The following is a 72,089-nucleotide window of genomic DNA, read 5'->3' as shown; positions in this document are numbered from 1 at the left end:
TTATTTTGCATCCTTTATGAATAATGGATATTTTTGGAAAAGAAGTGAAAATGGTCCAAAATCGATCAAAGCCATGGGCTATAGCCCATGGTTTTTGTAGAAAAATGGTCAAAAAAGAGCTATTTTGCATCCGTCATGAATAGTGGATATTTTTTGAAAAGGTGTGAAAAAGGTGGAAAATCGATCAAAATCATGGGCTATAGCCCATGCTTTTTGTCCAAAAATGACCTATTTTGTATCCTTCATGAATAATGGATATTTTTGGAAAAGGTGTGAAAATGGTCCAAAATCGATCAAAACCATGGGCTATAGACCATGCTTTTTGCCCAAAAACGAGTTATTTTGCATCCTTCATGAATGATGGATATTTTAGAAAAAGGTGTGAAAATGGTCCAAAATCGATCAAAACCATGGGCTATAGACCATGCTTTTTGCCCAAAAACGAGTTATTTTGCATCCTTCATGAATGATGGATATTTTAGAAAAAGGTGTGAAAAAGGTCCAAAATGGATCAAAACCATGGGCTATAGCCCATGCTTTTTGCCCAAAAATAAGTTATTTGGCATCCTTTATGAATAATGGATATTTTTGGAAAAGGTGTAAAAATGGACCAAAATCGGTCAAAACCATGGGCTATAGCACATGGTTTTTGCCCAAAAATGAACTAAAGTGACCTATTTTGCATCCTTCATGAATAATGGATATTTTTGGAAAAAGTGTGAAAATGGTCCAAAATCGATGAAAACCAAGTGCTATAGCCCATGCTTTTTGCCCAAAAATGACCTATTTTGCATCCTTCATGAATAATGGATGTTTTTGGAGAAGGTGTGAAAATGGTCCAAAATCGATCAAAACCATGGACTATAGCAAATGGTTTTCGCCCAAAAATGACCTAAAGTGACCTATTTTGCATCCTTCATGAATAATGGATATTTTTGGAAAAAGGTGTGAAAATGGTCCAAAATCGATGAAAACAATGGGCTATAGCCCATGCTTTTTGCCCAAAAATGACCTATTTTGCATCCTTCATGAATAATGGATATTTTTGGAAAAGGTGTGAAAATGGTCCAAAATCGATCAAAACCATGGGCTATAGCCCATGCTTTTTGCCCAAAAATGACCTATTTTGTATCCTTCATGAATAATGGATATTTTTGGAAAAGGTGTGAAAATGGTCCAAAATCGATCAAAACCATGGGCTATAGACCATGCTTTTTGCCCAAAAACGAGTTATTTTGCATCCTTCATGAATGATGGATATTTTAGAAAAAGGTGTGAAAATGGTCCAAAATCGATCAAAACCATGGGCTATAGACCATGCTTTTTGCCCAAAAACGAGTTATTTTGCATCCTTCATGAATGATGGATATTTTAGAAAAAGGTGTGAAAAAGGTCCAAAATGGATCAAAACCATGGGCTATAGCCCATGCTTTTTGCCCAAAAATAAGTTATTTGGCATCCTTTATGAATAATGGATATTTTTGGAAAAGGTGTAAAAATGGACCAAAATCGGTCAAAACCATGGGCTATAGCACATGGTTTTTGCCCAAAAATGAACTAAAGTGACCTATTTTGCATCCTTCATGAATAATGGATATTTTTGGAAAAAGTGTGAAAATGGTCCAAAATCGATGAAAACCACGTGCTATAGCCCATGCTTTTTGCCCAAAAATGACCTATTTTGCATCCTTCATGAATAATGGATGTTTTTGGAGAAGGTGTGAAAATGGTCCAAAATCGATCAAAACCATGGACTATAGCAAATGGTTTTTGCCCAAAAATGACCTAAAGTGACCTATTTTGCATCCTTCATGAATAATGGATATTTTTGGAAAAAGGTGTGAAAATGGTCCAAAATCGATCAAAACCACGTGCTATAGCCCATGCTTTTTGCCCAAAAATGACCTATTTTGCATCCTTTATGAATAATGGATATTTTTGGAGAAGGTGTGAAAATGGTCCAAAATCGATCAAAACCATGGGCTATAGCCCATGCTTTTTGCCCAAAAATGAGTTATTTTGCATCCTTTATGAATAATGGATATTTTTGGAAAAGAAGTGAAAATGGTCCAAAATCGATCAAAGCCATGGGCTATAGCCCATGCTTTTTGTAGAAAAATGGTCAAAAAAGAGCTATTTAGCATCCGTCATGAATAGTGGATATTTTTTGAAAAGGTGTGAAAAAGGTGGAAAATCGATCAAAATCATGGGCTATAGCCCATGCTTTTTGTCCAAAAATGACCTATTTTGTATCCTTCATGAATAATGGATATTTTTGGAAAAGGTGTGAAAATGGTCCAAAATCGATCAAAACCATGGGCTATAGACCATGCTTTTTGCCCAAAAACGAGTTATTTTGCATCCTTCATGAATGATGGATATTTTAGAAAAAGGTGTGAAAATGGTCCAAAATCGATCAAAACCATGGGCTATAGACCATGCTTTTTGCCCAAAAACGAGTTATTTTGCATCCTTCATGAATGATGGATATTTTAGAAATAGGTGTGAAAAAGGTCCAAAATGGATCAAAACCATGGGCTATAGCCCATGCTTTTTGCCCAAAAATGAGTTATTTTGCATCCTTTATGAATAATGGATATTTTTGGAAAAGGTGTGAAAAAGGTCCAAAATGGATCAAAACCATGGGCTATAGCCCATGCTTTTTGCCCAAAAATGACCTATTTTGTATCCTTCATGAATAATGGATATTTTTGGAAAAGGTATGAAAATGGTCCAAAATCCATCAAAACCATGGGCTATAGCCCATGCTTTTTGCCCAAAATAGAACTATTTTGCATGCTTCATGAATGATGGATATTTTAGAAAAAGGTGTGAAAAAGGTCCAAAATGGATCAAAACCATGGGCTATAGCCCATGCTTTTTGCCTAAAAATGACCTATTTAGCATCCTTCATGAACAATGGGTACTTTTGGAAAAGGTGTGAAAATGGTCCAAAATCGATCAAAACCATGGACTATAGCAAATGGTTTTTGCCCAAAAATGACCTAAAGTGACCTATTTTGCATCCTTCATGAATAATGGATATTTTTGGAAAAAGGTGTGAAAATGGTCCAAAATCGATCAAAACCACGTGCTATAGCCCATGCTTTTTGCCCAAAAATGACCTATTTTGCATCCTTTATGAATAATGGATATTTTTGGAGAAGGTGTGAAAATGGTCCAAAATCGATCAAAACCATGGGCTATAGCCCATGCTTTTTGCCCAAAAATGAGTTATTTTGCATCCTTTATGAATAATGGATATTTTTGGAAAAGAAGTGAAAATGGTCCAAAATCGATCAAAGCCATGGGCTATAGCCCATGCTTTTTGTAGAAAAATGGTCAAAAAAGAGCTATTTTGCATCCGTCATGAATAGTGGATATTTTTTGAAAAGGTGTGAAAAAGGTGGAAAATCGATCAAAATCATGGGCTATAGCCCATGCTTTTTGTCCAAAAATGACCTATTTTGTATCCTTCATGAATAATGGATATTTTTGGAAAAGGTGTGAAAATGGTCCAAAATCGATCAAAACCATGGGCTATAGACCATGCTTTTTGCCCAAAAACGAGTTATTTTGCATCCTTCATGAATGATGGATATTTTAGAAAAAGGTGTGAAAATGGTCCAAAATCGATCAAAACCATGGGCTATAGACCATGCTTTTTGCCCAAAAACGAGTTATTTTGCATCCTTCATGAATGATGGATATTTTAGAAATAGGTGTGAAAAAGGTCCAAAATGGATCAAAACCATGGGCTATAGCCCATGCTTTTTGCCCAAAAATAAGTTATTTGGCATCCTTTATGAATAATGGATATTTTTGGAAAAGGTGTAAAAATGGACCAAAATCGGTCAAAACCATGGGCTATAGCACATGGTTTTTGCCCAAAAATGAACTAAAGTGACCCATTTTGCATCCTTCATGAATAATGGATATTTTTGGAAAAAGTGTGAAAATGGTCCAAAATCGATGAAAACCACGTGCTATAGCCCATGCTTTTTGCCCAAAAATGACCTATTTTGCATCCTTCATGAATAATGGATGTTTTTGGAGAAGGTGTGAAAATGGTCCAAAATCGATCAAAACCATGGACTATAGCAAATGGTTTTTGCCCAAAAATGACCTAAAGTGACCTATTTTGCATCCTTCATGAATAATGGATATTTTTGGAAAAAGGTGTGAAAATGGTCCAAAATCGATGAAAACAATGGGCTATAGCTCATGCTTTTTGCCCAAAAATGAGTTATTTTGCATCCTTTATGAATAATGGATATTTTTGGAAAAGGTGTGAAAAAGGTCCAAAATGGATCAAAACCATGGGCTATAGCCCATGCTTTTTGCCCAAAAATGACCTATTTTGTATCCTTCATGAATAATGGATATTTTTGGAAAAGGTATGAAAATGGTCCAAAATCCATCAAAACCATGGGCTATAGCCCATGCTTTTTGCCCAAAATAGAACTATTTTGCATGCTTCATGAATGATGGATATTTTAGAAAAAGGTGTGAAAAAGGTCCAAAATGGATCAAAACCATGGGCTATAGCCCATGCTTTTTGCCTAAAAATGACCTATTTAGCATCCTTCATGAACAATGGGTACTTTTGGAAAAGGTGTGAAAATGGTCCAAAATCGATCAAAACCATGGACTATAGCAAATGGTTTTTGCCCAAAAATGACCTAAAGTGACCTATTTTGCATCCTTCATGAATAATGGATATTTTTGGAAAAAGGTGTGAAAATGGTCCAAAATCGATCAAAACCACGTGCTATAGCCCATGCTTTTTGCCCAAAAATGACCTATTTTGCATCCTTTATGAATAATGGATATTTTTGGAGAAGGTGTGAAAATGGTCCAAAATCGATCAAAACCATGGGCTATAGCCCATGCTTTTTGCCCAAAAATGAGATATTTTGCATCCTTTATGAATAATGGATATTTTCGGAAAAGAAGTGAAAATGGTCCAAAATCGATCAAAGCCATGGGCTATAGCCCATGCTTTTTGTAGAAAAATGGTCAAAAAAGAGCTATTTTGCATCCGTCATGAATAGTGGATATTTTTTGAAAAGGTGTGAAAAAGGTGGAAAATCGATCAAAATCATGGGCTATAGCCCATGCTTTTTGTCCAAAAATGACCTATTTTGTATCCTTCATGAATAATGGATATTTTTGGAAAAGGTGTGAAAAAGGTCCAAAATGGATCAAAACCATGGGCTATAGCCCATGCTTTTTGCCCAAAAATGACCTATTTTGTATCCTTCATGAATAATGGATATTTTTGGAAAAGGTATGAAAATGGTCCAAAATCCATCAAAACCATGGGCTATAGCCCATGCTTTTTGCCCAAAATAGAACTATTTTGCATGCTTCATGAATGATGGATATTTTAGAAAAAGGTGTGAAAAAGGTCCAAAATGGATCAAAACCATGGGCTATAGCCCATGCTTTTTGCCTAAAAATGACCTATTTAGCATCCTTCATGAACAATGGGTACTTTTGGAAAAGGTGTGAAAATGGTCCAAAATCGATCAAAACCATGGACTATAGCAAATGGTTTTTGCCCAAAAATGACCTAAAGTGACCTATTTTGCATCCTTCATGAATAATGGATATTTTTGGAAAAAGGTGTGAAAATGGTCCAAAATCGATCAAAACCACGTGCTATAGCCCATGCTTTTTGCCCAAAAATGACCTATTTTGCATCCTTTATGAATAATGGATATTTTTGGATAAGGTGTGAAAATGGTCCAAAATCGATCAAAACCATGGGCTATAGCCCATGCTTTTTGCCCAAAAATGAGTTATTTTGCATCCTTTATGAATAATGGATATTTTCGGAAAAGAAGTGAAAATGGTCCAAAATCGATCAAAGCCATGGGCTATAGCCCATGCTTTTTGTAGAAAAATGGTCAAAAAAGAGCTATTTTGCATCCGTCATGAATAGTGGATATTTTTTGAAAAGGTGTGAAAAAGGTGGAAAATCGATCAAAATCATGGGCTATAGCCCATGCTTTTTGTCCAAAAATGACCTATTTTGTATCCTTCATGAATAATGGATATTTTTGGAAAAGGTGTGAAAATGGTCCAAAATCGATCAAAACCATGGGCTATAGACCATGCTTTTTGCCCAAAAACGAGTTATTTTGCATCCTTCATGAATGATGGATATTTTAGAAAAAGGTGTGAAAATGGTCCAAAATCGATCAAAACCATGGGCTATAGACCATGCTTTTTGCCCAAAAACGAGTTATTTTGCATCCTTCATGAATGATGGATATTTTAGAAATAGGTGTGAAAAAGGTCCAAAATGGATCAAAACCATGGGCTATAGCCCATGCTTTTTGCCCAAAAATAAGTTATTTGGCATCCTTTATGAATAATGGATATTTTTGGAAAAGGTGTAAAAATGGACCAAAATCGGTCAAAACCATGGGCTATAGCACATGGTTTTTGCCCAAAAATGAACTAAAGTGACCTATTTTGCATCCTTCATGAATAATGGATATTTTTGGAAAAAGTGTGAAAATGGTCCAAAATCGATGAAAACCACGTGCTATAGCCCATGCTTTTTGCCCAAAAATGACCTATTTTGCATCCTTCATGAATAATGGATGTTTTTGGAGAAGGTGTGAAAATGGTCCAAAACCGATCAAAACCATGGACTATAGCAAATGGTTTTTGCCCAAAAATGACCTAAAGTGACCTATTTTGCATCCTTCATGAATAATGGATATTTTTGGAAAAAGGTGTGAAAATGGTCCAAAATCGATGAAAACAATGGGCTATAGCTCATGCTTTTTGCCCAAAAATGAGTTATTTTGCATCCTTTATGAATAATGGATATTTTTGGAAAAGGTGTGAAAAAGGTCCAAAATGGATCAAAACCATGGGCTATAGCCCATGCTTTTTGCCCAAAAATGACCTATTTTGTATCCTTCATGAATAATGGATATTTTTGGAAAAGGTATGAAAATGGTCCAAAATCCATCAAAACCATGGGCTATAGCCCATGCTTTTTGCCCAAAATAGAACTATTTTGCATGCTTCATGAATGATGGATATTTTAGAAAAAGGTGTGAAAAAGGTCCAAAATGGATCAAAACCATGGGCTATAGCCCATGCTTTTTGCCTAAAAATGACCTATTTAGCATCCTTCATGAACAATGGGTACTTTTGGAAAAGGTGTGAAAATGGTCCAAAATCGATGAAAACGATGGGCTATAGCCCATGCTTTTTGCCCAAAAATAAGTTATTTGGCATCCTTTAAGAATAATGGATATTTTTCGAAAAGGTGTGAAAATGGTCCAAAATCGATCAAAACCATGGGCTATAGCCCATGCTTTTTGCCCAAAAATGAGTTATTTTGCATCCTTTATGAATAATGGATATTTTTGGAAAACAAGTGAAAATGGTCCAAAATCGATCAAAGCCATGGGCTATAGCCCATGCTTTTTGTAGAAAAATGGTCAAGAAAGAGCTATTTTGCATCCGTCATGAATAGTGGATATTTTTGGAAAAGCTGTGAAAAAGGTGGAAAATCGATCAAAACCATGGGCTATAGCCCATGCTTTTTGCCCAAAATAGACCTAATTTGCATCCTTCATGAATGATGGATATTTTAGAAAAAGGTGTGAAAAAGGTCCAAAATGGATCAAAACCATGGGCTATAGCCCATGCCTTTTGCCTAGAAATGACCTATTTAGCATCCTTCATGAATAATAGATATTTTTGGTAAAAAGGTGTGAAAAAGGTCCAAAATCGATGAAAACCATGTGCTATAGCCCATGCTTTTTGCCCAAAAATGAGTTATTTGGCATCCTTTATGAATAATGGATATTTTTGGAAAAGGTGTAAAAATGGACCAAAATCGTTCAAAACCATGGGCTATAGCACATGGTTTTTGCCCAAAAATGAACTAAAGTGACCTATTTTGCATCCTTCATGAATAATGGATATTTTTGGAAAAAGTGTGAAAATGGTCCAAAATCGATCAAAACCACGTGCTATAGCCCATGCTTTTTGCCCAAAAATGACCTATTTTGCATCCTTCATCAATAATGGATATTTTTGGAGAAGGTTTGAAAATGGTCCAAAATCGATCAAAACCATGGACTATAGCAAATGGTTTTTGCCCAAAAATGACCTAAAGTGACCTATTTTGCATCCTTCATGAATAATGGCTATTTTTGGAAAAAGGTGTGAAAATGGTCCAAAATCGACGAAAACCATGGGCTATAGCTCATGCTTTTTGCCCAAAAATGAGTTATTTTGCATCCTTTATGAATAATGGATATTTTTGGAAAAGGTGTGAAAAAGGTCCAAAATGGATCAAAACCATGGGCTATAGCCCATGCTTTTTGCCTAAAAATGACCTATTTTGTATCCTTCATGAATAATGGATATTTTTGGAAAAGGTATGAAAATGGTCCAAAATCGATCAAAACCATGGGCTATAGCCCATGCTTTTTCCCCAAAATAGAACTATTTTGCATCCTTCATGAATGATGGATATTTTAGAAAAAGGTGTGAAAAAGGTCCAAAATGGATCAAAACCATGGGCTATAGCCCATGCTTTTTGCCCAAAAATGACCTATTTTGTATCCTTCATGAATAATGGATATTTTTTGAAAAGGTATGAAAATGGTCCAAAATCGATCAAAACCATGGGCTATAGCCCATGCTTTTTGCCCAAAAATAAGTTATTTAGCATTCTTTAAGAATAATGGATATTTTTGGAAAAGGTGTGAAAATGGTCCAAAATCGATCAAAACCATGGGCTATAGCCCATGCTTTTTGCCCAAAAATGAGTTATTTTGCATCCTTTATGAATAATGGATATTTTTGGAAAACAAGTGAAAATGGTCCAAAATCGATCAAAGCCATGGGCTATAGCCCATGCTTTTTGTAGAAAAATGGTCAAGAAAGAGCTATTTTGCATCCGTCATGAATAGTGGATATTTTTGGAAAAGCTGTGAAAAAGGTCCAAAATCGATCAAAACCATGGGCTATAGCCCATGCTTTTTGCCCAAAATAGACCTAATTTGCATCCTTCATGAATGATGGATATTTTAGAAAAAGGTGTGAAAAAGGTCCAAAATGGATCAAAACCATGGGCTATAGCCCATGCCTTTTGCCTAGAAATGACCTATTTAGCATCCTTCATAAATAATAGATATTTTTGGTAAAAAGGTGTGAAAAAGGTCCAAAATCGATGAAAACCATGTGCTATAGCCCATGCTTTTTGCCCAAAAATGAGTTATTTGGCATCCTTCATGAATAATGGATATTTTAGAAAAAGGTGTGAAAAAGGTCCAAAATGGATCAAAACCATGGGCTATAGCCCATGCTTATTGCCCAAAAATGAGTCATTTTCCATCCTTCATGAATAATGGATATTTTGGGAAAAGGTGTGAAAATGGTCCAAAATCGATCAAAACCATGGGCTATAGCCCATGCTTTTCGCCCAAAAATGACCTATTTTGTATCCTTCATGAATAATGGATATTTTTGGAAAAGGTATGAAAATGGTCCAAAATCGATCAAAACCATGGGCTATAGCCCATGCTTTTTGCCCAAAATAGAACTATTTTGCATCCTTCATGAATGATGGATATTATAGAAAAAGGTGTGAAAAAGGTCCAAAATGGATCAAAACCATGGGCTATAGCCCATGCTTTTTGCCTAAAAATGACCTATTTAGCATCCTTCATGAACAATGGGTACTTTTGGAAAAGGTGTGAAAATGGTCCAAAATCGATGAAAACGATGGGCTATAGCCCATGCTTTTTGCCCAAAAATAAGTTATTTGGCATCCTTTAAGAATAATGGATATTTTTGGAAAAGGTGTGAAAATAGTCCAAAATCGATCAAAACCAGGGGCTATAGCCCATGCTGTTTGCCCAAAAATGAGTTATTTTGCATCCTTTATGAATAATGGATATTTTTGGAAAACAAGTGAAAATGGTCCAAAATCGATCAAAGCCATGGGCTATAGCCCATGCTTTTTGTAAAAAAATGGTAAAAAAAGAGCTATTTTGCATCCGTCATGAATAGTGGATATTTTTGGAAAAGCTGTGAAAAAGGTGGAAAATCGATCAAAATCATGGGCTATAGCCCATGCTTTTTGTCCAAAAATGACCTATTTTGTTTCCTTCATGAATAATGGATATTTTTGGAAAATGTGTGAAAATGGTCCAAAATCGATCAAAACCATGGGCTATAGACCATGCTTTTTGCCCAAAAACGAGTTATTTTGCATCCTTCATGAATGATGGATATTTTAGAAAAAGGTGTTAAAATGGTCCAAAATCGATCAAAACCATGGGCTATAGACCATGCTTTTTGCCCAAAAACGAGTTATTTTGCATCCTTCATGAATGATGGATATTTTAGAAAAAGGTGTGAAAAAGGTCCAAAATGGATCAAAACCATGGGCTATAGCCCATGCTTTTTGCCCAAAAATAAGTTATTTGGCATCCTTTATGAATAATGGATATTTTTGGAAAAGGTGTAAAAATGGACCAAAATCGGTCAAAACCATGGGCTATAGCACATGGTTTTTGCCCAAAAATGAACTAAAGTGACCTATTTTGCATCCTTCATGAATAATGGATATTTTTGGAAAAAGTGTGAAAATGGTCCAAAATCGATCAAAACCACGTGCTATAGCCCATGCTTTTTGCCCAAAAATGACCTATTTTGCATCCTTCATGAATAATGGATATTTTTGGAGAAGGTGTGAAAATGGTCCAAAATCGATCAAAACCATGGACTATAGCAAATGGTTTTTGCCCAAAAATGACCTAAAGTGACCTATTTTGCATCCTTCATGAATAATGGATATTTTTGGAAAAAGGTGTGAAAATGGTCCAAAATCGATGAAAACCATGGGCTATAGCTCATGCTTTTTGCCCAAAAATGAGTTATTTTGCATCCTTTATGAATAATGGATATTTTTGGAAAAGGTGTGAAAAAGGTCCAAAATCGATCAAAACCATGGGCTATAGCCCATGCTTTTTGCCCAAAAGTGAGTTATTTTGCATCCTTTATGAATAATGGATATTTTTGGAAAACAAGTGAAAATGGTCCAAAATCGATCAAAGCCATGGGCTATAGCCCATGCTTTTTGTACAAAAATGGTCAAAAAAGAGCTATTTTGCATCCGTCATGAATAGTGGATATTTTTGGAAAAGGTGTGAAAAAGGTGGAAAATCGATCAAAATCATGGGCTATAGCCCATGCTTTTTGTCCAAAAATGACCTATTTTGTATCCTTCATGAATAATGGATATTTTTGGAAAAGGTGTGAAAATGGTCCAAAATCGATCAAAACCATGGGCTATAGACCATGCTTTTTGTAAAAAAATGGTAAAAAAAGAGCTATTTTGCATCCGTCATGAATAGTGGATATTTTTGGAAAAGCTGTGAAAAAGGTGGAAAATCGATCAAAATCATGGGCTATAGCCCATGCTTTTTGTCCAAAAATGACCTATTTTGTTTCCTTCATGAATAATGGATATTTTTGGAAAATGTGTGAAAATGGTCCAAAATCGATCAAAACCATGGGCTATAGACCATGCTTTTTGCCCAAAAACGAGTTATTTTGCATCCTTCATGAATGATGGATATTTTAGAAAAAGGTGTTAAAATGGTCCAAAATCGATCAAAACCATGGGCTATAGACCATGCTTTTTGCCCAAAAACGAGTTATTTTGCATCCTTCATGAATGATGGATATTTTAGAAAAAGGTGTGAAAAAGGTCCAAAATGGATCAAAACCATGGGCTATAGCCCATGCTTTTTGCCCAAAAATAAGTTATTTGGCATCCTTTATGAATAATGGATATTTTTGGAAAAGGTGTAAAAATGGACCAAAATCGGTCAAAACCATGGGCTATAGCACATGGTTTTTGCCCAAAAATGAACTAAAGTGACCTATTTTGCATCCTTCATGAATAATGGATATTTTTGGAAAAAGTGTCAAAATGGTCCAAAATCGATCAAAACCACGTGCTATAGCCCATGCTTTTTGCCCAAAAATGACCTATTTTGCATCCTTCATGAATAATGGATATTTTTGGAGAAGGTGTGAAAATGGTCCAAAATCGATCAAAACCATGGACTATAGCAAATGGTTTTTGCCCAAAAATGACCTAAAGTGACCTATTTTGCATCCTTCATGAATAATGGATATTTTTGGAAAAAGGTGTGAAAATGGTCCAAAATCGATGAAAACCATGGGCTATAGCTCATGCTTTTTGCCCAAAAATGAGTTATTTTGCATCCTTTATGAATAATGGATATTTTTGGAAAAGGTGTGAAAAAGGTCCAAAATCGATCAAAACCATGGGCTATAGCCCATGCTTTTTGCCCAAAAGTGAGTTATTTTGCATCCTTTATGAATAGTGGATATTTTTGGAAAACAAGTGAAAATGGTCCAAAATCGATCAAAGCCATGGGCTATAGCCCATGCTTTTTGTACAAAAATGGTCAAAAAAGAGCTATTTTGCATCCGTCATGAATAGTGGATATTTTTGGAAAAGGTGTGAAAAAGGTCCAAAATCGATCAAAACCATGGGCTATAGCCCATGCTTTTTGCCCAAAAATGAGTTATTTTGCATCCTTCATGAATAATGGATATTTTGGAAAAAGGTGTGAAAATGGTAGAAAATCGATCAAAACCATCGGCTATAGCCCATGCTTTTTGTCCAAAAATGGTCAAAAATGAGCTATTTTGCATCCTTCATGAATAGTTGATATTTTTGGAAAAGGTGTGAAAATGGTCCAAAATCGATCAAAACCATGGACTATAGCCCATGCTTTTTGCCCAAAAATGGCCAAAAATGACCTATTTTGCATCCTTCATGAATAATGGATATTTTTGGAAAAGGTGTGAAAATGGTCCAAACTTGATCAAAACCATGGGCTATAGGGTTTGTCTAACAATTTTCCAACTGCTTACATAGTAGTAGCGTTATCACTCTCAAGTGGAGACTCTGTATTTTAAGGTGTAACTTTTATTTATCATAGAACTCACATAACCTTATTGCATATTTATATTTTCTTCTTCTTCCTATATAAAGGTTTCGATGATCATTTAGTGTATATTTTTAGTTTATGCGATTCAACATTTCGGCTGTGATGTAAAGTCTCAATATACGTATGTATCTATGTTATCTTAATCTATCTCTCATTTACATACGCAGATCACGTTATAGTCAGTAGCACTGATCAGTTTATAGGTATGCTCTCTATAAATTCAATTACTGCTGTAATTAAGTCATGTTTACCAAATTGTTAAAATTTATTATCGACAGAAAACTTTGAGACCCCTTTTTCGATCATGTTTTCTGAACAGTGGGCTCCCTGTGTCCTATGCAAAATTATCTAAATGTACGCTATTTAGTTTGTAAAGGAACTCATACAATTTGTCTGTTTTGAAAATCAACATAACCACAGAAAGCCCATGTTTGGCACTGGTAGTGATTAAAGCTGTAAAACAGGGATGCAAAGTGTCATCAAAACATGCAGGATTATTCATGCTGAAACAACAGTCAAGCGCACGCAAGTACATTATAAACCGGACGTTTATCCGTATTTTTCTCGAATATCTTAACTACACTGTACATTAATTGTCTAGAAATTGTTTGTTGTCTTCAGAATTATAAACATGATTGTTTTGGTTTATAAAATCGATTTCTCTTTTTAAGATGTTGAAGTTTATATTCCAAGTCGTCCTGCTGGTCAGCGGTAAGACCGGGGTTGTACTGGCTGTGGTATTCTGCTATCGTTTCAACCTTCTCGTTATTCCCGCGGCTATTCCTCAGGAAGGCTTGCATTTGCGACTTCATATTCTCCATATCTTGGTTTATGTCAATTATCTTCTTTTTCCTGCTTTGCTGTTAATGATGTAGTCGTTGTCTCGGTATTTGCTTACTGTAAATGATATTACGATTGTAAATAATTAGTTTTAATCATACTTTGTTCGCCATTTGATTTTTTGTTAATTTTTTTGTTTTTTGTTTTGTTCTTTTAACGTTTAAAAATTACTAAAACGTACAGTTAAAAATCAAGGCGAAATGTTGGATGACAAACAAAAGTTTACTATTAAAATATCAATCGAATATTTATCCAACATGGCGCTTTACGAAAGCCGTGCATGACTTGCTTAACGGTAGACAAAGTAATTCTGAAGAAAAATATGTGGAAAATTTACCCAATATGGGTCAATGTGACTCGATAATTACAGACACGGCCGCCATGTTGGATGATAAAAATTAAAGGAACCAATGACAAAGACGTATATCCAACATGGCGGCTATGGCTATACGTGCAACCCAAAAAGTCATGAAGATTATCACTATTATTAATTTACCTTTGCATTTGCTTAGGATTTCGTTTTCTGTGGAAATAAACACGAGATTACAGTTGTAATCCGCCACACATCGAGCATTCTTGTCAAGGTCACATGAGCTGCCTTCACACGGGTCCGCTCCGCATAAAGTAATGGGCGGCACCTTCAGTAAACCTGGAAAACAAGACAGAAATTAATTCAAAGTGACAATGCTCTTGTCCGAAGTTTAAACTTTGAGGTGCAGAGGATACTATGATAATGAAGAGACCAAAAGTGGTTGCTACGTTCTTTGTTACATTTGTCTGATATTGCAATCAACGCTCAGTACGTACAATTCTTTCCCTTTGATGCTTTATGAAGAACATGAGACAAATATATATATTCTATTCAATCTGGATGTTTTCCCAGACGCTTTGAAATGGGAACCGTTTATAAGATAAAGGATTCCGTTCGGTGAACAACACCTGAGATCCCGATTCTAATGTCAGGACATCGATCCTGCTTTGACTTCAGACTTCATAAAGACTTCACTTAACAAAAGTTGACACTTATTAAAAGAATATTAACAAGTTATTGCTAAAAATTTAAGATTGTATTTTTTGTCTGCAATCGATATCAAAGCAATTAACTATCTGTTCCCAAGGCATCGATGGAAGTTAGTACTATATAGAGATTAGTCGATGAAATAACAAAACTCATAGTTTCCAGTTTACCATGAAGTGATATCATATCATATCACTTCACTGATATTGTTTTTGTTCACGGCTTTGTCACATTGATATCGACCCTAAATGTGTACTATAATGACTTACCTCTGCAATCAAGCTTGTTACCACCAGAGTCTAAGAAGACGGGTTTACATCGTATAGAAACATGACAGCTTGCCACCTCATCTGTATAGCACTCTGACACTTTACAAGGATCGCTGTGACAGATCATCTCCGGGGACGAAGTGAAAACTGTTTTATCACCTGCACGAGAAAAAATATTGCACTTTCATTAGTGACAAACTCCGCTTTTTTACAGTCAGTTTATTAGCTTTTCATTTAGTCTCTCTGTGTGTACGTGTGTACGTGTGTACGTGTGTACGTGTGTACGTGTGTACGTGTGTACGTGTGTACGTGTGTACGTGTGTACGTGTGTACGTGTGTAGCTGTGTACGTGTGTACGTGTGTACGTGTGTAGGTGTGTAAGTGTGTACGTGTGTACGTGTGTACGTGTGTACGTGTGTACGTGTGTACGTGTGTACGTGTGTACGTGTGTACGTGTGTACGTGTGTACGTGTGTACGTGTGTACGTGTGTACGTGTGTACGTGTGTACGTGTGTACGTGTGTACGTGTGTACGTGTGTACGTGTGTACGTGTGTACGTGTGTACGTGTGTACGTGTGTACGTGTGTACGTGTGTACGTGTACGTGTGTACGTGTGTACGTGTGTACGTGTGTACGTGTGTACGTGTGTACGTGTGTACGTGTGTACGTGTGTACGTGTGTACGTGTGTACGTGTGTACGTGTGTACGTGTGTACGTGTGTACGTGTGTACGTGTGTACGTGTGTACGTGTGTACGTGTGTATTTGTGTATGCGTGTCTGTCTCATCGTTACCTTTACAAGATTCCAGGATATTCCCTCGCTTATCAAAAAACACTGGCCAACAACCCGATGACGTCAGACACTTTGCTTGTGGGTAACCAAGGCAACGAGATATTTTGCAAGGGTTAAACCCACACAGGCTTACAGGATTGACATCAATGAGATGATCATTGCCTGAAGATAAACGCAAATAAAGAAGGAATAATTGCATATTTGTTGTAAGGTAGGTTAACGTGACTTCCATAATTAAGAAGTATAACATACTAAAGGGCACAAGAACGCGCGCTCTGATTGGCTGATTACTTAGTATTCAACGAATTCAAAGGATGCGTAGGCACTATACTTGTGCACCTTCGCAAAGGGAGGCGGGTGTCAAAAACCAATGTAAATTCATTGGAAACTATAATTACTTCAGAACGCAAAGGTAAGGTAAGCCATTTCGTTTTTACTTCTTCCTTTTTGTAAATTTCAACCAAAAGGGAAATTAACACTATGGTTTTGACATGTGCTTTATTCCAGTTATTTCATTGTATCCCACCAATCAGAGCGCGCTTTATATCGTAACTATTGTAATCAAACAATGACTACGTAATCAAAACCTTTGCACGAGCAGAGAAAATAACATTACGACATACCCAGGACACAGCTATGCTGATTACAAGGTTTCAACTGAACGAACTTCCCATCACATCCCTTGGATTCATCTTCACAGGTTCTTCGTCTCATTTTTGCTCCACCACCACAAGACTTTGAGCAGTGACCGTACGACGACCATTGGCCAAAACCGTTATCTACAGAAGAATGAGTGTAAAGAAAAGTACTACGTAAGCTAGCAACAAGATAATGCTGTATTCGGCTATTTTGATTGGACGAAAAATAATAATTACATGTAATATGATTGGTTACGGCTTATTGGATGACATCACTAGTGTACCGTAACCCTGCAATATATACGCAATAAGTAGGATGAGATAAAAAAGAACTGGTTGTACGGTTTTCTTCTTCCATTAAAACATCAAAACTAGTTCTCTTATTGTCCCCGAAATTACTATATTACTCAAGATGGTCTCTGTAAAATGAAGAAACGAGATGTCACGTTCCCTCTCTTCCTTGGCGGGATGCTGACATAAGGTACGCATTTACTATTTGTGCTGCGTAGTTATCTCAGTAGCAGCAATTGCATTATTCTCACGTGGAAATTAATACGAATTTGAATAAGAAAGAAAAACTACCAGATAAGCGCAGTCGCCATTTAGTGGACTTTGATCAACAATACTGTTAAACCTTTCCTTTTTTTACGTAATTTCTATTTACTAATGTTTAAAAAATTCCATGTCTTACTTCTACACCGTTTGAATGGGCACGCCAGTGTCTCCTTTGCAGGCCCCTCGCAGTCTTTTCCTCCGTTTATCGGAGAAGGATTGGTACAGGTTCGCTGTCTGGTTTGAACACCAAAACCACACTTTGGACATACGGTCCAATCACTCCACGCGGTATAATTCCCATTAACTATTGGTAGAAAAATATCAATAAGCTCTAGTTTCTTATAATATCTTTCCTTTGAAAGTTAATCAGTAGTTGAATCGTGGTAGCCGGGTAGAAAACTTTTTTCGACAGTTTTTTTGACGTTAGTCAGTGAGTGAGTACTTATAAGCAGGGGCGTAGCGATATCTTGGTCATGGGATGGGATGGGGACAATGTACACTTTTCCCGCCAAAATACACGCGTACGCGTTTCATTTCCCGCTATATGGACCTTTATCACACGGCTGTCAAGTTTATTTTCATGAGAATAAAAACTTTTGTTTAACCCGTATACATTTATTTTCAAGCACTTGAGGCCACGCGTGTTGGAATCTATCGTTCAATTTATTGTAACCTATTGTATTGGCCGCGTGAAAAAGGCCCATTTATAAGGTCAGTAAGACTTTATGGGGAGCTACGCCATTGCTTATGAGCAGCCTGACCATCCTAATGAAGAAAAACAATAATCATCAATATGCAATTTTTAATCGCCATGAATATTTCTCGTACCTGGACAGCCGTCTTTCCTGCAAATTTTAACCTGGAATTTGCTTCCCTTGCATCTTTTCCCGCCATTAGCAGGAGATGGGTTGGTACAGTATCTCTCACGTGACTTAATCGATGTTCGACCGCATTCCTGGCTGCACTTTGACCAAGATGTCCATTCAGTAAAACCACCATCCACTAGAAGAAAATCAAAAAAATCAGTTGGTTAAAAAAAAAGTTTAGTAAGGATGAAGGATGTGTGAAGGATGATTGAACGTATTGTGTTTCCTCTTTATAAGTTTCGACAAGAGAAAATGAACTATATTCATTTTCTCTTGTTTAAGATATTTTCCTATCAAAGACCACGACTCGGTATGATCGAGAGTTTTTGGAAAGAGAATCATAAAGAGATTTTCCTTGAAATGTTAAGAATTTCTAACATAATGCCTCTTGGGAATTGTCTTTCATTCCTTCATTCGTAGAGATTCGTAGACGATATAGGTTATAGGTCTAAATTCAAAGAATCACGAAATCAGTTTCCATTTTGAATTCATGCTAGTTCCCAATTAGTTGGCTCTAATAAAAGTCAAATTCGCCTAAGTTGAATACTAGTTATTAGACAAAGTATCGGCACTGAAATCAACTCACCCGGACAAGTATTTGAACAGGCTTTGGTTTCAAGCTTTGGTCCAACACAATCCTGTCCACCATTTCGGGGTTTGGGATTATCACATCTGCGCCTTCGGTGCGCCACACCAGAAACTTTGCAGTTCTTCGGGCATTCGCTCCACTGTGACCAGCTAGAAAATCCCCCGTTAACTAAAACGAAAAATTATATTTTATAACAACTGCTTATAGACCATTTTAGACTGGGCATAATGTTTTTCTAATATAGAGCCACGTGTCATTCCCTAGAGTATCATTTCGTTGTTGAGAAGACACATGAATATGGATACATCTCCAATAAAGAATCGTGTTCTCAAGAGAATGACACGTGGTCTGAAATGGGACAACATTACGCCCAAGGTAACCTATTTTCAAGAGAATGACACGTGGTCCGAAATAGGAAAATATTACACCCAAGGTAACCTATTTTTATGAGAATGACACGAAGTCTGATATGGGAAAACATTACGCCCAAGGTAAAGAGGTATACTCCATTTTATCGTCTAAAATATGATGTAAAATTATGCTAGAATATTACTTACTTGGACAATGTTTCAACCTGCAAGACTTCTTCTCGACTAAGTGTCCGGTGCAGTTTTCCCCTCCGAACTTTGGACGAGGATTGTCACAGGTTCTGTTTCGCATGGAGAAAAGATTACTTCCACAGCTTACGTTTGCACATGGTGTCCATGACGACCAGTCGCTGAAGTCTCCGTTTACTGAATCAAAAATATGTATACAGTATTAAGGTGTCTCAGGCGTATACCACATCCTTATAAAAATAATCGATATTGTAGAGTTTTTAAAAGATTTACAGGAGACCGCTTTATATAATCTCAAAAATACAAACATTAGTGGAAATTTCTGTCACTGATTGATTTTTTTTTGTTTTGTATTTTCATTTGTTTGTTTTGTGGTTGTTGTTGTTTATTGTTTGTTTTGTTTTTGTGCTTGTTTGCTTGTTTGTTGGAATGTTGTTTTTTGTCTTAAATAATGTCTTATCTTAAATAATCAAACGACGCTATTTCCTTTGCAGATGCAGACTGATCTTGTTTGCTCTTTTTTATCACCATAAACCATCATCGTTATGGTATCACCATTTTTCATGCATATGGTTTCTATCATTATCTAATAATGGCTGACCAATACATTCATCACAAGGAAGTCGCGAATGAGTACATACCTGGACAAGGCTGTTTTCCACATTCCCGTGTCTGGACGCTATCGCCCTGGCATGGTCTGCCGCCATACCTTGGTTCAGGACTAGTACATGCCCGCTCTCTTTGCGATAGCGATGACGAACCGCATGTTTTGGTACAGGGTGACCAGGAAGACCAGGAAGAGTAACCACCATCAACTACAATCATAAGAAAGATTGTTTGCATATGTGGGTCTGTTTGAATGTATTTATCCACCTCATTCTAGCACTATTCACTCCACCCACTCCACACCTGCACCATTCACCCCATCCACCCCACCTACTCCAGACTAGCATCATACACCCCACCCACTCCACCCACTCCACACTAGCACTATTCACTCCATTCACCTCAACCACTCCACACTAGCACCATTCACTCCAACCACTCCATCCACTCCGCAATAGCACCATTCACCCCATCCACTCCACACTAGCACCATCCATCCCACCCACTCTACACTCAGCATCATTAAGGCATGACTCTCAGATGAAAAACTGATTAGCTATATCATAGCCAGTTTTCTACCAATCTTCCCCAAACTTGGCAAGTTAATGTCTTTTGTGAAAAGAAGGAACCTTAGAGCCTTGGTTACCATGGAAACTAAGTCACGTGACCACAAGGCCGCCATCTGGGATTTTTAAACAAGCCGTTTGTAAACATACCGAAACATCTTTAAAAGTCATAAAAATGCAGATTACTTTTCATATTTACGATGCCTATATGGATCTAATTGGATATCTTGGAAATTATTTTAAGTTTAATTTTTAGAATATTTTCTATTTTTTCCAAAAAATTAAAAATATTCTAAAAATTAAACTTAATATAATTTCCAAGATATCCAATTAGATCCATATAGGTATTGCAAATATCAAAAGGAATATGGATTTTCAGGACTTTTGAAGTAGTTTCAGTACGACTACAAACGATTTTTTTAAAAAATCCAAGATGGCGGCCTTGTGGTCACGTGACCTGGTTTCCATGGTAACAGATATGCGGTAATTGCTTGCCTTGAAGAATTACTACTACGAGCCAAATTTGGGAAAGATTCATAGTAAACTGTCAAAGATATGAATAAATAACTGATTTTCCATCACTTCCTCAAAAGAGCCATGCCTTAATGGTGCTGAGCATTAGCACCATTCACCCCATCCACCCCACCCATTCCACACTAGCACTACTCATCCTGTTCATCAAATGATAAATTAATGAGAAGCGTCTGGGTACGATAGACCAAACCCACTTATAAATGTTTTCCATTTTAGACCACGTGTCATTCCCATGAGTATTATTTCTTTGTTTAACGGTTGCCCATTAGAAGACACACAAATAAGGGTACATCGCAAACAAATCTTATTCTCAAGATAATAACACGTGGTTTGAAATGGAAAAACGTTGCGCTCAAGTGGATTTGGTTTGTTATCTATTTACTTGGACAGTGGACGATCATGCATGGCTCAGTCTCTAGGGCCGAGTCATAACACTTTCTTCCACCGTGTGAAGGTGGTGGGTTCGTGCAGTTTCGGGTTCGCATTCTATAGGCACGCAGTCCACAGGATGGAGTACACGGTGACCAAGCTGTCCATGGTGTATAACCACCCTCCACTGGAGATCGTAAAAGAAATAGAAGAAATAGAAAAAGTTATTTTTAAACAAAGATTTGGATCCTCCTATTGAAAATACGATTTTTGGAAACACGTTTTTACTTCTTTTTTGGGTGGGGTGAGGGATGGAGAGGGATATCGTAAGAGTTTGAGAACAGGGAAGCGCGATGTGGTTGTGCATTGGTAAAAGGCCTTTTGGACAACAGGTTACGTGACCCTACCCTCGTAAAAAGAGGCGTTGTGTCAAAATGAACACCAGAAATGGAAAGAGCACCTCTATATTATTAAGAATGGAGTGGTAAAACCGATGAGATAATTTTAGAACACCCATGATGGCAAAAGGATTATTCTGATAAAGAGTTCCTTTACCTGGACACGGCTCTGTTCCACATTGTTTGGTATCGTATCTTGGTCCTGCACATTGTTTTCCAGGAAGACATGATCTTTCACGTGAAGAATACCCTTCTCCTCCGCAGGTAGCTGTACACGTTGACCACGCTGACCAGGGACTCCAAAGACCCTTTTCTTCGATAAAAGTAAAGTAAAACTTAAATCTTGTCGAAACTCTAACTAGCAAATTAAACGGTTTTAGCCTGCTTTAATCTCCGAAGGTGTCGAAGCAGTAATAATGGCGACGTAATATGAGGTGGCAGACTCATTTACTCTTGGTTTGCCTCATTTCAGTTTCACAATATCCAAAAATATCAACAGTAATTAAGAATACACAATTAAGTTCGACAGTACAAACATTTTGGTGCAAAAACCTTCATAGGAAGACAAGCAAATATTCTACAAAAACAAAATACCTTAACAATGATTAACAGAGTTCTCGAATATGAAAACTGGAGCCGGAATCATTAGATTTTACCTTTTACAGCTTGTTGCGTCTCTATCTTTGGTACAATGGTTTGACTGCCAATTTTTCCAGCTATTTCAAAGCCCACACAAGGTTTCAGTTTGCAGTCTTGTTGTTCTGTTAAAGCTCCTTCACAAGGTTTGCCTCCGAATTGTGCTGCTGGATTCGTACAAGTACGGCTACGGATTTTGAAGACTCCTTCACCACACTTGGCAGAGCACGCCGACGACCACACGGACCATTCAGTAAACCCACCATCGACTGAAAAATGTCGGTAAAAATATACAATGAGATATATTCATATAATCATACATCCCTATGCACGCTATGATTGGTTCAAAAATGTGATCCCTCAGAGAAGATACCAAAAAGACCTGGATTTACTATTAATATTTTTTCCCAAAGGATTTGCATTTTATTCTCAACTAATAGTATTTTCAAAGTCCTGTAAACAGACTTATTTGGCCACCACAATCAACATTAAAAGCCATTTTGGCTATTTAGAAATCGTATAGAATTAAACCTTCATGGGACAGCGAGCTTACTTAAATTGTTTCCTTATCACTCAAACTCCTTTTCCTTAAAATGTTTGAATTTTTTTGGGAATGCAGTGGAGGTTTTAGGATTCTAAAAAAGGGAGTTTTAAAATGATGGCCGCTGCACAAAAAAAGCTAGCGTGATCAGATTCACAAAGGGATTTTAGTTTCATTCTACTGGAATGAAACCATGGATGAAAACATCCCTGGATCCACTATTGAAATGGCAATATAATGGTTTCTGAAATAATAATTCTCTCGAAGTAAACTGAAAGGATATGGTAGGAGTGTTATCAACACCTAATAATGGAATTGGAAGATTTCATAAAGTAGTTCCCGCCACGAATTAAACCGGCCATACTTAGTGGCGGATACAGGAATTTAAAAATGGAGGTTCGAAAATGATCGCCACGCAGAAAAAGCTGGTAGTTGAATTGGCTTCATAAAGGGGAGTTCCAATCCATTGTACTGAGTGTAAAGAACATGATTGGCTTCACAAGATCTTACAAAAGGGGGGTTCTGGAATCCACTTAATGATAAATGAACAATAAAGGCATCCTTACCGGTACAATTATACCCGTGACAGCTTTCAGCTTGATGCAGCGGACCTTTGCAGTCTTTTTTATCCAAACGGCACTTACGCATGCGCGTTTTTGTTCCTTCACCGCAGCTCTTACTACACGTCGTCCACGCGGTCCAAGATGTAAACTTTTTGTCATTGTTCTCAGAATTCATTTTTGTTGTCGTGTTTATAACTTTGTCTAATTCATCGCCGAGTTTTGTCGTAATGGTAGAGTCATTAGTATCGTGCAAGCTCAAAACTACATCTTTCAAAAGATTAAACAGAAACTCTTGCTCTGTTGTTGCATTTTTCTTCTTTTTCATCTTACCCTGTGTTGTATCAGCAGAAGTGTCTTTCCTGTTCTTGGAAGTGTCAATCATTTTAGGAGCTGTCTGTCCACCATTTGGATTCTCAGGCATCGTCAGATTTGCTTTACTTCGTGCGTTTCCTTCTCCTGTAACATTTTGACGCTTGCCACCGTCATGTTTCGTATAATCATCGCCGTTCATATTCATTGTTGTTCCATCTTTCCTAGCAAAAGGAGCATTCTCATTGTCATGAGTAGGATGAGAGGTCTCTTTTGTTTTATTAGGCTGGGCTCCCTGTGTTATGGTATTGACCTCACCATTCTTTGCTTTCTTTTCAATCACTGCAGCATTGCCTTTCGTTGGTGTCGTATCATTTTGCGGTTGGTTTGTGTTAGTATTGTTTTGTGTTCCATTTGTTTCATGCTCAGCTAAAATCTCTACCAGAGCATTAAGAGCATGAAGATTTCCCCAGTCAATGGATGTAACTGCTTTGTTTTTTTGCCTATTATAATTCAAGCTTTCTTGGTCGGAAGAAAAGTTATTGATTTCCAGATTTTCGCCTTGTTTCTTGATTGTAGAGTCTACTTCATCTTGATCCATGGTTGTGTCCTGCTTAGATTCTTCCTTCGAATGGTCCAACGGTTCTCCATCTTTGTTTTTCTTGTCGTTGGCACCAGAACTCGCACCTTTATCAGCCTCTTTATCTTCATGGGTGTTTACCTTGATATTACTACTATCGTTCCTATTTTTTCCAGTATCATTCGATAAAGCTTGCTTGGCATGTTCATACAAACTAGATGCATCTGCCTTGCTGTGGTTACCAGCAGTTTGGTTGCCATGGATACCATGTTCTTGATGTTTTTCATTCTTTTCCGTTGCATGATGATTGTCTTGGCCCTTTTCTAAAGCAGAATTATTACTCACTTTGCTATGATTGCTTGTTAAAAAATAATAATGAGGTTTCTTCTGAGTTTCCAGATTCTTTGCATTGCTTGCATCACCGTCAGTATAGGTATCTAATTTGTCCGTGTCATTGTCACTTAACGCTTTCAGAATAGCATCAGTGTCGTTATGTTTCAAGATCTCAGTAGCCACTTTCGTAATGTCGATTTCTGTTTTCTCATTCTCATTTTGGTCCTTTTCGTCCGCTTTCATCACCATATCAAAGTTTCCGTCTATGGAATCGTAGATCACTTTTTGTTTACTTTTCTTGGAAGACTGGTCTCTCATTCCTTGTCCACTTTTAGCACTTTGAGCCGACTGAATTCCTTCAGACTGTTTGTCCTGGGACGATTGCACTTTCTCGGACTGTTTGAAATTGGTGTCTTGAGATGATTGACTTTCCTCAGACTGTTTGACATTGGTGTCTTGAGATGATTGACTTTCCTCAGACTGTTTGACATTGGTGTCTTGAGATGATTGACTTTCCTTGGGTTGTTTGACATTGGTGTGTTGAGATGATTGACTTTCCTTGGGTTGTTTGACATTGGTGTGTTGAGATGATTGACTTTCCTCGGACTGTTTGACATTGGTGTCTTGAGATGATTGACTTTCCTCAGACTGTTTGACATAGGTGTCTTGAGATGATTGACTTTCCTCGGGTTGTTTGACATTGGTGTGTTGGGATGATTGACTTTCCTTCGGTTGTTTGACATTGGTGTGTTGAGATGATTGACTTTCCTCAGACTGTTTGACATTGGTGTGTTGAGATGATTGACTTTCCTCGGGTTGTTTGACATTGGTGTCTGGAGATGATTGACTTTCCTCGGGTTGTTTGACATTGGTGTCTGGAGATGATTGACTTTCCTCGGGTTGTTTGACATTGGTGTGTTGGGATGATTGACTTTCCTCGGGTTGTTTGACATTGGAGTCTTGAGATGATTGACTTTCCTCGGGTTGTTTGACATTGGTGTCTTGAGATGATTGACTTTCCTCGGGTTGTTTGACATTGGTGTCTGGAGATGATTGACTTTCCTCGGGTTGTTTGACATTGGTGTCTTGAGATGATTGACTTTCCTCGGGTTGTTTGACATTGGAGTCTTGAGATGATTGACTTTCCTCGGGTTGTTTGACATTGGTGTTTTGAGGTGATTGACTTTCCTCGGACTGTTTGACATTGGTGTGTTGGGATGATTGACTTTCCTCAGACTGTTTGACATTGGTGCTTTGAGTTGAGTCACTTTCCTGAGAAGTCTCCTCTTTCTGTAAGCTTTTGGAATCTTCCTCAAACTCCATTTGTTGCGCTGATGAATTTTCTCGGGCTTGTGACGGCGCATCTTGAGAAGTTTGCTGATTTTCTTGACCCTTGAACTCCATGTCTTGTGGTGATGGATTTACTTCACCCACAGACTCCATGTTTGTTGGATTCTTTTCTCCCTCGTATTCCATTTCTTGTGATGACTGAATGTCTTGATTTTGTGACTCCATATCTTGAGGTGATGGATTTGTTTGACCCTCTGACTCCATATTTTCCTGTCCCTCTGACTCCATGCTATCTGATGTATCTGGTGCATCATCTATTGTATCAACTTCATTTTCACTTGCAATTAGACCAGAATCAGTATGGATCTCTATTGGTGCGCTTTTGGTTTCAGTGGTGTTTTCCTTCGTAGTATTTACTTTTAAATCTTTTGAAATAACGAACGCTTTATGAATAACATCTTTAAACATTGCCTCAATAATTCGATTTGTTTGAGATCTTTGCTGCTTCAGGTTTTTTGCTGTTTTGTTAGTACCTTCCTGGCCGAGCGAAGCATTAGTTGAATGAGGCTGCTGAATTTCTTCTCTTGATATTTCTTTTCTTTGGCTTTTTAAACCTGTCTTCGTCTTACTTTCCGATACTTTTCCCTGTTGTTCTAAAGGAAATATGAAAGACAGTAAAGTTATCCTTAATGCATTGTGCTACACAGGAAGTTATCAATATTACGAACCTTTACAACTTGGCAATTTGCAGTATTTGACTTCGAATCGCCAGCCCTGACAGTCTTTTCCGCCATTATCCGGTGGGGGGTTGGTGCACACACGCATGCGCATTCTGACAGAGTCTTTCCCACAAGTTTCTGAACACTCTGACCAATCAGTCCACGAAGTAAAACCACCATTTACTTTAAGTGAAATAAATTATAATAATATTAATCATCATCATCATCATTATTATCATCATCATCATCATCATCATCATCACCATAATGGGAATTAACGGTGGATGCCACAGAGTAGCTCCTTCTTCACGAGTTTGGTATTGACATCCAATTTTGCACCACTGCAACCTAACCAACACCCGTATCCAAAATTAGCCATTCCGAGGTTGAGGGGAAAACTTGACATTGCAGTGCATTGTGCGATTATCTTAGGGGACGCCTATAGAAGTCCCCTAAAACAGTCGCACAATGCCCTGTAATGGCAATTCGACCCAGTCTTTTTCTCAAGAACGACAGTTTTCAGTTGCTCCCTGAAATTCTTACCTGGTTGAATGGGATTGGTTTCATGAATTTCCTCCAACGTGGATTTTTTTCTTTTTTCCACTCTCTCGTTTTCCTTTTTAGTTTTATCAATGTGAGCAAATGCATTAGCAATATTCTCGAAGATGCCTGATTTCTTTAATCGAATGTCATCATCATCATCATCAACAGATGAGCTTTTCTCATGATGCTTTTTGTTATCTTCAGTATGCTTGGATCTTTTGGATCTCTCGTTGGGTTTATCTAAGCTATCTTGGTATTTCTCAGTCTTACTCCTTTCTTGTATAAATTTGTTGTCATTTTGAAGCGTGGAATAAAGTGTGCTGTAAGTTCCGTTTGGAGAAGATTTATTGACATCCAATTTTGCACTATTTTTCATTTCCTTCTCAGAGTGAGCAAATAAGTTGGAAACATTATCTTTTTTGATGGTGAATTCGTCAAAGGTTCTGCTTTCTCTGTTTTGTCCACTATCTTTTCCTAGTTTTGTGTCAACAACTAAATTCCCCAGTTCTTCCAATTCGCCGGACGAAGCCGACGTCTTTTCTGATTGAACAGGCTTATTGTAGTGTTGCTTTTTAGGAAAGACAACAGGAGAGTCTAAATCATCATCATTACCAATTCCATGGCTAGGGCTTTGATTTTTTATTTTTATTGTCGATTTAGTAACATGATTAGTCGCTTTTTCCTTTATTCCACTTCTAGTACGTGCATTTTTCACATACTCATTTTTAAACTCTACTTCTTCTTTACTTTGTTGAAAACTTGGACTTTCTGCAAAGTCTTTTTCACTGTCGGTTGTCGAAGATTCATAGCTTAGATCGTCAACTTTTTCCTCTTGTTCATTAACCTCGCCTGATCCATAATTTTCATCTTCTTTGATTTCGTTTGAATTCTCCGTATCGTAGTTTTCAAGCATTGGAGCTTGACTGTCAGGAAGTATTTCATGCAATGGCAACATCTTGCTAAATTGCAAGGCAAAATCCTTTTCGATTTGACCTATCTCTTCCATCATCAAGTCACTGATGTATCTGACAGAATCAGGCACATCCTTGCTTGCTTGGCCGACTTCCTTGATTATGTTTCGTTGGTCTTTATCAGGTAAGCCAAGGTTTTCTTCTAGGGCATCAAAAACATTGCCCGGTTTATTAACGGACCTTTTGTCTAAAGATATATCTTCCCTTGTACCATCGTCCACGTTGCCATTGGAAACGTAGTTGCCCAGTTCTTCACTGTTTGATTGAGGATTGAAAAAATACTGGTTTTCTCCGTCAATTTTCTCTGCAAATTTGAAAAAACTGGATAAAAATGTAAACACCGTAGAAGCTTTCTATTTTAAGTTGAATTATTTCAATAATTCATAAAAAAGGCAAAAAGACTGAGCGAGGGAAATCAAAAGCTACATTGGCTTTTAGAACAATAATACGTGACAATAATAATCATTTTCTGAACTGTATTTATTTCAGAGCTTGTTTGGACAACTTTGTGGGTCACATTATTTCATCACCATGGCATACATACAATAGTAATTATTAATTTATTATTATTAATTTGTTAACCATCTTACCTTGCTCGAAGCTCAACCAGCTCGCATTATAGTTTGGTAAGCAGACCAACAGCAAGCACGCTAGTAATCGAACTTCCATTTTCCTACAACTCTAGTATCATGAAGCCATCATTCTCCTATCAAAGGAGGTTTTAGAAAAAATGAGTCATGCACGCGTGCGTACACATCATGGACCGCTGGTGAGGGTAAATCCGGAAATCTTTCAGCTTATCAACTTCTTGTAAAGTCTAAATTTAGTAACATTTTGAGTTTTAAGTTGTCATCACTTCTTCAATCAATGGCGTTTAAAAGTAGAAATGGGGGAGTTTCCATCTTATTCCTATTCAACATAATCGAGGTTTTGGCTGATCACATTCCGGCAGCCATGTTGGATGACAAAAATATGATCTTTTTAAATACTCTGCAGATTTGAATTCTTTCTCATGTAAAACGATTGTTTCGTTCCAGGAAAAAAAGATACGATTTTTAATCAAGCTAACCGTATGGTCACTCTCGTCGATACTGATCCGTCACCTTCACTGCGTTTACATCACAAAATGACTAGATAAAATAGAATTAACGCCCCTGATCATTTTTTTATGAATAATATTTAACCACTTTCGGTTAACAAGCTATAACTTACTGAAGATATCCCCACATTCTCAACAATTATCCAAACAATTATCCAAAGTTTCTAAAATATATTCAACTCCAAATATCACTTATATTGCAATTGATATGACTTTATATGAGATTGATCAACCTGCAAAATCTGTCATAATTGCTCTATGACTTGTAAAATTGCTCCCATTATTATTTTGTATGAGTAGTGTATTTGAAAATACGTTAGCTGATGAAGTGATCAAGATTGAATATATGTATCCACTGAGCGATGATGAATACATGTAGCCAAAACAATCAGGGATGATAAACAAATAACAAGGTCGGTCAATGAATTAAGTTAGTGTTGTTTTCTGTGATCTCACCTGTCCTTCGAACCAAAACATCGAACCCAGAAAACCCAGACCAAACTCCTGATAGCAGTGAAGGACTTTTAGGTGGAAATCGAATAATAAACACTTGATCCAGGGCTCTAAAAACTGTGCTTTCCCTACCTTTTATCCAAAGATATTTCGCTTTAATAAAAGACAAGAAAAAAAGATTGTTTTACACTTATAGTGGACAGATTTTCTTGACCACCAAGCTACCTGTTGTTTTAATGAATTATTAACTATCATAACCTACTTGTCTCTTAAAATGATTGTCCGTGCTGTGCTCCATGTAAGACTTTGTCATCAAATCTATTTGAGACCGGCTGAACGTAACATAAAAAAAGCGGTTGAACTGTCATCGTACAAACAAAACGAGTCGCTAGTCGTAGAACAATAGTTATTCAAATAGGTCGACATATTTCTATTCGGTTTATCAACTATGATGGTTTAGAGCGAAGGCATTTAACCCGTGAAATAAAAAATACTAGTCAACGTGTAATAGTCAAAAAGACACAAAAGAAAACAATGGAATTAGGGGCTACTGAAGTGAATTAGTCTAACATCTATTTCACGGGTTTAATGACTTCACTCTATCAAAACAAAGTATTGCCAGTAAAAACGTAATAAAAAGATATAACTAGCTAAAAACTAGTGTGAGCTGCGTCGGTGTTTCTAATGAGACAGTAATGATGAAAAGATAAATTATACACCGTGAAAAGATGAAAAAACTTACTGACGTTTCGGACGCTAGTCCTTCGTCGGAGTAAAAGAGGAAAACGTAATAAAAACGTATAAGAGTAAAGGAACTTAATTTTGTTAAAATTTAGTCTCGATCTGGATATTGATCCCAATAAATGATCTCTTGACCTATTTCACTTTCACTTTACAAGTCCTAGATGCTTTGCAGTGGCTTACCGCATGTTATGTTGTCCATGGTTGTCAGGAAACTCCTTGATGGGCCATGTTTTTTTCTAACGCGCACAGTTCTCTCCGCTGCTATGAATAATGTTAATTTTTCCCTGAGTTTTTTAATGTTTTTTAAAAGGAATCGGTTATTACGTGTTCCTTTGGGGATTGGAGGATTGTTGTTGCGACATGATAATATTCATGCCCCCTTCAAATAATAATAAGGCGTGTAAAAGCTCGTTTGGCAGGAAATAGCCCGTGCACAGAAGTCTTTTTAACGTGGTCATACTTTTGCGCGTCGCGTTGCAAGACCTGTAACTATTTCTCTTCGTTTTCCGGAATATTTCATCATGGTTATAGAGCAGTATTTTCGAAGCTTTTTTTTTTGTGTTAAGTAAAGCACGACACCTTTCGTAACCTTCCAGTCTTTATTATTTCCACGATATACATATTATTTCAGGAATCAATTACTAAATAAATAAATAAGATAATCCTCAACCAAGCCTTTGCTAAGTCACGTAAAGAATATATTAAAACAAAGCATTTTTGTCGGGGTTATATCAGAGTTTCTGAGGAAAAGGAACACTGTCACCAAGGTAATAATAATAGTTTTTTGAATTTTATTCGAGTACGTATCCCAGAATAAATTGTCTTTTCATTCACTGCAATGCCAAATGCATAGATAACTTGAAATAAAATGATGAAATGTTGTGAGTAAAGCTTATATATTGTTTGCTTAACCTTAAAGCAAGCCAAACTGTGACTGTGAAAGCCTATAGCTATTCAAGGCCCAACCATGGTACCAAACTACTGATCTAGGATCATCCCCATAGGCTTTTTCTTAGTTCGATAAACAGGATGCATTATGGTCTAGCTTGGGTACAAACAACACCATATAAGGCATGATGAACAAAAGATGTTCGTACCGAAGACTAGACCATAATACACCGTGTTCGCTATCTCAGACAAGGTCTTTTACGGTCACGACATACTCGCGCATTAAGTTTTAAGCAATCAGTAGTGTTTAGGTTTCCCTAGAAAACCCATAGAGGGCTTATTTAAATTTTAGAACTTATTTTATATCCAGTAATTCATCAATTTATTTCAAGTTATTTGAGAAGCTGAAATCAGTTATTTGTCGTCTTCGGCTGGGTCAGGTTGTTACTGAGGTTTTGTGTTTCCTGATAGAACGCAATAAAAATTGGCAGAACCGCTGATATCTTCGCAGACCAAGTTGTATCCTTCACATACACATGTGGTGGGATCGTATTGATCACAAGGTTGACCAAGTGTTCTGCAATCTCGTTTCTAAGCCGGAAGATGAAAAGAATGTCAATCACTGGCTGAGACATTTCAATAGAAGAATGACATGAAGAATATATGCATCATGAGGTCAAAGGGGATTCAGAGATACTGAATGAATGGAACATGAGGTCAAAGGGGATCCAGAGATACTGAATGAATGGAGCATGAGGTTAAAGGGGATTCAGAGATACTGAATGAATGGCACATGAGGTCAAAGGGGATCCAGAGATACTGAATAAATGGAACATGAGGTTAAAGGGGGTCCAGATACTGAATGAATGGAACATGAGGTTAAAGGGGGTCCAGATGGTGAATGAATGGAACATGAGGTCAAAGGGGGTCCAGATGGTGAATGAATGGAACATGAGGTCAAAGGGGGTCCAGATACTGAATGAATGGAGCATGAGGTCAAAGGGGATTCAGAGATACTGAATGAATGGAACATGAGGTCAAAGGGGGTCCAGATACTGAATGAATGGACCATGAGGTAAAAGGGGATACAGAGATACTGAATGAATGGAACATGAGGTCAAAGGGGGTCCAGATACTGAATGAATGGCACATGAGGTCAAAGGGGATTCAGAGATACTGAATGAATGGCACATGAGGTCAAAGGGGATTCAGAGATACTGAATGAATGGCACATGAGGTCAAAGGGGATCCAGATACTGAATGAATGGCACATGAGGTCAAAGGGGATTCAGAGATACTGAATGAATGGAACATGAGGTTAAAGGGGGTCCAGATGGTGAATGAATGGAACATGAGGTCAAAGGGGGTCCAGATGGTGAATGAATGGAACATGAGGTCAAAGGGGGTCCAGATACTGAATGAATGGAACATGAGGTCAAAGGGGGTCCAGATACTGAATGAATGTGACATGAGGTATAAGGGGCTACAGATATGGATAAGTTCAAATGCGCTTTACAATGAGATATGAACGAGGGGTGGTTAGTATGAGGTCTAAGCAATAAGGGTGGTCACTGCCAGGGTTTCTTTTACGTCCCAGATACTGAATGTATTGAATGCAACACGAGGTCAAAGGGAGTATTTGTTAGACTAATGACATTAATTACAGCAATGCTTGTCATAGTTAATTCAGTACATTAGTGAATGTAAAACTTACCCAGAATGAGCGGAACAAATTTCTTTTCTGCATATGTCGCCTGCTGACTTCATTTGCTGGTGCGCAGGTTGTCTCGGCGATCAATAAAACCGCCACAATAAGAATAGAAAGTGTTATCTTGGAAACCATGGTTAATGCTGCAATAAACAAGATCAAAACGTAGACATTACATCCACAATCCAATATGGAGGAAAATTATTATTACATATACTACGATATTCTGGGGATATTCTGACACTGTACAAGAGCAGTTACGAAGGTAAAAGAGTAAATAGGAATGGAGATAAATGTAGTGTGACACTGTCCCTTTATTAACTTGAATGGGTTTTTCTAAACTCTCAGAGAATGTATATAGACCCACATACATTTACTCAAAAACAAAAAAGTAAGACAAAACAAATGACAAATGAAACCTAACAAAATGAAAACTAGTATTAAACAAATTAAAAGCTCAGAGAACTTCAATGACCTAATTTCGAAGATTCTTAAACCCAAAAGACGTATTCTTTGGTAAAGCAACAGAAGTGAAAAGGTTTTCTGCAGGAAAGGGGTCTTAAAATGCGTAACAAAAGCACGGCTACCAACCACGTAAGAAAGTAAAAACCTTTGAGATATTTGTATGGACCATAAGGCCTACCTACCACAAGAAACTTGTATGTTTTGCAGTTTTAAGACCTTTTTCTTTTAAGCCCGCGTTTATCAGTATTGGTCAAATTCGACTCAATGGTTCTATTTATTTGAAAGCTAAGATGTTATATGTCATTACAACGGAAGCAAATAACTCAAATAACACTCCAATATGTCGAAATAAGTTCCTAAAAACCAAACTTTATAACATATCTTGTAATCGAGGAATAACATTGACTTGATGAAAGGAAAACAGCAGGACTTTCATTAAAATATTTTATCGCCTTTTGTCGAACGCGGTCTTACAAGAAACATGAAAAGTCGGTTGACGGGCCTCAAAGAACGAAATGACTTTCAAAATTGATATAAAAGATATAAACTGTGATTTCAAATGACGTCAATTGAAAAACTGGTGCTTATCAATTGCAACGATAAATATATTTCAAGATCAACGCGAAATGTCAACATTTCATTTTGTAATATTTGTACACTTGTAACTATATTTGACATTTTAAGCTCAAAAACATCTTTTAAATTTCCCAATTCTCGAAAAGAAATAAGTATTTATGTTTAATGAAAATGAGTTAAGACTCTTCGTATTAACAAAGTCAAATGTGAAAGATACAGTATTATCCACTCTCTTAATCCACTCTCTTAGTTTCATTTTTCATTAAAATTTCCCCTTGAATTCCTCAAAATTTGACAAAAATTATAAGCTTTTTAACCGGATTTTAATATCCAAACTTAGTCCATCCTATCAGTATTTAACTCCTCCCTTCTTCCTTCCTTTCGGATCCTACGAAAAAGATTACTAACTGACAAGAAAAACACTCTTTAATTGAAATTGTTTGACTGTCATCGCCGCTCTAGAGGGGAAAAACTTTAATTCCAAATCTTATCGAGGTAAATTATCGTTATATTTTCTTCCGTTTACTCTTGAAGTGTCCGGAGATCCAATATTTCTTTATTAAAATCAGCTTGTATTTAGGAAAACGTGTGACAAATTGGAAAATTATACTTCAGGGAAATTACAACGTAAATGAACGAAGCTCTGGAATCAACCGTTATTGGTCCCGTTAATCAGTGCATGTCGTCTTTAAGCCCCGTTTACACTGGCGATTTTTGCGGCGATTTTTCAGTTGAAATTTTCGGGACTATTAAATCTTTTGTCTCATCCTTCAAAAGAGACATTCGTCTAGGAAAATCTTGGTATCCTGAATAAAACTTAACAAGTAAATTCTTTACCATTATTTATTATGGACAAAATCGCCGCAAAAATCGCTAGTGTAAACGGGGCTTTAAAGTGCTAACGTTGGGCGAACATTATCAAAAATTTAATGCAACCTTGAGATTATCTTACATGCGAGGCTAACATCAAAATACGAAAGAATTTTTACAAATTCCATCGAGAAAAAGTATGACTTCTTTGGTATATTCATATCAGCCTCGTATACACGATGCTTTAATAAGGATCCCTGAAACGTTACTGGAACAATCTATAAGGCTCTAATAAAAACTGGTGTAGTCTTTTCTTGATATTCCGATCAAAAGTATTATATTTTGAGAATGTTTAACTTCATTAAAGGAGTCAGTCAAATTTTGGTTGAATTTGACATTTCGGACGATTTTTATTCCAAGTAGCACTATAGCTATTTTTCTATATTCACTCAGGTTATATCCCACGGTAAAATATTTATTAGTCAAAATTTTCTGTAAAGACTGATAAAACTAACATTTCTAAAAGTAGAAATGATTTCAAGTAGTTTGGTATTTTTCCAGCTGTAGGGCAGTCTGGAGTTCTCACAAGACGCCCTCGTTTCTTCATTCGGTTCTGTTTTTATTGATCTACCCGCTGTTAATTTTTATTAACTCTTACCGTTAGAATAAATACTGACACTGCTGGTTTTAGTTCTACTGCGACAAAATGTTTTCCCGAACCTATAACCCCCAAATGATCGGATCTTAGAGCATGTTGTTCGCATACACAATGTTGTTTTATAGTAGTTTTCTGTATTTTTACACTTCTTTTAGCGAAAATGAACGGTTTCTGTTTAAATGGTTCAAGTTGTTTTCTGAAAAAAATTTGAAATCTTTTTCTCGAACTTATGATCCCCAAACAATTTGATCTTAGAACATGTTGTTTGTTTTTAGTTTTCTGTATTTGTATACTTCTTTTAGTAGTGAAAATGAAAGGTAGATGTTGTTTAACCCTATTATTGATCTCTTTCTACCTTACCTAAAAAAATCAAAACATATATTATGTCTTATAAATGTGTATCAAAGTGAAAATACATACAAAAAAATGATATGAGATATCTTGGCTTTCATATTTCTTTTAATTTACTAGCTGCTATCAAGACAAAAAACATCGGCTTTATAAGTTTTCCTATCAGTTACCGATCATTAATTCAACTAGAGACTAATGATAACGAATCTACAAAATGAAGTTAAGAGACTTCGGCTTTTTTTTACATATCCAGCTCCTGATAAGGTAACTAGGCAGACAAACAAAAGAACAAGATCCAAAATTCAATTCAAAACTACTAGACTACTACAGCAATCAGATTTAAAAGATACCAAACAAGATCATAATGTCTTACGTTTCATTAGATTATTTTTGGACTTTTTTTCCTGAAAATCCAGGGTTTTTTGGCGGGAAAAATCCAGCTGACGCGCGCTCTCCCACGCAATTGTTGTCATGGTGATAAAAGTGGTAGTAAAAACGCAGTATTTCGTAGCAACTTGAATGAAAAAGCTTTAAGATTAAGTGACTGTCAGGAGAACGTATTCAAATACGTTTTAACGTTTCAATGAAAAGATTTGATATTTGATTCTATCGATCTGTTCTTTCACTCTTTGATTGACTGTTCACAAAACGTCAAAATAGCGATTTGACGATGGCCTCGCAGGACAAATTTTTAACGACCGCGAAATTTTCTCGTTGTCGTTGAAGTCGTACATTGACTTTAATATGAGCTATATTCAAAACTGTTAATTGGCAAAGGACTGTATTTTTGATTGAATATGTAAATGAACACGTTGTACCCTATTCTTTCGTTACATTATAAACAATAGAATAAACTGCGATCTTGCTTGTAATACATACGGTACTGATTTCATTTGAAACAAGTAAAACAATGGCCTTTTTTACGCAGTGTTAATACGCTATTATTTTCTTTCTTTTTTCGTGTTTCTTTAGTTGGTTCGGTGTTAATACATGGCAAAGACAAAAACCTTTCGAACTTTACTTCTTTTGTTTAATTCCTAGTTTTTTCTCTTTCTTTGACACAGCTTCATAACCGGGATGTAGTTACAAAAAAACTCAAATTTTCAAATTAAAAACGATTCATGTGAAATTCTTCCTGATATGATTCAATTTGATTAACTGGTACTATCACTGATCTATCTTTCAAGGCGCAATATTATTTAAACCTCTCTGGTTTTATTGAGAACCGAGGGTGAAAACGACGCTCTGAGAATAAAAACTATAACATGAATTATAGCATTATGATTTGCTGAAGAATTGAGGGACATTTCAGAAGAAAATTACAAATCATAGTTCTGATGGCGGGGTTATTATCCCGTACATCCCGTATTGATAAACTGGGTGCTGCTGTGTGCTGATATAGAGAAGTATTTTTATGCTCAGTTTATAAATTGTTTACTTCGACGATGTAAAAGAAGTTTACCCTTCTACATGAAAGAGTAGTGCATTATCTTCAATCTTTTTGTACTAAATACAGAAGGTCTAAACAGCTAATAATATGCGTCATAATAGATGTTATGAATTTTAAGAAATTTCATTCATGAATTTATGATTTAAAAACAAAATTTTCAACACAAATGACAGAGGATTCACTTACGATTTATGATACGTTATCTATAGCAGTTGAGTACCGTGTTTCTTCACTTGTAAGTAAGTACTAGAATGGATCTGGATGAATAAACTCCGCGCCTCTGTTGTCCTATTTATACTAGGTGTCAGCGAATTAACCCGTCAACAATCGGGTGGCGAAAGTTCGAAATTACTTGGCAACACAATCACTTGTTCGTAACACCTTAACTAATGGCTCATCATTACTGTATTCCTTTTGACCTCCGAGGCTAATTTATGACATATTTTTACCTCTAAAAAATTCAACGCAAATTATAAATGTACAAGAAAAATCGATACTTTTGACATAATTTAGACATATCTACAAGATATAAGGGTTATGTTCCCGCCATCCTCGTTCGACTATAGCTTCATAAAAAATAGGCCAAAACTTTAAAATCAGGTAATTACCTTAATCATCGACTGCCTAAAAGATGTTTTAAGTACGAGTTATATTTCAAGACTCATTTAAAAGGTTCATAAGTGCTTTGTACAATATTTGAATATTTTTCCTTGTATGTCAGTAGTTTGTTTACTGTTGATGTTTTCTTCAGGAGGGTTCGATACATTTGCCCTGCTACTGGAAGAATTCCCCGATAAGATCTTAAAAACTTTGTTCGGAGATATTTAAAAAAATCTCTCTCCCAACATATTTTTCTATACTGCCATTATTTTTCAAGAGTTTCAAAATCAAAAAAAAAAAAAAAAAAGAAAGAAAGAAAGAAAGAAAGAAAGAAAGAAAGAAAGAAAGAAAGAAAGAAAGAAAGAAAGAAAGAAAGAAAGAAAGAATGTTAAAAAACTGTTTGGTTAATTTTTTTCAAGAGATTCAAAAAGAGAAGAAAAATCTGTTAAAAAACTGTTTGGTCAGAGGTCAAACAAAAAATCTGTGTTTAAGAAACTGTTTGGTCGTTTTATCCCCGTTAAAGTAAATTTACTTAAAAGACAATATGTAGGAAAACAAAAGAAAAGAAAAACAAATAAACTTAACTTTCAACCATTCATTTGTACATATTTCTTATGCAATTAAAGCTGCTTTCCTAGGAAGCCTCAAATTACTAAAAGATCATTTTAAAAAGTCACTTGATGAAACATTACATTAAATAAATCGGGATTAACATCGGACAAAAGATATTAGCCACAAAACTTTTATGTCTCCAGTACACATCGAAAATAAATGGTTTTTCAACTGTCAACTTGTTATAGATAAACACTCCTTCGTTTAATTCTTATTTTCCAGGTTCTCTATTTTCACCCCTACTTCCATAATTCGCCATGACCATCAATAAGAAAAGCATAAAAAAGGAAAAAAAGGTTTCTAGATTATGCCCTAAATTTAGAAGAAGAATCTTTTAATCTTGATTGAATTTTTTAACTGTTTCTAGTACATATGAAAAATAAATTGTGTTTCAACTGTCAACTTGTAATAGACAAACACTCCTTCCTTTGATTCAGTTACGTTCCAGTTTGTATATTTTATAACTGGGGGAGGGTGGGAGTTCCAAAATGGCCACCACGCGCAAAAAGCTGGTAAGATTGGCTTCACAAAGGGGAGTGTCAATTTCGTTTTACTGAGCGTAAAGAACATGATTGATCTATTGATTGACTTCACAAGATCTCACAAAAGAGGGGTTCAATTGCCCTATTTCATTATGACGTCAATGCTTGTTTATGTGGGGGATGTAGAATCGCCAAATCCAATAGAAAATTCAACAAAATTTGCTCCTAGCGAAACAGTTTAAACTAAAATGGCCCACTCCGACAACCATGATCCTTTGTGTTTAAACAATAGATTGTTTTGATGTGACGTCATAGTAAAATAGGGCAATTAATGGAACCTACAGAACCACCCCTAGTTTAGTACTGTTTTATCACTATAATTCATCATGAGCATCCATAAAAAAAGTATAACACAAAAAAAGAGTCTTTTAGACTATACTCTATAGTTCAATATTTCTTTTAAATTATTTCAAAATTTTAATTTTCATTAATTGTTTTCCACTGGTTTTCATTGTGAGGGTCATTATTAAAAATTAAAAAAAAAAAAAAAAAAAATCGATTCTTGGACTCAACGTCATATTATATAAATAGAGTTTCGTTGAGTCTCTCCCTCAATTTGAGGGTTTTTCTCAGGGTTCAGTTTGGTTTTTCTTCCTCCGCAAAACAAGATAAATTCCCATTCAATTAGTCATTTACTTGTGCCCTGACTTTGATCAGCCCAGGGGATGTTTCAGGTGTCGATAAAATGCTAATGGTAATAATCATTTCCACTGAGGCCTTTCCCCGTTGCATAGAGAGAATGTGAGAACGTCAATTCATGTGCTAGTAGCACTTTCGTTTTAATTGCCCGTTTTTATGTAAGGGTTTCGGCACAGCCACCATATAGGGCGAAATTTTTTAAAATTTTCCGTTGGAAATTAAAAAAAAAAAAAGTTATCGAATAGGTTCATTGCATTTTTCCTGCCTAGTCTGCCTACGACATCGCTGTATTCTTTGGTTCAGCGCATTTAACTGATAAACTAATGTCAACAATAAGAATTCAATCATTAAAGCAGCTAAAATTGGCTTAGGTTCTAAGGATAGAATATTTTTTTCGATAAAATATGTTAAAAATAGAATAACGTTCTGTTATCTTGTACGTGCTTATCCGCAATAATCAGCAAAAACAAATATTTGTCAAATGTGTGGGGCCCAAGATTCATAGTTATTCTAGTTACGTAAATTCATTTATTGAACTTCACGGGAAGCTAATCCTGGATTGCAGTAAAAAGGCCTTGGTAGTCGTGACGAGTAAGCGTGAGTTTTTGCTAGAACGTTAGTCAATTTTCCTGTCAACCCGCACAACCTCAAGGACGTTTATAATATCCGGTTCCCTCATTTCAAATGACAAATATGTTCTTTCAATTGAAAGCTTTGAGTGAGTTACAGTTAAAGTTACTTGAGTATTTAGTCCAACCATTAGTTTTCTTTGGTTAGTTCAGTTAGTTCATATCGAATGCTGTTCGTTTTGATACTGGAAAATCTTCCATATTATAACTATAACTTTCTCTCTTTTCTCACTGTAACTTGCTAAATTATCAGTTGTATAGGGGATATCATGGCAGCACTATTTGGAGCTGAAAAAACAAAACAAAAACAAAAAAAACGAGTAGAATTTTTGTTTTTAGGAAGTGAAATTTTTTGTAATGCATGTATGACAATAAGTATGGCTGAAAACCCCAATTGACTCTTTTTTTTTTTGATAGGTGATCCGAGAGTCTTTCAGGTCGAAAATTCAGAAGCTTGTTGTGATCATTTTGAGTTCACCACTCCTAAGAAACCTTCTGTTATCGATACCCTGAAACAACCTCTTGGCTGAAAACTGAAAACCGGAGGAAAATCCTCCTGACCAAATGCCTTAAATCTTAATCTTGCAACCGTATGGCTTTCGAATCCTAAGACAAGACCGCCTTTATATAAACCAGTTTTTAATAGTTCCTGTTTACCATGGGAAAAAATCACTTTGTTTTACTGACGTCTGATAGAAGCTAAAACTATCGATTTCATGAGTCATTTACCTATTCTACGATCACAGTCATTAATGCTCGCCTACGCTTCCATTACCACACATAGATGATAACATATAGTTAAAGGTGCGTGCCTTGAAAAATTTCCGCACTATTATCTACTTCCTCAATGATTCTTTTCCTATAGAATTAATCCCCGGCTATTTCCCTGAAGTTAGGGTCGTCATCCTAATTATAAGGAATACTTCGGTATTACTTTATTAATCCTCACAACACTGACAAGTATTGCATTGCTACCTGACCCGGCCCATTCCAGACCACGTGATACTCTCTCTAGAATCAGATGTAGATTCAGATTTTGTTTAATACGTCGATGTTAACGTATACGTTAGTTCGTAAGCGTTACCGGGATGCAAATCAGGCAGCAAAGGCAATATGCCTGGGCATTAATACTGCACCAATGAATCTTATTCTCACTGAGGACATGACGCGAATGCATGGTATGAAATAGAAACACATTGCGCCCAAGTTAGGTTGCTCAATTGGGCGGGTAAATGCATCGATGACTTATCTCCCGTTTCGTAATTATACAGGTACTGCTCGTTAAAAGCGATAAAATCAATAGCTACAGTACCTACTCAGAGGCTGAAAGCACTTTAACATGTTTACAAATTAAACATCTTTGATAATAGATCAAGATTTTATTTCGTTATGTAACACAAGCGCGCTACTAGAACTCTATCGATATCCATGGTGTTCAATATTCTAACATATTTCAATAATAGCGTGTGCTACAGAGTGATCTATTTAACTCGTTTAACGAAATATAATAGCCTATATTGCTTACTTTTCGAATTAGAATAAAAGGAAACGGTTATAGAATAGACCTCTTTTCCTTGGGAGTAATGTTTTCTCATTTCATTCCACGTGTCATTCTCTAGAGTATCATTTCTTTGTTTCAGTAATAGTTGTGCATGAGAAGACACTTGAATATGGATTTTGATTTTTTTTTTTCAAAAAAGCATCTTTTTGGATGGATGGATGGATGGATGGATGGATGGATCCCTCCTTCTACAAGCACTTAATGCACCATTATGACAACTGTTTTGTTCCGTGATCTAAGAGTCAAATAATGGGAAATGATAGGCGGCTCATTTACCATTGAAATCACAATAATACCATTCACAAACAATGCACGTCCTGTAATCTTGAATGAAACCGTTGTTGATGAATGAAATGTCCTGATCGGAAAGATAGAGTTAACTACTGATAAGATAGAGCGGCCATTTTATCGCACTCCGGTCATTAACGAAAAATCGTGGGAGATCGGAGAAGATTCAAAAATTATCTCATAAGCTTTTTCAAGTTTTGCAGTTTTTGTTGTAGTTCGGTTTGTTTGTTGTTGTTTTCCTTTTTTGTTTTTTTTTTTTTTTTTTTACGTTTTTTTTTTGTTTTTTTTTGTTTTTTTTTTCTTCATAAATTTGGTATCCCATCCTGCTACTTTTGAGTGTACCTCTCCATTGCACATTACGCTCTCTAGACTAACCAATTACCTTAATGCATTGATACATCAACCTTACTTAAAAGCCCCTGTTAATAGCTCTTTTAGGAACACAGTAACGAGCGACTTCAAAATTTATGGCCCATCAGCCTTTGTATATCAGATCCGTTCGTTAACGTTGCCTTGCAACAAATTTAATCAAAAACATCCTTTTGATTTCAAAGGTTACAGAGCGACAAGCCGCTACCGTGACCACACAAATTTCTTATCTTACCTTTGTAAAACACCGCCACTGGATTTGGCTTTTCTTTAACTCGGGGTAACAGGGTTTGTGGGCTTTCGAAACTAAAAGTCCCTGCGGTATGTTGCTGTATTTATTAGGAGTAAAGTGGCTACGGTGGGGTAGACGCACTTTACTCTTGACTGCGAAAATAGCGCAGCGCAACCGTGACGTCATAAAAACGAAGACAAAGGCGACAAAGGTTTACTTTCATCAGATAATTTTCACAGCCGATCGCAGTTTATCTTAGTTTACATGGGTTATTATTGTAACTTTAAGTAAAAATAATAAAATCGGTTTGTATAATCCTCGTTAGCGGTTAAACAGAATGCAATGTTTGTCCGAATCTTTAAGTTATTTTTAGAATCAGTGCGCTGCGCTATTGTAAACCTTGATCTATCGTTTCAAAACTACTTGCACCAATGGGTCTTCAGAAACGAACATTTCCGCTTTAAACATAGTGAAATAAAAGATTTTTAATGCGGTGACCTACAATAAATTAAATGCATTCAAGGTTCTAAAGAAATGAGAATCAGTATAATACTAAATGGTTATTATACGGGGAAGTCTTTAGCGGAAAATCGCCGTGCAAACATTCCTGGTCTATTTGTCTCATTGACATCAGCCTACAGCTAATAAAAAAATCAACAAAAAAAATTTACTACGTAACACCAAGTGTGAAACGTGTGTGTTACAACGACTACGCACACAAGTCTCGGCTACTGGCTGCGAGACTACATTTAGTAAACGTCTCAATGTGCCTCAATAAGGAGAAAAATATTGTTACATCGTCAATCTAACATTTTGGAAGGATACTTGTCTTGCTCTTGAACAAAACGAGGCCACGGAACAACGTCAAATATATTCTTTCTCATTATTAGTTCCTACATTTCCACAAACTTTTGATTCCTAATGACTAAATCATAATTTCATTCCGATCTGAATTGATCTCATTAAAAGTCATTGTCGATCTTACGCATATTTTCTTGTTTGACTTTCGCATTTAAATGTTCTAAAATAACTCTCCCACGATTTTGAATTTCGCATTCACTTCGTTCTTACTGATCATGATACCATAAAAAGTAGCGACCTATTGTTTTACATATACTTTTTCGATTAATTTGGCATTTCCTAAAACAACTTAATACCTAAAAACCTTAGATTTTACTAGTTTATTTTCATCCTTCTTCATCCTATAGTCAAAATCCTGCTGGGATCAGGTAGCAAAAATATAGAGGATATTACATGGGCGCGCGGAGATACGATTATCCATAAAATCAACTTAACAAGCTTTTTATTATTTTTAAAAAGTTTTTATAAACTAATAGATTAAATACACATGGTAACGATATTTTCACATGTGAAAATAACATGTTATTTTCACATGTGAAAATATCAGTTTTTCGAAAAGGAGAAATATAGGTATTTTATGGATAATTATATGATAAAGCTGTACTTTATCTTTCTTGATTTTTGTATCCCTATTTTCCACACAGAACGTTTATGATCCTCATCTTTAAGTATCCTACATTTTAAGCGCCGATCCCGCCATCAGAAATAATGCAGGAAGCTCCCTTCTGATTTACTCTAGCTATATCTTAATACCTCTTCATAATATCGAACAAAAGTCAGAGAAATCTTATCTATATCCTGCCCGTTCGTTAAGAAAAATAATAAAGCTACTCACCTACTAGTTGAATCATAGATAAAACATTTTTCTGGCGTGTCATTGGAATTGAAAGACGAAGCACTATTTTTGCTCTCTGTTTTGTTAGACGTGCTAATTATTAAAATTTTAACCAAAAAAAAAAAAAAAAAAAAAAAAAAAAAACAACAACCAAAAACCAAATCCGAAAACGAAAATCAAAACAAAGTTGTTTACATCACTCGGTCAGGTAAATAAACAAACTGCTTTTGTGTCACGATATTATTGTTTCCTGGCTGAGCCCGTTACTGTTAACTGAGTTTTTAAGATAACAATAATAATAATATTAATGTCTACACATAGTTAACTATGTTCTACATCAAGATTAAACATGGAACTAAGATTTTCCGTGTGGCTGCGATACCGTGTCTTAAGTCGGGAATGCAAAACTTTAAAGTCACCAAAACCACCTTGAACCTTTCGCTTGGACTTCAGTTTTTCTTAAGCAAAAAGCGAATTCAATAAGTCGTCTATCTATGGATTTGATTGTTATTCTTTTGCTCGCGATTTTGGAAGAATAGCGATTAATGTAGTTTTAGACATTTCAGATTTAACAAGAAAGTCAGTCAGGTTTCGAAGTTTTCCCGCTATGGGAGGCAAGTCTTTTAAAAGGTTTAACTTAACTTAGCATATCTTTAAAAGTTAGATAGAGAAATAACTTACTTGAAAGGAGTATTTTTCAAAGAGAATATTCCATTCTTAACTCCACAACGACTGTGTCTAGAATGCCACAGTAACGTTAAATAGTACAAAGCATGGCATATCGAGTGGCATAATCACTTAGAGTCATTCTAGAAGCCTAAAATAATGACATTAGCCTAAGTACTACTTCACCGTCTAGGATACATAAATTATAATGCTAGGTCACTCGAACGTTTTCACTTGTTTTTTCTCAACGTATTATTACCTGAACTTTCTATTGAGAAAAAAAATTACACATCCACATCAAAACAAAACAAAAACCAAAGTAAACTGAGAGAAAAGAAAGAGACGAAACGAAATGAAAACAAGAAAAAATTAATTGGAACAAAACGAAAATGTAAACTATATTAAAAGCAAATTATGTCAAGTATAGCATGTTAAACAGCATGCTATTTGTAATATTTTCGTAGCCGCTATTCTGAATCATTTGCTTAACAAAATATTTGCTAATATAATTATGTTGCTGGAAGAATTTGTGTCCAATGCAAATTGTGTGTGTGTGTGTGTGTGTGTGTGTGTGTGTGTGTGTGTGTGTGTGTGTGTGTGTGTGTGAGTGATATTTTATGATTTTATGAAAGTTTAGCTTCTAATTCTGAGCCATCTCTTGTGCTTATTATATAGCTTTGAGTATGGTTGCTATCATCCAAAGCTTCATAGTTCATAGTATGAGAACATGGTTTTAGTTACTAGCAAAACCATTGTTGAAGTCACTGAAATTAATATGCCAACGATTTTCACAAAAGCTCGTCACTAATTGATTTATTTCACCAGCCAATCGATCAAGGAACTTTAAATGGGATTCTTGTCCTGTTTCTTTCCCTCAACTAATTTTTTTCTTCGAATGTTCTTGTTTTCCCATAACTAGCTAAAAAATAAAAAATAAACGATGGGGGGAGTGGGGAGTTTATTGTGTCTACCTCCTACGCGTTGTTGGGTATCTTTTTCAATCAGTCCTATTTACCCGGTTAATGTTCAATTATCCTTGAATTTTGATAACGTTCTCTGATTATTCTATAATTGCTTTCAAGCTTAGCGTATTTAGATTAAGAAGAGAGAAAGGGTGAGGGGAAAAAGAATAATAAACAAAAAACAAAAAACAAACAAACAAAACAAAAACAACAAAAACAACAACAAAACAAAAAACAAAAAACAAACAAACAAAAAACTAGAAACGTAACAAAAAACAGTTTTGCCGACAACCCTTGGTCGATATTCATCAATGCAGATTTTCCCCTCTTGAACAGATAAACTTCAAGTATTATCATAGTTTTGGTACTTTTAGAGGCTTTGTCTTATTACAAATAACTAATTTTAGTTCACTAGATCTAAATGCAAAATTATATCAGTACAAAGCTGGGGAAAAGCATTGCAAATACAGAGTTTTAGATTTACGTTCACGGCAAACGTGAAACGTCAGTTGACCATTTAAAAATTATTTTAAATAGCTTGAAAAGAATCGCAAAAAAGCCCAAGTAGTAGAAAAATAAAAGAATATTTGTCTTTGGTGAGAAGGTTTGTAAAAGGTAAGTAAAGTACAGGAAAACGATGAAAACGTGGTCACGTTTGCCGTTTGCGGGGAGAAAAAAAGTCGATCTAAAACTCTCTAATGTCATCATTCATCGGCTTGCAGTAAGCTTTGCCAATCGATAGCATTAAAAGCAACAAGACAAGTTTCATTCAGACCATAAATGCTCACACGCATCCAAATATTTTAGAAAACGATTTTGTTTTTCGTTCAAGAAAAAGAAAAAAAAAAACTCCTCCACAGTTCAGTAGCGTTTTAGGAAACGTTCTCACCCGTCCAAACGACGTATCCATTTTCAACTGTTGTGTAATCCAAGGCCAATTCTCTAAGGAGAAAAAACCGTTTTCAAAAATATCCGGATAAATTTGGGTGGACGGGATCTAATACGTGCTATTTTTGTTTTCGCGGCGAGTCTTATCTACTGATTTTCTACTTTAGTTTTATGGCATCGATTGTTATGATTTTTACAGGTTACTAGCTGTACTAATGTTCAATTATGTTAGCTTATAATTTTTTTTTTAAAATAAAATTTAATAATAATAACAACAATAATAATGATAATAATAATAACAACAACAATAAAGATAATAATAATAATGATAATAAAATATTAAAATCATTAAAAAAAAAAATAATAATAATAAAGAATATTTACATTATGTACTTTGTGAAAATTTAAAGAGAAAAAGTTACTATTTACAAAAAACTAGAAAAAAACAAAATGAAAAACAAGCATTATAAAAAAGTCTAAAATTATCTAATATCGGCAAGGTTAGTATTAATGCTAAAGTCCAATAGAAAGTCACTTTCGTTGTTCTTATAAAAAGGAGTGCGGGAGCCTCTAATGCATGTAATTACAGCTTTCAAAATCTCAAACGACAACTTTGTTCTAATATATGTTATTGTGTCAGAATAGCTTTGTCCAGTTTTGTTCGCCAGTTTATCCGCTAGAGTTTTTAGGAAAATTTGGCTTTCCTTGCCCATACCACCATTGGTCCCAAAGATAAGCGGTGTAAATGAACCCATTTCCACTTCCAGAACTCTCTGTTGATATTTTCTTTTCTTTTCTTGCTCTTGTTCGTTGAATATTGATGAGGTGGTTTTCTTCTGGTTGCACTTGGAGTTGACATGCGACACTCGTACGTCAAAAAATGCTGTCACTCCTCGTTGCCAGAATGCAACGTTTGCAATGTTAGCTTATAATTGCTTGATTTTCTCTGTTGATGCGTGGGAAGACTTGACTCGGCTGAGTTTTATCATACGATATTTAGCATTCATACCCGAGGGGGATGGCGAGGGGGTTGAAATGAGATGGACGGCAGAAAAAGTTCTAAAATCAGTATAGGTTGTGTTAACAATATCAGACACACCATTGCTGCGTGTGTACACCGAATATGCTATCAAGTTTGTCAATCAAAAACCCGCGTAAACTTTTCGTGGGATACAAGGAGCATTTGAGCATTGGAGCAAGAAAGTGGGATGATACATACTATACGTTTCCTATTTGCATGGTTAACCTCAGTAGACAACACATCAGACTGGTAAAAAAAAACTAGAGGATGTGTGCGGAATCTATCAGAGCTGGCCATCTGACTAGTGAATGGACAAATCCTATTACGGGTCATTATATATCCTTCCTTAATTCAAAAATAACTTAGGCCACTTCTTTTGGTAGCTGACTAAAAATAGCAAACTAAAATGACTTGGCACTCATAGCTCGACCGTGCTACAAATATTATTCAGTTGGGTTTCTTAAGCACTACGACTTACCTTAGGTCTATATATCTGTTCTGTTAACTTTCTCGTATAAGTCTCTCAAACAAAGCAGTCTTTATAGTTCATAAAAAGACTTTAAAATATTGGCAAACATCCCTTTTCAAGAGCTCATTGAAAATACTCTTTTGCAGCTAACAACTGAAAATCAAAATCTTCATATTTTATCGGTAAAATTTACACTTTAGGTTATGAAACCAGATTTATTTCGAATACTTTGGCTTCAAACGAACGTGACGTCATAAAAACAAAGACAAAGGCGAAATTCGGACAAACAAACTTACAAGTTTACTTTCAGCAGATAATTTTCACAGCCGATCGCAGTTGATCTTAGTTTACATGGGTTATTATTTGTAACTTTAAGTAAAAATAACAAAATCGGTTCGTATACTCTTCGTAGCGGTTAAACAGAATGCAATGTTTGTCCGAATCTTTAAGCTATTTTTAGAATCAGTGCGCTGCGCTATTCTAGTATAGGCGCGTTTTATCTCGATTTTTCTCTTCTTTAGAATAGAATCGTTTACATTAATGACAAAAGTCACGGAAATAGATTGCGAGCGTGTTTTCCTGTACGCTGTTCGTTTTATCCTGATTTTTCTTGACTCCATTTGTCTTTAGAATATCGATCGTTTTCATAAAAACTTGAACGCTGCGCAAAATGCAAGAAAGCACTAGAAAAGAGGCAAAAAGAAACGTCTCCTGGTAAAATAGTGGTGAATCATAATTATAGTGGTGAAAATAAAAATATAAAAATCACATATGCTATTATTTTAAGTAATCATGCATTGTGGCCATACTTAAAAAAAATAGTTATACGGGTTTTCTTTTGTTTTTACCTCTTGAGTAATCATACCTACGGCAAAATAGGATAAACAATTAATCCCTTGAAGATCAGGCCAACGGAAGATAAAATACTTTTTTTAAAAAAAGAGCCTTTTTTGAAACGAGAGAAAAAAAAAAAAAAAAGAGTTAACAGGACGGACGTAGAACGATTTTAACTGGTAATATGATTGAGCTGACTGAGCTCGGAGACTCCACTACTGACTAGCTTCTTCGATACAGCGATTCGCATAAGTTTATAAAGTTTCATTCTATGACTGAATCAGTATTTAAAAAAGATTTGTTCGATACGAATTTTTTTTTCGTTCAACCGATACATTCGTAAGTCACTGAGTGACTGACATCCGGCGACGCACATACAAACACTCATAGTTAAATTTTCTATAGCAATAGAGAAGAGAATCCTTAAAACGAAAATTATATATAACTATCACAGACCAAAATGTTTGGTTATGAAGTACTTTTATAAGATCAACTTCACTCACCTTAAACGTTGCGTTTGTCCAGTATTTTTCTCTGTATAGATAATGTAGCAAGACGATTGGTGGCTTGAATAGTCGTTTTGTGCACAATCGATCTGCAAATGAATTATATATGTTCGTTTGGCGGCAATCCTTTATTTCGTGGGAGGACGGAAAGAGAACAAACGGAACAAGCAAACAATGGTTGCAGTTACTGCAAGGTTTCAGGCCCTTAAAGGAAATTATGGTGGTTGTAAAGGAAGTTTATCCCTTTCAACACAGTTATCGCTAAAAACACACTTCACAACTATTTTTAATGTATTAATCCAAAAAGATTTCAGTGCTTACCTTGGCTTACTTTGTGTTATGATTTCTAAGATGCACGAAGTTCAAAAATTTATATAACACAAGCGAACCTTAACTACACTTCAAGAAAGTGAAAGGAAAAGACTGAAATAAGAGAATGTTTAAATATATAATAGTTTCAGCTGGTGTTACGGAAGTGACTTGCGATCTTACGCACGATGCATTTCCTCTCAGTGATCAAAGAATCCCTACCCGCGCCTTCAAGGGTCAAAGTACTTGTCATCGTCCCGGCGTCTCGCAGGCTCTAAATACTGCTTCGATGAGGTATCGTTGTTGCAGCAATAAACTGTAATCCTTTGGTGTTTTCTTTAGTTAAAAGATTTCAAAGAAGAATGAAAGAAACGGATTTACAAGTCAGGGGTAGAATATACAGTCTGTTGGTCTCATTTCGTCTTCTCAACAGTAGGAAATGTTGTTTTTGTATTCAAGAGTTTAAAGAGAGTACTGAAGGAAGATTTGACGCAAATCACCATATGTGAGTAAAAAGGAACCCTAGATTAATTCTCCCTAAAAGGGAAAAATTTTAGTCCCTCGCCTTGTACATGGTGTCTTTCCTTCTGTTCTAATTTTCTTTCTTTCTCTTCTTCCAGCTCATCCGGGCATACCGCCACCTACGTTGTGCCTTTCTTTGCAGGGCATGTACGTCTGACCTACATGCTACAAGGACGTACGTGCCCATGGAGATTGAAAGAAAAAAAATCCTGAATCTTTCTGAACCTTGGAATGATGCAATAGACAAGATTAACCTTTAGCCACCATTGACTTTGTTTCCTGAAACTCTCCAGGCAATGGATTTTAAATTGTCGGTGAGCTTTGTGGTTCTTTAGATGCCTGGATGCCTTGTGTGGATTATAGAGCTTTACTATTTCCACAGATGGGTCACTCAAAAGTCAAACTAGATAAAGTGGAATGAAAGATAAAACTTATCGGTTAAAGTCTCGTTTTCCCTTTTAGAGTCGTTTAAGGAAATAAGATGAACAAAGTCTTGTTTGTTTTGTGCACATGGATATCAGATATATTTTTCTAGTCATTTTGTGATCTAGTTTGATTTACGATTGGTTAAGTTATCGAAAATCAAACCAGATTGAGTGGATAGGAAATAAAATGAATGCCGAGTCTTGTTTGTTTTTTGTGCACATGAATGTCAGGTAATTTTTTTTCTAGTTATTTTGTAGCCCTGTATTCAAACACTGGCTGTAACCCCGAACGTGCACGCTGGTAGCTTTTGCTAACCATGACAATGAAATGGATTCTTCCATTCACCCGGCCTTAGCTTCAGTTTGGTGGCTTTTTACCGGCAGCACAATGGCTTTCATATGTTTTCGTGCATATGTACACGTTACTGATTGATTCTTGCGCTTACAAACACAGTTCTTGGATTTTGAAAACTAACTAAAAATAGTGTCAGAAATGAAAAAGGGAGAAAGAAAGAAAGAAAAAGTATAAATAAAAGAAAAACCATTAAAATGCCAAGCCATGTCCATAAAGCGTGCTGTTAGTCACGCTTGTACCTCAATCATCAAGTACTGATTCAAATATAGATTTGACTGGACCGACGGATTGTGATTCCAAGACGGCAATGTCGAGTCCGAAAATATAAGTGTAGAGTTAAAGCCCAGCAAAAAAACTTACTGAGAAATTGTTTGATTTGCAAGTTCATATTCCTTTCTTGTAGTCATAAAAGTGACAAGTTACATCTCTAATTGTTACCAAAATGACCTAATTTACAGCATTTTAATTAGCTTTTCACTTAAACACCCTAAAATTTACCAAATGGCAAAAATTAACCCCTAAAAGGTACGTCGAGCATCCCCGCCCTTGTATATATAATATGATTGCCCACCTCCTCCCCCCCCCCCCCCCCCCCAGATACCCAGAAAGGCGTGCTAGTGAGGGAGGGGGAGGTGATGTGTAGGGGAGTGCGTTGAAAAACGCTCTGGTTCCCGAGGATGAATAAATATTTATCCTGGTATAGCACCTCTACGATGGTTCAGTATCATTCTGCTTCACCGTTTTTACAGTTTCTTGGTTTCACAGTTATTCATTACGACACGGAAAACAAAATCCTCTTCCATCTGTAACGATGTCTATTGTATTACAGATTACAGTTCTCTTGGTTTCCTTTCTGAAAAATTACCTGAAAACAATCATAGATTGTTGCATGAAGGCGTTAAATTATGAATAAAACTTCTACCTTATTGGGGCTTTTTTTAGCTGTCTGTACCGGAAATACGTCACAATTTTTTCTGGGAGATGACCTCTGGGGCGTTAACTACTGACGTCATAGTCTCATCCTTCAAGATTTGCAATTCGTTTCATTGAACTGAATCATAGTTAATAGAGGGGACTAACTATATTAACTATGACTGAATCGAAGCTCAAGAAGCAGTTCAAATCGTCCCCTTAGTTCACAGTTGAACTAGAAGTTACTATACAGTGACCGGAAGTCAATCTTTTCCAAGGAAGCATACTGAGGAATTGCATAAAGCTCGTCAGTCTGATAGTTTAGAGCATAGTTAATAGAGTATTTATTCCCGGGATTTATTCCTCCTCTTCTAACTGTCTAGAGGTATAGAGATATGGTGGAATCGAAAGGCGGAGGTGCCAGTGTGAGCGAGCGTAAACATTCACTTTCTCAGTTAGGAAACATTCAGTTTCCAGTCAATGTCCTACAGGTTTTTAGTTGGTTTGTTAGATCATAGTTAATCTATAACTATGGTTAGATACTAATTCAATAGCTAGTTAGTTAGCTAGATAGGTAATTAATAAGTTAGTCTGTCAGCCAGCGGCGATTTAGTGAAATAAAAGTAGTTAATTTATTTACTGGTATTTTTTTCCCCTCAAATAAGATTTGAATGTGCACCCTGCGCTTAGCCCTCTTCTAATATTTTTCTGAGATTTTGATGGCTCTCGCTATAAAAGTATCGTATAGCTAGTTTTATCACCGTAATTTGGTCCTTTTTGTTAACTGAGATGTTTAATAACATGAAAACCCCAACCTCTGATCTTCTTGGAATTTTCTTATTAAAGCCAAAAAAGTAACGTCTAAAAATACTTATTTCATTCTTCAATACGAAAACCGGCAAAGACAATGCATTGGCGTAAGCGAGACTTTCTGATTGGTTCATTGCAGATTATTCATGGCGAACCTGCATGTAAGAAAACTGCCAGACAAGGCAATTCATTGCGTTAGCCGAAGGTCAGAAGAGTTACCATTAAGGGTTCTCCTCTCCGCATGGCCTCAGTTTTGGCACTGCTGGTTTGCCTTTTTTGCGATGTTTTGTGCGAATTTTGCGGTGGATTTACAGCTCCAGGCAAGTCTATTTAGTATCACACACGGTGAAATAACAAAACAATGAAGAGTAGCATACGACAAACCGCTGAATTTCATTTCAATCTGTTTTCAAAATATTCACTAATTTTGAGGAGGTACATTCCATATTATATGAATAGTTTGCATCGAAGAAGATTCTTTCTTTCTTTTTTTACTAGCTCGCGAAAAAGGAACATCCTCAGAAACCCAGGGGGAGAGGTGAAGCGCCCTGATTTTCCGAGGATGCATAGCAACTTACTTCCGGTCCTGCACTATACTATAAGTTGATCTTTCTTAGAATGCCAGCGGTCCTACTTTTCCCTCCATACTCAGTAAATACGAGTGTTTTGGGATTCCTGTGGACGCGCGCGGAGATTGGAGCCGAATAAGCAGCCGAGTAAGCGGAGCTCTACGAAAAGTGACCACTCGCCGTTTAGATTTTTCTATTCTAGGATTTTTCTCATGTAACTTTTGTACCAACTATTTTACTATCGCGTAAAGGAAAAAGCATTCCAATCTCGAAAGGCACGTCAAATAGTACGTTTGCATAATGGCGTCATTAGGCTCTACTACCAGACTCCCTTGCACACTTTCTTTTGTTCAATTAACTAGCACCAATTGTCCTTTTACTCTCATGAGGGAAACAAATTTAAAGAAAGAAAATTTGTGAAGCATTATGGTAGTGAGAGTCAAATGAGGCCACCATGCAAACGTCATATTAACCGGCATTAGCTTCACAGAGAAATTAGCATCTTCACCGGACATGACAAATTCCTTCCCCGCAGGGAGGGTGATGGTCGCCGCATTTTATCGAAGTTTTCGTTGCCCAAAATTAAATATTTACAAACTGTCCGCAAAGCTACTGCAGTCAACCTATGCGTTAAAAGGCAGGACATAAAATTTCTACAAAACAAATCTGAATCCTTGCTATCCACAACTCTAAATGGAACTTCAACAAACTTCATCCGAACTTCAGAACACGTGTAAACAACGAAAGCATACGTTAAAAAATAATTTAAAAATATTGGTATCCCAAACCTAAAACCAATTACACCCACACTACTTACCCATATAGGGTTTACCGAATTCAAGCCTGTTCTGAAGCCTTTAGTAGAGGAGCAGAGGAAACAGGTAAGGCGGCTAGCAGGTTAGAAGAGAAGTAATTAGATATGCTAATACTTAGTGTTCGCACCCGTGGGACCACGACTGACGTCCTTCTCAGTTCTTTCTTTAAGGACGCTCATTCCAGTTTCCAAAACTCACGACCACCTCAACTAAATCCGCTGTATCTCGCGTTGTAGAAGGACTGCAATCATTATTTTTTCCAGAGATATAGTTAATAAATGAAAATTTATTTTGATATAAGTTTTATCAGGATCGGACTTTTCATTGATTTTATTTTGATATGGTGCCCTTTTTAGTTGTCGCATAATTTCTCAAAATCTGGACGTTACCTACATAAAACCAAATACTGTGTCTTATAAACCAAATATGTGGGCATAATATACGAGAAAAATCCAAGGAAGTCGATTTTGAGAAAAAAACGAAGTATTTATTTGACCTTCTAAAAGTTGTAAATCGTCATTTGTTATAAAAAATATTTTTGTCAACGTTGTTAGCAAGATAAGACTCATAACGTTTTATATATACAAATCCCGTTCTTTATTTTGTATGAAATTCAAGATTGCCGAGTTATTAGATTGTAAGCAAGACAAGTTTTAGTAAAGTAGTAATTTTGCGCTTAAAATGCAGAATTCCTTACTTTTCCCTTCGAAGGCCGTTGCTTAAAAACTTTTTTTTCTAACTTCCGCTATCTAAAATTAACGAAATGAACTTTAACATATCAAACTTTTAAAGCAATTGAAGATTTTTAAAATAGTGAAATAATTAGAGAATAGAGGCCACTCTCTTGTCGTCGCTTGTACTCTGTTGGTTTTGACATTTCGCTGTCGATTGTTTACAATCCAAAGATATAATTATGCATGCATTCGTGCTTTTTACGCTGATGAATTTCACGATTGTTCTTCTGCCCGTGCAACAAATGCTAATTACTTGCCGAAAGTCTACGATCGACAACAAAAATACTAGGAACCTGCTTTCGACAAAGCCAATTTATAAGTTTGAACGTGCGTTGCAGAATTATGCGGTTAACTTGTTGCATTTGTTCCATAACTGTGATTTGTTGCACGGGCAGAAGAACAATCGTGAAATTCATCTGGAAAAAATAATGATTGCAGTCCTTCTACAACGCGAGATACAGCGGATTTAGTTGAGGTGGTCGTGAGTTTTGGAAACTGGAATGAGCGTCCTTAAAGAAAGGAGAAGGAGGTCAACATGAATGAGTGATTGAATAAGTAAATTTTAGTATTTTTACACAAGTGAGTATGATAAATCCGGCGCGCTATTGGTCACAATTTACGTCTTATGCTGCTATATTCGCCTATAGGTGAATACAACTCGCGGACGCGCACGGTCCTTTGTCGATTTGTGCTGCTTGCAGGAAATAAATAAAATTTGAAAAACTCTCTCTCCGTTTTATATAAAATTCACTTGTGTTAAAAATACTAAAACAATTATTCGTCTCAGGCTCAGTGAATATCGGTGAATATTTACCTCGCCGCTCGAAGACTCGCGTCTCGGTAAATATACACCGATGTTCACTTCGCCTTGGGCGAATAAGAATAAGTATTGAATGAGTAAACTTTAGTTAGACAAATGAAAAATAGTTCAACAAGGATATTTAATATTTAATGCTAAAAATGCATGTGCATGATGACCGTTGTTCGATGTAGTTACAATTGACTAAAGACCATAGGTAACCAAAACAAAGGCTAGCCATTGCTGTACGCATTCTCGTACGTAATTTCGACGTTTGGCTGGGTCAGGTTATTACTGAGGTCTTACGTCTCCTGACAGAACGCAATAATGCGTTGAACCCTGGTCGATGACTCGGCAGACTGTGTGCTTTCCTTCACACCGACATGTAGTGGAATCGTTTGGATCACAAGGTTGACCCATTGAGCATGCTAGCGATTTCTAAGTCAGAACATGAAAAAGGAGAACTGGGATCAGAGACATATCAATAGAAGAATGACATGAAGAAGGTATGCATCATCAGGTCTAAGGGGATTCAGAATACATCATTACGTCAAAGGGGAACAAGTGATCGAATGGAGCACGAGGTCAAAGGGGTCCAGATACTGAATCAATGAATGTATCCAGGGGCGTAACCAGGGATCTTGCAGGGGAGGTGCACAGGCAATGATTTGCAGAACCAAAAACAAAAACATAAAAAAAAAGGAATAATGGGTGAGTGATTCTTAAAAATTCTACGATATGCAGATGGTAAGTGGTCTTCATTTAATCAACACCCATTTACATGCAATTTTAAAGCAAAAGGAGAAAGATGAGCGGACCTTAAGCTTTTATGGGGGGGGGGGTTGAATGTGCACCCTGTGCTCCCCCTGGTTACAGCCCTGGTATCGTGAGGTCACAGGGGAACAAAAAACTGATGAATGTATCATGAGGTTAAAGGGGTCAAGATACTGAATGAGGGTATCGTGAGGTCACAGGGGGTGAAAAAACTGATAAATGTATCATGAGGTTAAAGGGGTCAAGATACTGAATGACGATATCGTGAGGTCAAAGGCGTCAAGATACTGAATGAATGTATCATGAGGTCAAAGGGGATCAAGATACTGAATGAATGTATCATGAGGTCAAAGGGGTCAAGATACTGAATGAATGTATCATGAGGTCAAAGGGAAACAAGATACTGAATGAGAGTATCATGAGGTCAAAGGGGAACAAGATACTGAATGAATGTATCATGAGGTCAAAGGGGTCAAGATACTGAATGAATGTATCATGAGGTCAAAGGGGAACAAGATACTGAATGAGAGTATCATGAGGTCAAAGGGGATCAAGATACTGAATGAGGGTATCATGAGATCAAAGGGGTCAAGATACTGAATGAGAGTATCATGAGGTCAAAGGGGAACAAGATACTGAATGAGAGTATCATGAGGTCAAAGGGGTCAAGATACTGAATGCGCATGAAACACGAGGTCAAAGGAAGTGTATGTTAGACTAATGACATTATTTATAGCAATGCTTATTATAGTTAATTCAAAATATTAGTGGATTTAAAACTTACCCAGTATGAGCGGACAAGTCGCCTGTTGGCTTCATTTGCTGGTGCGCATTTTGTTTCGGCGATCAATAAAACCGCCACAATAAGAACAGAAAGCGTTACCTTGGAAACCATGGTTAATGCTGCAATAATCAAGACCATAACGTAGACATTAAATCCGCAATCCAATATGGAGGAAAATTATTATTACATACACTCCGACACTAGGAATTTAACCATTACAAGTAAGAGCATCTAAAAACGGAGAGAGAGTTTAAAATAGGAATGGGGCCGAAATTTACCGCTTTTTTCTCCCTTAGTTTTCAGTATTGATAAATTTTAATGAATTGAATGGGTTTTTTATTAAATCTTAAAGAATGATATCGAAACTTCACATAGACTTCGCACAGAAAAGAATGAGACAAAATTAAGCGTAAATGAAACCCAGGCATCCCAGACCTCCTATACATCCTATATTTCCTATAATTTGTATAGGATCCTATAAAGAGGCTATATTTAAAGAAAACCTATATTTCCTATAAAAGGACGACTGCTGATTGATATATTTATATTTTACACTGTTTAGCATATTTGGCGAAGGAAATAAAATGGCCCCCCCCCCCCCTTTTTTTTTTTTTTTGGTTCTGTTTTTTTATGGCTTTTTACTTCTGCAAATCATTGCCTGTGCACCCTCCCTATCCCTGGTTACGCCACCGAAAAACTATCTTAGCTCCTATAAAGTGCATATATTTTTGGGAAAAAGTCCTATATTTTCCTATATTTAGAACTTGCACAGCCTATATTTCCTATCAAATTTGTCTAAAAAGTGGCTGGGATGCCTGGAAACCTAACAAATGCAACCCTAAAATAACATACCAAACGAAGACTTTTATCTATTTATGATTTAAGAACAAAATGATTCACTTACTTGATGATACGTTATCTTCAGCAGTTGAGTACCGTGTTTCTTCACTTGTAAGTAAGTACTAGTATGGATCTGGATGAATAAACTCCGCGCCTCTGTTGTCCTATTTATATTGGGTGTCACACAATCACATGCATTTTCATAACAAATGGCTCTTCATGATTGTGTTCCGTTTAAACTCCGAGGTTAATTAAAGAGATATTTTACTTCAAAAATATTAAATGGAAAATTATAAATGTATCAAAAAAATCGAGAATTTTCCGATCTTAGAACACGATCACGTACCACTCGACCAATCATTACCCAGTAATTTAGTGCTCCATATCCCATAGAATAACTATGGCGGGAGTCAAGTGGTTGGGGCCTTATTAGTATTGAGAGAATTCTTTTCGTAATCAATCGGTGAGCGCCAAAAACTATTTTCTTGAAGAAAGGCTGTTGTACAAGGCTAAAATCTTGTTAATTCAGAAAGTTTGGAAGTGGAGATAACCGATGAAAGTGGAATCAAAGTGTTAACCCAAAGCAAAAATTTGAATCGAAAATGAGGTTTAGGCCTTCATTTGCTTATTTCCCATACATTTTCTATAAAAAAGCCTGACAAAGCTACATTCTAACACAAATGCAACAAAACATCTTCGTAAAATTGAATTAAAAAACAAGCATTTTATCATAGTACATCAGTTTCTAACTGTTTAAAAAGGTTTTGAGTGTTAACCCAAAACGAAAATTGGGATCAAAACTCATACGAAAGTCTAGTTTTTGGCGCTTTTTGCCATTATTGCTCGTTATCGAAAAAAATTTCCTCTTAATATTTTGTTTCAGGTCTCATTAGGCGGTATTCAATATATAGATAATAATGTCTATACTAGATAATTTTCCCTGGGATTCAATGCTCTTTCCTTGATGCGACTCCAGTTATAAGTACTACAGCGAATTCAATATGATCATTGCCATGGATACTATTCTTTTAAGTCGTAGTATTTTTAAATCATCTCTGAAATTTTACTAGAATAATCTTTAAGGGTCTAATAATCTCTGATTAAGTCTTTTATCGATGGATTCCCGATGGGAAGTATTATATTTTTGCAAATCTTTAAAGGATCAGTGAAATTTCAGCTGAATTGAATTTTGGACGATCGCTAATTAGTATAAACGTGTGCTCTAAAGACTGATAAAACTAACATTTCTATGAGTAGAAATTATTTCAATTAGTTTGGTATTTTTGCAGCTGTTTTCCAGCATTTCTAAAAGTATCTAAATTATTTCAATTAGTTTGATATTTTTCCAGCATTTCTAAAAGTAGAAATTATTTCAAGTAGTTTGGTATTTTTCCAGCTGTAGGGCAGTCTGGAGTTCTCACAAGACGCCCTCGTTTCTTCATACGGTTCTGTTTCTATTGATCTGTTGATTTTTATTAAACTCTTAATTTAAAGGATTAGTTCTCTCTAAAATATTCATCTAAATATCTCATCAAACAAATTTCTAAACCCTTAATGATAGTATTCTACCAAGAGAAAATTATTATTATTATTATTATCATTATTATTATTATTATTGATTCTACGCATTATAAAAATCAAGATTCTTTACAGAAACTAGTTTCGTCTAATAGACTTTTCCAATCCTTAAAGATATTGTCTTTATTTTATTTCAGTTCTTTGATCGACAGTCGTTGAAATGCTAGTCGGCGAACGAGACATCAAACTTCGCGGTTCGCAAGTAACTCAAACTGCTGGAATTAATTGAACCTGAGCTTTAATTTCTTACTGCGCATGCTCGACGAAAATCAATCATAATTACGTAACTCGTACGTTCAAATGTACAAATTTTTGAGGTGAGATTTATTCTATCGTTATGAAAAAGGTAGTGGCACTGATCAAACGAAGTAGAAAGATTAATATACAAATGATGATCGCGCGCTTTCTTTCTACGCATGAATTTAGTGATTATGTAAGATGCCTCTTCAAACTCTTTATAGTAAGTAAGTAAGTAAGTAAGTAAGTAAGTAAGTAAGTAAGTAAGTAAGTAAGTAAGTAAGTAAGTAAGTAAGTAAGTAAGTAAGTAAGTAAGTAAGTAAGTAAGTAAGTAAGTAAGTAAGTAAGTAAGTAAGTAAGTAAAGTAAGTAAGTAAGTAAGTAAGTAAGTAAGTAAGTAAGTAAGTAAGTAAGTAAGTAAGTAAGTAAGTAAGTAAAGTAAGTAAGTTTATTAAGAAATTACATCGCAGCCCTTAGGCTGAATTACGTAACTATTTACAATCATGAAAAAATTTAATATATCTATGAAATATCTATAATAAATAAGCTAAATTTTATCTTCGGATGTATCTATCTATATATATATATAATAAATAAAATTATGTAATGGAAATGAAATTAATACTACTGATTTGAATTATATGCACTAGCTAGTTTATTAATAAAAACTCTGGTTTTTTTTGTTTTAAAGTTGTAAACATCAAACATGCGCTGATTGCGGAGATGATAATTCGGTTTATTTTTGGGTGCCAACAGGCTGTATAACTTATGTTGAAGATTGTTAATAATTCTTTCAAAAAATTATTTAGTACATAGATCTTCATGATGGTTAGTTATGGGTTTTATTCCCAATTCCTTACAACCTAAATTATAGCTTGATACGGGCATAACGATTGACACTGCCCTCTTTTCCAGACGAACAAGCTCCTCCTTGATACTGTGTGAGGGCATGGTAAAACACAAGAATTGCATAATCTATTACCGATCTTACGCACGTTAAGCAGAAAAGAACTAAGTCACGTGTAGGTACATTTGCTCTCTTCAATTGAACTAGAAAGTAAAGTCTCTTGCTGACTTTCTTAACTACTTCTTGTATATGTTCGTTCCATGTTAAGTTGTTACTTATAGGTTGCTATCAATAGACGTCACTTCCGGTAATAGCTCTTTTTTGATGGCTTGTAGAATCCTGGAGGTTGTTTTGATCTCTTGTTTTCTGGTTTGATGTCGTGAAAATAGTCAAATACAATAGTTTGAGGACTTATTTTGATATGTTTTGACTTAACATCCGCTAGTTGCCCCCCGCTTGTTGGCCCCCCAGTCAACTCCAAAAAGTCACGTGATTGATAGCAAGCAATTGTAAGGCCTAATAACTTAGTATTAACGTCCATTCCTTTACCATCGACAACTACTGGCTCATAAAAAGATTCTTGATTTCTAGCAAACGATATACGAAGTTAATCTCTGATAAAAAGGAACAGTGACCCCCATTTTTTATTTCATATATTTAAAGAAATGCTAAAGATGTGCATTTAAACAGTTAAACCATTTATTTATCGCACCGAAACACGACAAAAGCGACAGTTTTGTTCGAGATGCAATTTGTTTTCTCCTCAAAAAAAAAAAGTTTTGAAAACAGATTATTACTCTAATACCTTTCCCATTATAATTTGTAACTCTTTCACCATAATTTTTTTTTTTGTCTTCACCACTTGATAATCGTCACGTAGCTCACGATAGGTGTCGAAATGATCGACTTCCAAGTCATTTTACATGCAGGCTGATTGTACAGTGATCCCCTAGTTTTTTTTGGCTTATTTTGGGTTTTATGTTGTTTTATCCACTGATAAAGTTTCAGAAAATAGACCTCCTCAGCTCGGGCGTAATGTTATCCCATTTCAGACCACGTGTCATTCCCTAAAGTATCCTTTCTTTGTTTAATGGTTTCACATGAGAAGACACATGAATATGGATACAGCTCAAGCAAAGAATCTAATTCTCAAAGGAATTACACGTGGTCTGAAATGGGACAACATTACAAACAAGCCGAGGAGGTCAAATGGCGTTTACTTCGCATTTGTCAGCGAACGTACTTTCTACGCATGCGTTTTGTGACTTGCTATCATCAGTAAATCTTCTTTGTCATTGTCTCTATTGTCATATCATCAACTGGAAATCAACTTTGATTTTTTATTTCATTCTTTTGGAAATGATTGCAAATCCCACGTTTGATGTTTGCGATGCTGTTTCTCAGTCGACCATATTTTCAAACCATTGATACCTTAATTATGTTCCCATACTATGGACTACGGAGCTTTAAATGATAGCGGCAACCATACACATCACATCAGAGATGTGCTCAGGATTAGAAGGGGAAAAAGCTTCATAAAATATGAAAATTTTCAACAACAACAGAATTGCCCTATTTGACTATGACATCACTGCTTGTTTATGTGGGGGATAGAATCGCCAAATCCAATATACCGTTTTCTTAAGGTTGTGTGCGCATCCACCTTGACGGGCCACAAAACTAAAAAAAAGGAAAATTCAGTAAAATTGAGAAGACAGTTTTATGTTTAAAGAAGAGAATAATCGATTTTATGAATTCTTATCGAAAACATTTCAGATCAATGCATGATAATACTCGTGTTTTGTTATCGTGGCCCGTCAAGTTCCTCAAATTTGGATGCGCACGCAACCTTGAGAAAACGGTCTATAGAAAATTCAACAAAATTTGCTCCTAGCGAAACAATTTAATCTAAAATGGCCTGGTTTTCAGATATAATATGTGTTAATATGTACTAAAAAAATATTCTGAGCGTTTGCTGGCTATTCTACTTCTCTTCGTGGATTGATACGGGTTTTAGAACAATTTTCGGTGAATTTGCGTTGATTTGATCCCCTCCGACGACCATGATCCTTTGCGTTTAAACAATAGATTGTTTTGATGTGACGTCATAGTGGAATAGGGCAATTAGAATAGCAATATTTCATGTTTCCTAGCAAAACCCGATTTTTGTGTTATATTAATATTCCAACTATTTTCACTAACGGCTCGTCAAAAATTACTCGTGTCACCAGCCAAGTGATCTCTTGTTCTTGAGCACATGAATCAAAGGTTTAGGGATCGACCATTGGATAATTGAGGTGGAGGTTGCAGGAATTTAGGTTGCAGCGATCTTCTATTAATTCCGATTTCAGTAAAAACATGCTCATTCGAAAATTTCATCTTTCCCTTGAAACGCCTAAAAACAATTTTAGCATTGGATTGTTTGCGTCTGCGTATTTGCGATTTGAAGTTGCATGGTAGCGCGCGGATAAAACCCCATGGAGCTACCTTAATGAGTGCTGCCGTATTTTTGCAGATAAAATATTTGATTAGTTCACAGTGAAAATAAATAGGTGAAAATTTCAGGCAACAATTGTAGGAGCCGTGACCATTGAAGGTCAAGATAAGTAGTAACGTAAATCAACGTAATAGGCATAACGCAACGCTTTTAAAAACGGCCGATTATCTTGTATATTCAGTTTTGAGCTCGAAGGTCGAATGATTCCTGGAATAAAACACTCAGTCCGCCTTTTATATTTAAAACAGAGAAAGCGTTTTCAAATAAATCTTCTTCCAATTATATTCTATACTTGACTCAGTTGACTCCATCGAACTCGAAGTCGTCTTTCGTAATTGAAGTTCAGACAATTAATTCATCACAGAATTCGCTTCCAAATTCAACAACATAACAAAGAACTAGGTGTTAAAAAGAAAATTAAAAGGACGATTTCTAATCTTATTAGCTAAATTGAGTATTTGAAATGTTAAATCGAGCGAAATACTTGGAATCCTTTGAATGTCAACAGAGACACGATGAAGAAAGAAAGCTCTACTAGCTGTAGTGACGCGGAATTTTAAAGCCAAAGCACGTACTGCATTGTGATACAAAGAATCGTAGATTGTGAGATAGTTAGAACACAGGAATCTATTGTTTGCTCTACACTTGAATTGCATTTGTTGTCCAAACACGTCTCGAGTTTTTCTGACCTTTTCCTAACTTGACTTAAATAGGATCGCTGCCTTGCTTCGCTTGCTTCAGGCTCGCTCCGCTGCGGCAGCAACAAAGCATTTTTGTCGGGGATATACGGAGTTTCTGAAGAAAAGGAACACTATTCAAGACCCAACCATTGTCAACTTCCAGTAACCGAATGTTACCAGGTTACTGATCTTCCAATCACGATTCTAGGATCATTCCCATTACGGTCACGACATACTCGGGCAATAAAATTAAAGCAGTCAGTATTGTTCAGGTTTCCCTAGAAAACCTTATTTAAGGGCTTATTTAAATTTGAGAACTTATCATATATTATGTAATTTATCAATTTATTTCAAGTTATTTGAGAAACTGAAACCAGTTTCGTATTTGTCGTCTTTGGCTGGGTCAGGTTGTTAAAGTGCAAATGAACCCTTCGACAATACTTTCAGTACTGGTTCTACATAAAGTAAATAGTTGAATGGTATAATATTTCTTGATTTGAGTGATGCGTCTCTAATAAGTTATGAAGGTTTATACTTCCAATATGCTAATAAGTGTGACGTCAGGTAAGGTTTTTGAGTGTTTTTGTTGTAACTAGTAATACTAAATGCTGGCCATTTTGAAAATACAAATTCAAAATTGCTTTCATGTAAAACATGAGTAAAATAATGATGCTTTTTAAATACTGTTTCTATGAACCAGTTCAATTTTGTATATTTAATTAAGCCTTAATAGACGTCACACTTATTAGCATATTGGAAGTATAAACCTTTATAACTTAGAGACACATCACTCAAATCAAGAAATATTTTACCATTCAACTATTTACTTTATGCAGAACCAGTACTGAAAGTATTGTCGAAGGGTTCATGTGCACTTTAATGAGGATTTGTGTCATCTGATAAGACGCACAAATAAAAGGAAGGACTATTGATGTATTGGCAGACCAAGTCCATTCCTTCACAGGAACATGTGTTGGGATTTTTTGGATCACAAGGTTGACCAACTGTTCTGCAATCTCGTTTCTAAGCCGGAAGATGAAAAGAATGTCAATAACTGGCTGAGACATATCAATAAAATAATGATATGAAGAATGTATGCATCATGAGGTCAAAGGGGATTCAGAGATACTGAATGAATGGAATATGAGGTCAAAGGGGATCCAGATACTGAATGAATGGAACATGAGGTCAAAGGGGGTCCAGATACTGAATGAATGGAACATGAGGTCAAAGGGGGTACAGAGATACTGAATGAACGGAACATGAGGTCAAAGGGGATTCAGAGATACTGAATGATAGAACATGAGGTCAAAGGGGGTTCAGATATTGAGTGAATGGAACATGAGGTCAAAAGGGGGTTCAGATACTGAATGGATGGAACATGAGATCAAAGGGGGTCCAGATACTGAATGAATTTTGACATGAGGTATAAGGATAGATACTTAACGGTATCATGAGGTATAAGGGGGTAAAAATATGATAATGATGACATTTATTTACATAGCGCTCTTTTCCATATGGATATGTTCAAAGGCGCTTTACAATTAGATGTGAACGAGAGGTGGTTAGTACAAGGTGTAGGCACTAAGGGTGGTCACTGCCAGGGTTTCTTTACGTCCTCAGTGGTCCTTTTAAGTCCCAGATACTGAATGAATGGAACACGAGGTCAAAGGCAGTGCAGATTAGACTAATGACGTTAATTACATCAATGCTTATTATAGTTAATTCAGTATATTAGTGGATTTAAAACTTAGCCGGGGATTAAAGAATGAGCGGACAAAATTTCTTTTCTGCATATGTCGCCTGCTGACTTCATTTGCTGGTGCGCAGGTTGTCTCGGCGATCAATAAAACCGCCACAATAAGAATAGAAAGTGTTACCTTGGAAACCATGGTTAATGCTGCAATAAACAAGATCATAACGTAGACATTACATCCACAATCCAATTTGGAGGAAAATTATTACTACATACACTCCGATACTAGGAATTTAATTTACATAAGAGCAGGTAAAAACGGAGAGAGTTTAAAATAGGAATGGGGCCGAAATTTACCGCTTTTTCCTCCCTTAGTTTTCAGTATTGATAAATTTTAATTAATTGAATGGGTTTTTTATTAAATCTTAAAGAATGATATCGAAACTTCACATAGACTTCGCACAGAAAAAAATGAGACAAAATTAAGCGTAAATTAATGAAACCTAACAAATACAAACCTAAAATAACATACCAAACGAAGACTTTTATCTATTTATGATTTAAGAACAATGATAATTCACTTACTTGATGATACGTTATCTTCAGCAGTTGAGTACCTTGTTTCTTCACTTGTAAGTAAGTACTAGAATGGATCTGGATGAATAAACTCCGCGCCTCTGTTGTCCTATTTATATTGGGTGTTACACAATCACATGCATTTTCATAACAAATGGCTCTTCATGATTGTATTCCGTTTAAACTCCGAGGCTAATTAAAGAGATATTTTACTTCAAAAATATTAAATGGAAAATTATAAATGTATCAAAAAAATCGAGAATTTTCCAATCTTAGAACACGATCACGTACCCACTCGACCAATCAGTGCCCAGTAATTTAGTGCTCCATATTCCATAGAATAACTATGGCGGGCATCTAGTGATTGGGGCCTTATTAGTATTAATAAGGGCTTTTGTTTCAAGGTCTCATTTGGCGGTATTTCAATATATAGATAATAATAATCTCTGAATTAAAAAATACTAATGAATAAAGCCATATTTTCTTTGGGTAGATAGTTCAAGGCTCCTTCCTTGACGCGACCCCAGTTACAATTCTACGGCGAATTCAATATGCTCATACACCTTTCTCAAAAATGGCCGACAATCTCGGCTGGGACTAGGGACTCAGTACGATATTTTGTGCCAGTCATTCACCCTTACTTCAAGAGACGCTTAAAAGCACTCGAATTGGTGAGATGAATGACTTTGACACAAAATATCGTACTGAGTAGACTTTGTTTACTAATAGGGACTTTAAGATTTGCAAAATCTGCGACGGCGACGTCAACCGGAAGTGTAAATAACTTCACTTTTGGGTTTCGCGCCTTCAAAGTCTGTCTTCCCTGTGGATGAGTTGACTTTAACGACAATGTTTGAAATGAAATCTCCGATGAACAGAACCCAAGAGAGAAATTATTTACACTTTCGGTTGGCGTCGCCGTCGTAGATTTTGCAAATCTTAAAGTCCCTAATGAGGCCTTACTGACCTCGCTTCCATTCATTTGTTCCCAGTCCCAACCGCGTTTGACGGCCATTTTTGAGAAAGGTATATTGCCATGGATACTATTCTTTTAAGTCGTAGTAGTTTTAAATCATCTCTGAAATTTTACTAGAATAATCTTTAAGGGTCTAATAATCACTGATGAACCTTTTATCGATATTCCCGATGGGAAGTATTCAGTATATTTTTGCAAATCTTTAAAGGAGTAAGTGAAATTTCAGATGAATTGAATTTTGGACGATCTCTAATTAGTCAACATGTGCTCTAAAGACTGATAAAACTAACATTTCTAAAAGTAGAAATTATTTCAATTAGTTTGGTGTTTTTGCAGCTGTTTTCCAGCATTTCTAAAAGTATCTAAATTATTTTAATTAGTTTGGTATTTTTCCAGCATTTCTAAAAGTAGAAATTATTTCAAGTAGTTTGGTATTTTTCCAGCTGTAGGGCAGTCTGGAGTTCTCACAAGACGCCCTCGTTCCTTCATTCGGTTCTGTTTTTATTGATCTACCCGCTGTTAGTTTTTATTAATTCTTATTTTAAAGAATTAGTTTGCTCTAAAATATTAATCAAGATATTTCATGAAACGACATTAAAAATCAAGATTATTTACTGACTCTAATTTCGTCTTTACCTCCTGCGTTTTCAATCCTTAAGGTTACTGGAGACCTTCAGGGGTATGTTACGTTTAAAACTTTCTCTACGCAACACGTTCAACAAAACCCTATAAAACTATATATCGTTTAAAGGTCAGATGATAAAGATTACGAAAAATATATTATTTGAAAGCGATATTCTAATTTGAAAGAATGCCGGAGCCTTAAACACGAATCGGGTAGGTTCCGTAGTTGAGAATTAATAGCCATGCCGTTAGCGCGTATAGCCAAAATGATCATTTAACTTTGCGAATAAGCAATAGATAATCCACGAAAGAGTGTGAGAGATTCTTGATTTTTTGCTTCTTTGAAACGTCGAAAAATTCCAATGCCGGTTAATGTTTTACCGGATAAAAGACGAAATACTCAAAATATCAAAAATCGCTCACACCCTTTTGTTAATCCATGCCTATTCTCGACTTTTGCCAAATTTCATTGAAATTTAACAAAACTATATACCCTATTAATCCATTTAAAGATAGGGAATAGGCGTATAATCGATCATAGATTATACAAATGATGATAATCGCGAGGTTCCTTTCTACGCAAGTAGTGATGATGTAAGATACCTCTTCAAACTCTTAATCTCTGATAAAAAGGAACGGTGACGCACATTTCTTATTTCATATATTTAAAGAAATGCTAAAGATGTGCATTTAAGAGGGCGTCTCTGTAACAGCGTGCCACTCGATCTGGGCTCGAAAAATAGATTTCTTTTATATTCCTACCATCGAAAGTACTATCTATCCTCACTACAAAACTGCAGTTAGAATTGTTCTAAATCCTTTTTTCCACCCGCTATGCGAATTTTTGTCCATCGACCCCAAATCAGTGAAAGACGCCGATTTTCGAGGTCGGCCGAGGGCTATTTTCAAAGTCTGTTTTCTCGGGTTTCTCTGCACATAAAAGCTAATTTTTCTATCCAGAACTTTAGTCTAGTGTAACTTCTGCATAAAAACAGTAATAGTTTTTTTTGGAATGCGCGAATTCTGAAAAATAATCCTAACTGATCGAGACTACTGAAAGCGTGACATGGAAAGCTAAGATTATGAGACCTCGAATATTGCAAATTTCTCATTTGTGGCACCTAATCCAGCCCTAAAATATCATTCAACCTCGAGATAAGAAGCTATTTTATAGATGTGTGCAATAAAATTTGCGGCACATTGCGTTTCTACGAAATAAGCTAAGTTTCAAATTGTTCTATTTTCAATTATTTCCTTGCGTGACACAACAGGCCGTTGGGTCTGTGACGGCTACTTCTTTACTCATTATCCTCAATACCATTACCTAAAATATAATATGATGAATTAAACCTTAACTTTACAATATTTGTTCCATTATAAAAGATTTCAATGATCTACGGCTTCATTTAATAGTGTTTCTATAAGTTGTTATGAAATTTCACCGCACAGTAATTTTTTATATTTGAATATCTCGAGCTCCGCGGGAGGTCAATCGTTATTTGTTTATTTACTTATAGTAAATTTAGTAAAGAAATCCTCGCTTAGTAATATCTCGAAACACCCTAAAAAGATCCAAAACTGAGAACTGTTCTTGCCTGTAGAGCTGAATATTTCTAGTTTTTTTAGTTGAAGGTAACATATCATTCATATCATTGTAAGTAAAGGATGTACTTGCCCGCGTTAGTAGCGTTAATCACTGTGTTATTGATCAACTCCATACTTATATTAGTAGTACTTGGAATACTGAATCTATGTCTTTGTACTAAATACCAGTGAGCTAGACTAGGACGTCTAAATTGAAGACTCTTGCAAAAAAAAAAAAAAAAAAAAAAAAATGAAATAAAATAAAACAAAATAACAATGCATAATAATTTATTAAAAATATACATCTTTTAAATATAATACAAATAACCATTATTACAAATACAAATATATATCTAAGAGCGAAATTCAGTCAGAGAGAAATTAAACTATATCGATGGGCTCCGCCGAGAACCAGACGAAGCTTCATATATATCATTTGTTCAAGAGACACCTTCAACACTTGGCATGAGCTGGGCTCTAAAACCAAGAACCGGATCGAGCTGCTCGTTTTACAGAAAATGTGCGGTCGTATTTGACAGCAAAGTTTAACCTGGGTGAGAGGACTGGTAGAAAAGCAGACCCTGAACAAGTTGCCGCGGAAATGCGGTGCGCGAGAAATGAGAACGATGAAAGGCGCTTTGAAAGAGAAGAATGGCTATCGAAGACCCAGATTGCAAGATTCTTTTCACGTCTTTCCACTTCGCGAAAAAAATCCACAATACGAGATATTACCGTGACCAGTCCTCAGGAAAATGTACGATCTTTGGTAGAAGAGGAAGACATTCAGGATGTAATACCAGAGTCAGAACGTATGAATCTGTTCAAGGGCGGATCCAGGACGGGGGGAGGGGGGGGGGGGGGGAAGTGGGGCTGAAGCCCCCCCTTCAGCAGGAAAAAACGATACTTTTTATATTGCTTTCCGTTGTGTTGACGGAAGAAACTCAATTAAACCCCCCCCCCCAACTCAATTAGCCCCCCCCCCCTTGCTGTTACAAGAAATTGATCATGAGCATAGCATATTGGCCTGCAACACCCCATTATGACACGTGCGATCTTTGCGCCTACTATATCAAAGAAACAAGATCTCAGCCTTCAATGTTGCAATGCTTAAAAAAAATACTTAATCACTTTGAAGTACAGTTTAGATCTAAAGACCTTAAGGCAGAGCTCTTGCGTTTGGTTGGGGAAGTCATTAAGGAATGCAAGTGTTCTCCGCAGTAGAATCAGTAGTGCTAGCTAGCTATACCGCAAACCGGTTGGCTCAGCTAGTTGGTTTAGCATCGGGACTTTCGTGGGGAGGTCGTGGCTCGAGTCCCAGCCGGACCAACACTCAGGGTCTTAAAATAACTGAGAAGAGAGTGCTGCCGGTTAGGCTTTCAAGTGGCTCAGATGACCACTTTAAATGGCGGTCTCGTCCCTCCACAATCATCATTACTAACCAACATCGGAGGGACGTAAAAGAACCACTGAGGACGTAAAGAAACCCGGGCAGTGACCACCCTCAGTGCCTACACTTCATACTAACCATCTCTCATGCTTGTAAATTGCACAAAAAGCAATCTGTCATTAACAACTCAATGTAAAGCGCCTTTGATTAAATTCATATAGAAAAGGCGCTATATAAATTCATAAGATCATTGTAAGCATTTAATCTTAGTTCAGTGAGTACACGACAGGGGCGGTGGAAGCTGAACATTAGAGAGTTTTAGATTTACTTTCACGTCAAACGTGAAACGTCAGTTGGCCAGTAAAAAATTCTTCTAAATTATTGAAAAAGAATCGCAAAAAAGTCCAAGTAGTAGAAAAACAAAAGAGTATTTGCAATTGGTGAGAAGGTTTGTAAAAGGTAAAGTAAAATAAAGGAAAACTATGAAAACGTGGTCACGTTTGCCGTTTGCGGGGAGAAAAAAAGTCAATCTAAAATTCTCTATTATCCATTGGAGGACTTGGAGGAGCATGTCAAAACAGCCTGAACTGATTGACTGTTTTAAAATCGCCTTGAAAATAATGTTAGTTCCGAACTCACATAGATAAACAAATAATTTGCTTTTGTAATGAAGATGATGATGATAATGATGATCATGATGATGATAATAATGATAATGATAATGATAATAATGATTTATTAAATTATAATAATAATAACAATAATGATGATTATAATAATAATAATGATAATGATAATAATAATAATCACAACAAAACAACAACAAAAGAAAAGGCCGTCCAATAAAAACATCAATAAGATCAATCTACCAAAGATTTCAGAAATATCAACAACCATCACAGATTTTGAAAGAATGCTTAAG

General features: G+C 36.1%; 1 protein-coding gene, 3 long non-coding RNA genes and 1 pseudogene across 8 annotated transcripts; 1 reads left to right on the top strand and 4 right to left on the bottom strand.

The window, feature by feature from the left end:
- Positions 1 to 13,016: 13,016 nt before the first annotated feature.
- LOC116292070 (uncharacterized) lies at positions 13,017 to 29,899 on the bottom strand. Its single transcript, XM_089032908.1, has 18 exons — positions 29,678 to 29,899; positions 28,713 to 28,828; positions 27,152 to 28,426; positions 26,618 to 26,791; positions 23,381 to 26,542; positions 22,294 to 22,542; positions 21,795 to 21,950; positions 21,253 to 21,426; positions 19,806 to 19,979; positions 19,165 to 19,341; positions 18,605 to 18,775; positions 17,981 to 18,154; positions 17,289 to 17,456; positions 16,583 to 16,738; positions 15,960 to 16,121; positions 15,168 to 15,326; positions 14,377 to 14,529; positions 13,017 to 13,937 (listed from the first exon to the last, which is right to left on the bottom strand). Exons 2-18 carry the CDS (start codon positions 28,789 to 28,791, stop codon positions 13,879 to 13,881), a joined length of 6,822 nt encoding a protein of 2,273 aa, XP_088889034.1. The 5' UTR covers positions 28,792 to 28,828; positions 29,678 to 29,899; the 3' UTR covers positions 13,017 to 13,878.
- Positions 29,900 to 30,998: 1,099 nt separating this feature from the next.
- LOC116289138 (uncharacterized) lies at positions 30,999 to 50,302 on the bottom strand. Of its 5 annotated transcripts, XR_016120282.1 has the most exons (4): positions 50,160 to 50,302; positions 49,836 to 49,927; positions 33,021 to 33,157; positions 30,999 to 31,897 (listed from the first exon to the last, which is right to left on the bottom strand). It is a non-coding gene; the product is annotated as an uncharacterized LOC116289138 (long non-coding RNA). The 5 variants fall into 5 exon arrangements; XR_016120283.1 differs by lacking the exon at positions 50,160 to 50,302 and having other exon boundaries at positions 49,836 to 50,045; XR_016120285.1 differs by lacking the exons at positions 49,836 to 49,927; positions 50,160 to 50,302 and adding an exon at positions 45,174 to 45,308.
- A 63-nt stretch (positions 50,303 to 50,365) lies between these two features.
- On the top strand, positions 50,366 to 51,650 carry LOC116289139 (uncharacterized). Its single transcript, XR_004196300.2, has 2 exons — positions 50,366 to 50,652; positions 50,768 to 51,650. It is a non-coding gene; the product is annotated as an uncharacterized LOC116289139 (long non-coding RNA).
- Positions 51,651 to 56,213: 4,563 nt separating this feature from the next.
- Positions 56,214 to 58,673, bottom strand: LOC116289137 (uncharacterized). Its single transcript, XR_016120288.1, has 3 exons — positions 58,551 to 58,673; positions 57,647 to 57,765; positions 56,214 to 56,526 (listed from the first exon to the last, which is right to left on the bottom strand). It is a non-coding gene; the product is annotated as an uncharacterized LOC116289137 (long non-coding RNA).
- A 2,251-nt stretch (positions 58,674 to 60,924) lies between these two features.
- On the bottom strand, positions 60,925 to 61,748 carry LOC148909682 (uncharacterized; annotated as a pseudogene).
- Between the last annotated feature and the right edge of the window lie 10,341 nt (positions 61,749 to 72,089).

The sequence above is a fragment of the Actinia tenebrosa genome, unplaced genomic scaffold, assembly GCF_029948245.1.
Source record: "Actinia tenebrosa isolate PJP-AT-01 unplaced genomic scaffold, QUT_ActTen_1.0 PGA_scaffold1__47_contigs__length_23844297, whole genome shotgun sequence".
In the NCBI taxonomy this organism is placed as follows: domain Eukaryota; kingdom Metazoa; phylum Cnidaria; class Anthozoa; order Actiniaria; family Actiniidae; genus Actinia; species Actinia tenebrosa.
Note: the sequence above shows the minus strand (reverse complement) of the source record. Positions and strands in the feature narration are given on the sequence as shown.

What these genes read in the sequence shown, in the direction of transcription:
- LOC116292070 (XM_089032908.1), bottom strand. Translation starts at nt 28,791, where the DNA reads ATGGAAGTTCGATTACTAGCGTGCTTGCTGTTGGTCTGCTTACCAAAC. An exon ending in CCCATTCAAACGGTGTAGAA is followed by an intron (nt 16,739 to 17,288) that starts GTAAGACATGGA and finishes ATTCTTCTGTAG; the next exon opens with ATAACGGTTTTGGCCAATGG. An exon ending in TCAGCATAGCTGTGTCCTGG is followed by an intron (nt 16,122 to 16,582) that starts GTATGTCGTAAT and finishes GTTTATCTTCAG; the next exon opens with GCAATGATCATCTCATTGAT.